The 60948-nt window shown below is 46.7% G+C and overlaps 1 protein-coding gene across 2 annotated transcripts; it reads left to right on the top strand.

Annotated features, from left to right (window-relative positions):
* The first annotated feature begins 1140 nt into the window (after positions 1-1140).
* Smox (spermine oxidase) lies at positions 1141-37804 on the top strand. Of its 2 annotated transcripts, XM_076851573.2 has the most exons (8): positions 1141-1296; positions 24802-25035; positions 28720-28946; positions 33297-33470; positions 33619-34378; positions 35076-35236; positions 37025-37114; positions 37571-37804. In XM_076851573.2, exons 2-8 carry the CDS (start codon positions 24828-24830, stop codon positions 37706-37708), a joined length of 1758 nt encoding a protein of 585 aa, XP_076707688.1. In that variant the 5' UTR covers positions 1141-1296; positions 24802-24827; the 3' UTR covers positions 37709-37804. The 2 variants fall into 2 exon arrangements, with proteins under 2 accessions (XP_076707688.1, XP_076707687.1); XM_076851572.2 differs by lacking the exon at positions 37025-37114.
* Positions 37805-60948: the final 23144 nt, after the last annotated feature.

Raw genomic sequence — 60948 nt, 5'->3', positions numbered from 1 at the left:
TAAGATGCAGTCGGGATAGGGACCTGTTTCCATCAAAGGCTTGTGTTCCTTGGATGGGTGTCTGGCAGTCCAGGGTTAAATAGGATGAAATTTTCAAACAAATGTTCCCCTCCATTAAACTAGGAAGAGTAAATCTATAGGAAAGCAGTCCTTGCAGAATCTCAAATAGAAAACAAATAATTTCCAAATAATTCTGATTTTTTAAAGGAAAAACAAGTGAGCCACATATTTATCATTTGCTTTGGCTTTTATTAAGTCGGTCTTCTAGCACTGAGTCACAGTAAAAAAAATACTTTTTCATTCATATATGATTTTTTTGATGGGGGGGCGGATCCTGGGGATTGAACTCAGGAATTGAACCACTGAGCTACATCTCCCCCCCCCCCCCCCCCCCCCCCCCCCCCCGCACACACACACACCTTTTAAAAAATTTGAAACACACTCTAGGTTGCTGATGCTGGCCTCAAACTTGTGATCCTTCTATCTCAACCTCCAGAGACGCTGGTCATGCAACACCAGGCCCAGTAAAAGATACTTTCTTAAAAAGGTCGTCACTTCTGCTCACAGTCCTGGCCTGTGAAAGGACAGGCTGGGATTTGAGTGCCGGCCCAGCCATCTTGTTTAGGGTTCGAGACTGATGCGTGGCAGTTTTCCAAGGCGGTGGTGGGGTGGGATGGAGGGTTGAGGTCAGAGGCGGCCCTTGGAAACTAGCCATCTGACTCCAGTTAAGATCCCTTGCAGGGCCACAGTAGTGAAAGTAGAACCCCGAGGGAGGAGAGGCGTACCCTCATCTTCAAAGGTCGGGTCCTAATTCCTTGGGTTAACCAAGGTAGGTGTCCTGGCTCTGATGGTCGCCCCGCAGACGGCCTCGGCTTTGCGTTACGCCTTGCACGAGGCTGGGCCGGCTACTTTTTCTTTGGGGATGAGTGAGTAAGTTGCAGCAATGCTTGAACCAAGGGGTGTGCGCCCAGGTGGCAGCGCCGGACGAAGTAGCGGCACCTCAATCCTTGGCTTCAGTGGCCTTCGACTTCCCCGCCCCCGGAGGGGCGGGCCGGGGGCGGAGCTCGGCGCGTCCCTGCCCGGAGGCGGAGCAGAGGGCCGGCCCGAGCGGACCGGGCGGGGTGGGCCGGGGACTCGAGGCGGAGCGGGGCCCCACACAGGCCGCGGCGGCTGGCTCGGGCCCCTACGGTCCCGGCGGCGGCTGGAGGAGGAAGCCAGACGGCTGGCGGAGGAGGGGAGGCGGAGGAGGCCGAGGCCACTAGTCGAAGACTCACTTCCCCGGCTCAGCAGGGAAAGGTACCGAGCACCCGCTCCCCGGCCCGGCCCCCAATCTGCGCTGGCGTTGGCAGGGGCTGTGGCCGCTGCGGGAGGGTGAGGGGCCCGGAGCGGCTCCCTAGGATTCTGTCGGCCCGGAGCTCCGGTGGCCAGCGGGGCGCACTGAATGAGGGCTGGAGTGCGCTGCGTCCCTGGAGGCTTGCGGAGAGCGGTGGGCGCCGCGCCCCCTGGCTCCGATGGGGGAAGGTAGTGTGGAGGAAGGTGGCGGCGATCCTGGGGCGGGGGCTTCTCGGGCCGGGCGCCGGGAGGTGGAGGTCAGGCCGGACCCGCCGGCTGCGTGCTGGACGAAAGCCCCTGGGGAGCCGGGCAGGAGCGCTCCCTGGGCGCAGACAAAGCCGGGCGCGGACGCCGGGAGACTACTCGGGCTGCCTGGAGGGTGGGCGCTGGGGATAGAAGAGAAAGCTCCGCAGGGACCCGGGGAGAGGCGGGCCACCCTGGCTCCTGGCTCCGGGCAGCGTCCAGGTGGCCTCCTTGAAGGGCCCGGGCGGACTGCGGAGCAGCTTTCTTGGAAGGGCCAACTAGGGGCTCACGATCTGCGCGGGGCTTGGCAGGAGCCAGGTTCGGAAAGGGGTAGGGTGTGTTGGAGTGCTTACTTTGTCTGGGACGGGGGAGTTGAGGAAAACCACCGCCCTGAATTGAGGCGGAGGCTCTTGTAGAGCAGGTGAGGGGCCCACGGACTCCCTCGGAGCTTGCAAGAGGAGGGGTAGTGCCCCAAGTGATAAGCGCGGTGGGTGGCATGTACAGTGAGCTGTACCCACAGGTTGTTTGCAGAACCTGTTGGTCGTAGCACATTACGTTCCAGTCCGTGGGGGCAACTTGGCTGTGGTTGGGCAAACAGCAGGTGCCAGGGCTCAGAGGGACTGGGCATGAATGGAGGGACAGGTAGGCGTGCATCTGGTGCTTCTCTGAAGGTGTGTGTAGGGTAAGCCCCACATTTGCATTCCGTTGCTTCTGTCCCCTTTAAAGATTGTTATTCAGCTAGGAGCATTCAATTCCTGAATTCCAGGCCCGTGAGCCTCTGGCTCCAAGATCCTTTCGCTGTTGCCCATCCCTCAGTTACCTTCCCTCTTCAGTGTTAGAAGTGGCTTCTTTCCCCTTGGGTCATTTCTTACACTATAAGAACAGACTTTGCTGCCTCTCCCATTTTATAGTCCCCTTTTTGCCTTGATCTCCCTCCCCCTTCAGCTAGGACCCACTTCTCTTCATAGTGGAACTTCTCTGGAGAGCTGACTATACCTGCTCCTTTAGAGCATTCCTTCTGTTTTGCAGCCCACTTGACTGGGAAACTTCCCTGAAACTGCAGCTCATGCAGTCAGGGCTTGTTCTTTGCACACCCCTTCCATTCTCTGCCCACCTCTCTCCATTCTCCTCCTAGAATCAGTGTCCTTCTTTGACTTCTGGTTTTCTTTTCCCCTTCCTGGCTGCCCCTTCCTTAGTCTTCTTCTTCTCCTCCTTCTCCTTCTCCTTCTTTCTCCTCCTTCTCCTCCTTCTTTCTTCTTTCTTCTTCTTCCCCCTTCACTCATTTCTACATGCTGTAGGCTCTACATGCCCCAGTCTCTGTCCTCAGTCCCCTCCTTTCTCCTGACTCCCCAGCTTTGCTTTCCCCTTTGTCCCCTCTATTCACTCTCCCTTGCCCCAGTTTTCATTTTTTCCTTAGGATTTTAAAAAGCAAGTATTAATTCATAAACACACAGATCTTACATGTTTTCATTCTCATGATTTTAAATAGCTGATTTTATCTTGGGCCCTCTGTAGCCACCTATCTGATTTATGATGTTCTGGTTGACAAAAAACTTAATGTGGATGAAACAGAACCCAGACTGCACTCCCCAGATATGATCCTCTCCAGGTCTTTTGAGTGTTGCTTAGAATCTATTATATATTATGTATTATATTATATATTATAAGGCATCAATTCCTTCCTTTCCCTCTTTTTCCGAATCCAGTCCAAGAGGAAGTCCTTTTAGTACTTTCCACAAAATCTAGATCAGTCCTGTTCTCCATGCTCTGACTCCTTGTTACCACCCCAGGTAACTGCCCTAGGCTTCCTGCCCCAGGCCAAGGCATCTTTTAAGTCTTGTCTGAATGCTATAGTAGCAGAGAGTAGCCGCTAATGGGCTAATGGGCTAATGCTTTTCCCATCTGCATGTGTCCTCTGATCTATTTTAACAAGAATAATGCTGAAATTTTTTATTATATCACCTTATATCTCTAAAACCATTGATGGCTCTCTATTACACTTGAATAAAATCTCAAAACTTTCTCCTGGTCATTCAGATCCTTTGTGATCTGACCTTGCTGACCTCCCCAGCCTTATATTGACCACTATCTCCTTGCATGCTCCCTGACAGACATCTGAATCATATCTGTCTGTCCAACAGCCTAGGCATTTTCCTGCCCCAGGGCCTTTGCTTGCTTGTGCTATCTTCTCTGCCTGAGGATTTTCCCAGTGCCCTCACTGGGCTGGCTGTGCTCCTTACTTTTCAGGTCTCATCTTAAATATAACTTCCTCAAATGCCTTCCCAGTATAGGTAGAGGGCCCTCTTCTCCTGTAATTCATTATAGTATCTGGTTCACTTTCTTCATTGTATTTATCAGAGGCCATAACTGTTACAATTGTCCTAACTTTGTTAACTTGATTTTGTCTGGCTTCTAAGACTTTGTCTGGAACTTGGTCTGAATGGCCTGCTGCTCTATCTGGAGCATTGAGCACAGGGCTTGGCATGTAACTGATGCTCAGGAAATCGGAGCCAGGTGGGAAGGATGGGACTGGGCAAAAAGAGATGGATATTGCAGTTAGCACAGGAGCCCCTTTAATCTTCAAGCGGCTTTGAGGATTTTATTTTTGTTCCTCAAAAGCAGTTGTGCAAATTGCTACAAGAATCTGAGAGAGCAAGTGGGATGTGAAAAAGGGAAGTAGAAGTTGGGTGCAGTGGCACATGCCTGTAATCCCAGCAGTTTGGGGGCTGATGGCAGGAGGATCACAAGTTCAAAGCTAGCCTCAGCAACTTAGTGAGGCCCTAAGCAATTTAGTGAGACCCTGTTTCAAAACAAGAAATTAAAAAAGGGATCAGGGATGTGGCTCAGTGTTGAGCATCCCTAGGTTCAATCCCTGGGGGTGGGGGAGAAGTAAAGAAAGTACAGGTGGCTTGAGGTCAGACTTCTACACCTTGGGGCGTTCCAGTGTGTGGAGTCTGTGTGGGTCACTGTGGGTTGAGGGTAAATGATTTCCTTTGCTTTATTTGGTGGAAATCTGGGCTGGTTCATGAAAACAGATTTTAAGTAGCTGATTTTATCTTGGGCCCCAGCCACTCTCTGTAGCCACCTATCTGATTTTTGTCCCCTCTATTCACTCTCCCTTGCCCCAGAAGGGAGATTTTCCATTTCTGGAGAGGTGTACAGCCTGGGCTTCATTTCAACCTATACCCTTGGGTGGCTGCTGGGTGCTCAACATAGGGGTCAGGGAGTTGGAGAGGAAGAAGAAGCTGGGACTATGGGGGTCTCTATAGACTTTTTTTTTTTTTTTTTTTGGTGGTCGTGCTGGGGATTGAACCCGGGGCCTTGTGCATGACAGGCAAGCACTCTACCAACTCAGCTATATCCCCAGCCCTCTCTGTAGACTCTTACCTTTCTACCCATAGCTCTCCTGTTTGCATGGATGAATCATGTGACTGGTACTCTCAGAAAGGAGGATTGAGAGCCAGGGGACCTCAGATCTGGGTAGGAGGAGAGCTTAGCCTTTGACAAGGGAACTGGGGATAGATTGAAGTCACACCACAAGTTGAATGCTGGAACTCAGCGCTGGTGATTTGGATCCGGGGTCAGGCGGGCACACTTAGGAAAGGCCTTGAGCTGGAATAGGTAGGAACAAGGAGGCCATCCTGGGATGGAGAAATCTGGCAGAGACCAAGAGGCTAGGATGAGGCTCTGGTATGCTCACTGGGTGTCAGGCATTGTTCTAAGGACTTTGCAAAATTAACTCCTTTAATCCTCTTACCAGCTCTGTAAGGTCAGTCTTACTTCCGTTTTATAGATGGGCAGACCGAGGCACAGTCATACAACTAGCAGTGATGGTGTGTGTTCTAGTACACTCTGCTGCTTCTCTCATGCCTCTCATAAATGTGCCACCTGAGGACTTCTGAGCAAACAAAGGGTTTTTCCTGACTCCCCGAGGTGCCTGGCTTGGGGTGCTGAGGAGACAGGAGAGAAGTCATATCCTCTAAGGTGGAAGGGATCCTGGTGTGAAGTAGGTGAAAAAATTTTCTGCTTCATGTCCTGCTTTTTCTTCTAAGAGGGGCTCTGAACCCAGCTCACGTAGTTGGGCATGATGCATACTGTGATGTCAGGGTGCTGTGGAAGTCTGCTGCTTTAGGTCCAAAAACCTGTTAGAATGTCACCTCCCTGGGTATAGCATTCCTTCTTTGTTGTCTCTTAAAATGCCTGGAGAGGACAGGGAGGTCAGGTAGGGTCTCTGCAGATAGCTGGCCCATTTGGAATTCCATCTAGAATGCTGTTAGGTAGAGCTTCAGGCTTGGCCCTGGGAAACCTGGCTGGAGTCTGAGTTGGACTGAGTTGAATGTGGGAACAGAGTTGGGGGAACAGAGAGATGGAAACTAGAAACAGCTGTTTGCTCCAAATTCTGAGCCTCAGAGCTTTGGGGATCTGCTCATCTGTCTGAGCATGTCTTGCCAGCTCCACGGGAAGAGAGGGTCTGTCAGCATTCTCTTCCGCATTTGGGGAAACTGAGGCACAGGGCAAACATATTATCGAAAGCTCACCAGGCCCCAGGGTTGTCAGTAGGCCCGTGGAGGAGGCCTTTCCATAGCACCTAAGTCCTTGTCCACTGTGTTAAAGGGAAGGCTGTGGCAGAGCCTCAGGTGGGCAGGCTAGAGCTGAGGGCAGACTTCCTGACAACTGGGCACTGGACCTTGTTAGCTGTCATTGGCACCTGGTGCATCTCCTGAGTCCCAGCCTGGTATTCAGAGCCAATGAGGACAAAGGACATGGTCCCCACTCTCCAGGAAATAAAAGTGAGCTTGCCAGCTGTGATATAATGAGTTGCAGTTCAAACTAGCTTCCTGAAGGAGGTGGTGCTTCTGGGTGGCTGTGCTGACAAAGGAGGAATGGCATTCCCAAGGCAGAGGGGGAGCCCAGACCTGGAGAAGTGGGTTGAAGTTAGGCTGGGACAAGCTTGACTGCCAAGCTGCTGAGTCTAGACTTGTACTAGGCCCCAGGGAGCCATTGAAGGTTATAGGTTGTGATTGCCATGACTTAATTAAACGGTGGTCTATAACAGTGCTTCTCAAAACTCAAACACACGCGCATCACCTGCGCAGCTTGTTAAAATGCAGGTTGGTCCTGTCTGATTCAGAGGTCTGGGGTGAGGCCTGAGACTCTGCATTTCTAACAAGCACCTGGGCAGTTCAGTGCTGCTGGTAGGGGCCCCGATTTGTGTCCTGAGGATTTAGACTGGAGTCCTGAGGAACCTGTGCAGTTCAGGCGGAACTTGGAACAGGTAAAGGGGATCATCTCAGTTCCTCTGAACCACGTTGGGGAGGTGTAGGGAGCTGCCTGTGTGGGGATTTGGGGGTGCAGGTGAGACTTGGGGGAAGGGCAGAGAAGAGCATAGTAGATGCTGGGTGAGGGGCCTCTAGAGGTGTGAGTTCACTGGGAACCCAGGCTTGATTTCTAGGCTCCTGACTGGGAGGAGCTTCCAAGACCACAGCGGGTGTTTGGGGTGACTCTGTTCCTGGCAGAGTGACATGCAAATGACATGCAGGGCACCTTATCTCTGCCCACAGCCAAGCTGGGTGCTGCGCGTAGCCAATCTGTGGTGAGCACCCTTCCTCCAGCCAGGGTGGGGTGAAAGATTGGGGAAACAGCTGACTCTGGCCTCCAGCCCCAGCTGTACATCTCTGAAAAGCCCCTGAAGTCTCCCCAGCTGTGGACCATCATCCCTGGCATGTGCCCTGTCTGTTCCTCTGGCTGGGTGTGAATCCCGGGTGCTGCTGCTGATGGTCACTTGAGCTGCTGTTGGGGTTTTATCCCACTCTGGCTGTTCCCCCAGTGGACCTGGGCGTTGAGGGGCCTGGATGCTTCTCTCTGCTTTGCCCCTGGCTGGGCCCCTACAGGCAAGTGTCTGCTCTCCTTTGAGGCCTCAGTTTCCTTGTCTATAAACTGAGAGATGTTCAGTCCTGGGGGAAGGGAGGGATGTCACAGGGTTTGTTGGGTGGGGCACTGCATCTTCTCAGAGTGACAGCTTAACATATTTTAGTTTTGGTTTAATATTTAAAACTCGCATGCTAAGTAATGGAGTAGAAGAATCAACTTGCATGAATAAGCCGTCCAACTTGCTTTGGGGTTCTCCTAAGGCTCCTTGTTCCTCAGGCTCTGCACTGAGGTTACTGGTAGCTGAGGTCCCCCCAGACACTGGCAGGGGAGTACATTTTCTAGGAGGAGGTTAGGGAGGTCAGACATGGAGGCGGAGGTTCTGCTATGCTGGGTAGTGCCCAGAGGGTTGTCAGGGCAGGGGTTCACTTGCTCTCAGGCTCCCCAGGTGTCCCACCTGCCTCTTCAAAGGAGGTTAAAGCCAAGCCAGTCTTACCCGCTACCTCTGTGCCAGGAAGGGGTGGAGGGGGCAGCATTTCTCTGTCTGTTCTGGAAAACCTCAAGGGTTCTGGGGACAAATAACAGTAGAAAATGGCAAATCTATTCCATCTATGGGAGTTTACAATGGATTTATGAGCATTAAAGGCTCTGACAAGTCCTGTAGAAGGAAACCATTTTGTGTTTCCCAAACTGAGTCAACCAAGGAAGTCTTTTTTTGAAGACTCCCTAATAATATCTCACTGTCTCGGAAGACACCTGTTGGGAACAGCAGGTATTGAAGGATGCTGCTTGTTGGGAGACCACAAACATGGGTGATGGGCAGGCCCAGATATGCCAGGGAGGAAAGGAAGGATGGAGAGATGGTTTCCTGGGAGAGGTGGACTCGGTGACAGGCACATTTGGACAATCAGAGGAAGAAAAGGGCACTACAGAGGGAAGGGCAGGCTGGACAGTACCTGGGCCAGAGCCAACTCTGGGCTCTTGTGGTCATGGCTCTGCTTCACTGAGCAAGTGACTAAGGGGCCTGGATGGAACTATCAGATGTCCAGGACCTGGTGGTGACTGTGCCTGGATCTTCTGGATTCTGCAAGGGTCTCCTGCTCTATACCTCTCTGCTACCTCCCCTACCTACACCCTTAACAGCAGGGTTAAGCTTCTTGCCCCGAGTTTCCCTGTGCCTCAGTTTCTCTATTTGTATCACAGGGATAATGTCACCCTCCCCCTTTGTAGGGTTGTGACAAACACCAGCTGGCTATTGTTACTGGTGTGATTCAAGGATGGAGGTGGTGTCTCCAGGAGGGACCTGGGGAAGAGGATCGTCATCACAGACATGTGGAGGCAAGGTATAAGAAGCAGCCGAGAGCAAACTAAAGCTTGGGGTGGGGTCCTGGTTAGTCCTGGTCCTTGGGGTTAGAGCCGTCCTTAGAGGAGAAGGAGGAGTGAAGGCAAGGGCAGCCAGGACTGGCTCCCTGGAGGAGTGGCCTGCAGGGTGGGGAAGCAGAATGAGAACTCACAGGCTTGGATCTGGGAGTCTGAGGATTCTGCTGGGTATGGGTAGGATACCAGTGGCCTGCGGGCAAGAGGGAGGTGACAGGGACCTGCCTTCATTTGTTAGGCCACAGGGAGCCATTAAAAATTTTGGATGTGATCAGAGCAGTGCTTAGTGAGAAACGCGGCAGGGACATGCAGTGATGGCAGCAGGGGTGCAGGACCCTCTCCCCTACCCACCCAATAATAGTGGTGCTCCTTAAAGCATGGGAGGGGGCTGGTTGCTTATATGATCCTTGTCTTTAAATTCTTGATCATTTACCCAGAATGTTTGGAATCTTTCCCTGTTGCCTTCCCTGGGAAGGGTGTGGTCAGTGGAGGAGGTGGGAGGGGGGAGAGTTCCAGGGTCCCTGTCCCTACTGACCCCCTATCCCCGGGTCTGGTGGGGACAATCAGTGAGGCTACTCTGCCTTGCCCTTCTACGTCTGGTTTCCTTTGCAGTGTGAGGACTCTTTGTTCTGCAGCTCAGGTGAGGGGACAGGTGTGGCATTTCAAACAGTGTAGGAGGAGGAGCTGGGATGGTGCAATGTCAGGTGCTGACAGGCTGGTGTGGGGACTGACGCGCAACCTCGGAGAGGCCTAGGAGTGGATGCGCTGGGATCTTCATCCAGCCCCAGCTATGCTCCTGTGTCCTCCTTTGCCCCTTGTTCTTTCTTCCTCAAATAGGCGGGGGCCCAGGGCTCTCTCCAAGTCCAGGGGTGGAGGATGAAGAACAAAGGAAAACATTTGGGTTGAAGCAGAGTTGGGTGGCCTGGCTGTCCTGCCCTGCTAGGTCAGATCCCTGAATCTTCTACCTACTTCTTAGGGGAGGGTTTTAAGGCCCTTGTGACTTGAGACCAGGAGAAGCAGCACTTGGAAATGAGTTGGAATTTATTAGAAAACAGAACAAAGAACCTAGCCACCCCCTTGTCAACTGTGTGCCAGGCCCTGGAAGATACACAGTTTCTTGCCTTCCCACGTAGCCTGGGAGGCCTGGTGAGATGAGACACAGATGAGACACTGTCAGTGGCAGGAAATGGAATGGTGGGGGTCAAACTCAGGTTCTGGGACATCTGGCCTTATGCCCTTTCCTTACCCAACAGCTCTCTCAGAGTTTGTCCCAAGACTCTCACTTGGGAGTGCTGGCCCAGCTGCCTGTACTTCTGATCCTGGGAGTGGGGTGCTATTCTTTTCAGCTTCGAAAAAAACTAGACCCCAAGTCAGCTCGATTTTAGAGATGACTCAAGCGGGAAACACCCAGGACCACCAAGGGGCAAACACTGTTAGGAAAGTTTTCTAAATGCTGCCTTTCAGTGTTACCCACACGGGGCTCTTTTACTGTCTTTAATTTTGGTAAATTAATTTTAAACAACACCAGGCACAATACAAAACTTTGTGAGTTAAAGGTTTGGAGTCTAGGAAGTAACTCAAGGAGAGACAATGAACTGGACTATTACTGGATTAAAAAAAAAAAAAAAGTGAGGCCTGAGGCTTAGTATCTTATGGAATAGATATTGAAGTGCATTTTGTCTGATGGCAGGTTGTGGAGACTCCTGCAACCTCAGTTTCCTCCTCTGTAGCACAGGGGCACTGATGTAAGGATTAATTGAAATATTTCATGGGGAAGTACTTAGCACTATGTTTTTTGTAGCTCGAATGTGCTCAGTGAAGAGTAGCGATAACAATGATGGTAGAATGTTAAGAATGACCCTTTTTGACTTCAAAAGCTTGAGAGTTATTAAGTCTCTTTGAACTCAACAAAAGGGCTTGAAGAATGTTTATCATCCAAACTCAGCATCTAAACTCCGTAGGTGTTTTATGGATTAAACCTCAGGCCAGGGCCCATGTGTGCACTTTCTATGAACACCTTTCTATGGACACTTTCTATGAACACCTGGTTTTTCAGACCTTCTGGCACTTGCTTGGGATGCTGTGCTTCAGGCTGGGATGTTTTGTAGAGTCCTTTGGAGGCTGGTTCTGTGCACTTGTTAGGTGAGAATGGACAGGGCACCCTGAAGTCACTAGGAAGGGGCAATTTGTTGCCAGTGAAAGAAGTGACTGTCTATAGGGAATAAAAAATTAGTCTTTTTGAATTTTCATTTGTGCTGGCAAAAGTCATGACATCACATCATTGACCCTGTTTATGGGGAGAAAAGCAAGGGTGAAGGGCTGTGGCCTGGCACAATGTGGCTGACAAACCCAAGCCAGCACTATGAGGCAGGGAGACTAGGCTGGCCTGCAGCCCACCTAGCTAAGCATTCGGACCAGGAGGCAGGTGGCCTCCTGGTGGCAGCCCCAGGTTTTGGCAGTGCAGCTGGGGTGAGTCACCAGGCTTTGGGATGATTCTGCCAATCCAGAGTGCCTGGCACAATGTATTCAGTGTCAGTATGTGGGTAAGACAGGAGGGGTAAGACAGGGAAAGTACCAAGCCCAGGGCAGTCCCTGTGCCTGCCACCCTAGGAGATAGAGTGGGGACTTAGACCTGAGCAAGGGTTGAGCCCTGCTCTACCATTCCCTCTCTCTGGGTGGCCTTCATCCTGTCGGTGAGTTTCTCGGAGCCGGTTTCCTCATCTGTACAATGGGTAGCTAGCTATACAGTGAAAATGAAATAGTGCAGTGAATGAAGAGCCCAGCCCAGGGCCTGGCACAGGAAGCACAAAATGAATAGCAGTTTGCTTTGAGGTGCATCTGGTGGCTGGAGTTTTGGTGGAAGTTTTCTTTCTTTCTTCCTTTTTTTTTTTTTTTTTTGATCATGCATGCTGCCTGTGCTCTGTGATACACTGTGCTGTGTGGAGACTACAGAGAGGTAGTATTCCTGGAAAATGGTTTATGGTGAAAGAGGATCCCTCCTCCCCCTGCAAACATTCCTTGGACCCAGCAAACCTCAGACAACTCTGCCATTGCGGCTGTGAGGTCTCTTTGCAGTCAGGGAGCACAAGTCCCAGGCTGGGCCCAGTGGGGGCCCCATGGCCTTGGAGAGAAGACAGACTTGCAGGAGACACCCCCTCCCTGGAGCTGGAGTCAAGCACAGTTGGGCTTTGTGCAGAGTCACGAGGGGCCACCAAGGGGAAACTGCACCCCAGCTGAGCTGCTCCCACAAGCTTCAGTTCTTGTCAGTGGTTTTGAAAGAGTTGTGGAAAGTGCTGACTGGCTGTCCTCCTTAACCCCGGCACTGTGAGGCTGTGGCTGCTGGCAGGGAAAGGGGAGAAGCCTCAGGGCCCAGCCACCCCCTCATCTGTTAGCTCATACTTCCCAGGCGTCCAGTGCCTGATCTACACAAAGGGTGTATCTCTGTGCTCGTTTGTGGCGCTGGGGACACTGAATCACCTAGAGACAGGTTGGGTGCCTTCAGATGATGCCTGATGCAGGGGCTGGCTTGGGGAAGGTGCATGCTGGGTCCTATGAATGGAAGCCACCTAAAGGGATGCTTGCCCAACTCTGGTGATGGCCTTGAGGAGGGAATGGGGCTCAGGAATCAGGCCCATGGTGCCCACCTTGCACTTGTGGGTCCTGCACCAAGGTATTTGAGCTAGTTTTTCCTTTTTTCACATCACAGGCTTGTTGTGAAGTGCAGAGTGAGGTGGCCAGTTGACTCAGTTACAACCAGTCTTGGTTCCTCCCAGTGGTCATGACTGGGCACTCAAGTCATCCTGGCCAGCTCTGGCCCCCATATCCTGCCGTTCAGTAAGTCCCTAGGAGGTCAACACAGCACTCTCACTTCCTCTGTTCCACTGTCATCTATGTGAAGGCAGCCTTCCCTTACCTCCTTACATAGAGCGGTTCCCTGTCTCTCCACCCTGACTTCTTTTCTTTATGGCACTTGTTACCTGGACTTGCCAGGTCCTTTAGGGATTGGCTTCTGGTTATTGCTGTATCTGACAGCCTGATGCCTGCCCCAGAGTAACAATTGCTAAACTGCTTTAGATGTGGGAATAATCTGTCCCCAGCCACCTGCCCCTCTCCATTCTTTCTCAAACCTTGGCTGTGCTCACCTCCAGTCTTCTCAGCACCTGCCATGCCTGTAGACCTGGGTCCTTTAAGATGGAGCTGAGACATCTCCCCACCCACATGTCCTAGGCCTACTCAGATTCCACACCCAGCAGGGCGCAGCCCACGGAGGATGAAGTGCCCACGCTGTTTGTTGAGTGGCTGTGTGGCCTGCCTGCCTGCCTGCCTCTCCTGCTTTTTCTGGAGGGCTGAAACGCTGCCTCACGGCCTTGGGTGGGGGTGGAGGGTCTTGTGTTCTCTAGCGGGCTCAGGCAGTCCTGTCCTGTGAGAGTGCTGCGGCGCACACCTGTGTGGCTGACGTCTGGAAGCTCAGCGCGCTGTCCACGCCCCAGGGGTGGGGCTGGGGAAGGCCCTGCGCGAGGTGGGAGATGCCTCCTCCCTGTCTGGCGCTGGGACGCCGCCGACACCCAGGGCGGCTGCTGCAACTACCGAGGGAGGTCAGGTGAGTGCTGCGGCTTGGGACCTGGGGCTTTGGAGTTTCGGGGCCTTGCCAGGTGGTTTGGCCGCACTGGTCTCCTCTGTTGAGGGTTGCTCTTGTAAGTAGCGCCTGGGAGCCTTGGTGCTTGAGGCTCCCCTTCCTGGAGCTAACTCTCATCTTGGAAATCTGACTCCTTCCCCAGCCCACCTTTTTTAGATAGATAACTTTTTATACCCTCCTTGGAATTTCCCATGGCCACCCTTAGCACTGTTTATTCTTCTCATGAGTTAAGAAGCCATGAGCTTTAGGGCAGCCCTGTCTCTTTAAGTCATTCCTCTGTCCTCCTAGGGGCTAGTGGAGCTCTGTGCAAGACTGAATCCTGGGGGAGACAAAAATACAAATATAGTTTTCTCTGAGGACTGGTGAGAGGAAACTTAAGACCCAGTAGAGATCAGGGCAGGTGTAATGGTAATTCCTATTTTACAGATGAGAAAAAAAAAACTTTTTGAGAACACTCTGAGCTAGACCCCATCCCTGCAGCCTGATACTTCCCCTGTGGGAGCACCCCCTGAGAGAGGTTGGGCCTTGGGCTGGAGTGGGCCTTGGAGGCAGAGAAAGGGGAGAAGGATGTGGATATGCTTGGTGCATGAGCAAAGGCAGGTGAGGACACCTGTCTGGCTTCAGGTGTATTACAGACATGGAGTGAAGATGTCTTTGGTAGCCAGGCAGAGGCGGCATAGAGGGAGACCTCCAGCTAAACTGTAGGCTGGGGTCACCTTTGCCACTGCTACATAACACATCCTGACTATCTCTGGGCTGTCCTACAGTCTGCATTTGGAGCCTTCTTTAGAGAAGTGGCTACATGTTAGCATCATGCAAGGCCTAAAATAGTATCCGTATTTAGGTCTCACCCCAAGGAGTCTGATTTAAATGATGTGGTGTAGGTATGGGTTGTTTGTAAAAATCTCCATGTGAGTCTAACGTGCTGACTGGGAAGCAGTTCCTGTCTCCTGGACCTTATAAGCTGCTGGGCCTGGGACAGGCTCCCTGCCCACTGTACCTTAGTACTACATTTCAGAACAGAGTGGGCTGAGATCCTCAGTGGGATGGGGACTTCTGGAAAGAGAGTTGCTGACTATTAGTTATCTATTGCCAGGTAATAAAGTAGCCAAAAATTAGTAGTTTAAAACCGTAATGAACTTTTATTATCCTCAGGGTTGTGGTTGTAGCTCCGTGGTAGAACATTTGCCTAACATGGGCTGGATCCTGGGTTTAGTCCTTAGCAACATTCACATGTGCGTGCGTGCGCACTGTGCACACACACACACATGACCTCATTTATATAACATTATTATTCTCCATTAATATGGGTCAAGAATTGGGAACAGTTTAGCTGGATGGTTCTGGCTCAGGGGTCTCCCAGGAGGCTGCAGTCACCATGTGGCCAGCACTCTAGTCATCTGAAGATCTGCTTCTAGGCAGTTCACTTTTGCTTGGCAAGCTGGTTTGGCTATTGTGGGGAGAACTCAGTTCCTAGCCTGTGGGCTTCTCCATAGGTTGCTCCACAGGACATGACTATCTTCCCCCACTGTAAGTACTCCAGGTGAGTGAGGTAGAAATTTACCTAATCTCAGAAGTCACAGTTCATCATTTCTGCAATATCCTATTAGTTACAAAGGTAGGCTTGCGGGAGGAAGGGACTAAACTAGGGTATGAATACTAGGACAGAAGCATCATTGGGGCCATCTTGGAAGCTAGTGGCCACACAGGTTGTCCTAGAGTTGCACTTGCAGCTTCATAATCCTTGTCTCATTGGTCCAAGTGCAGCCAGCAAGGGGGATCCTAGGCTGATCCTTCTCTCCCAATGCCCCATTCCTCCTTTGCCATAGCAGTGTCCTGTGGGGTGGGGTGGGGTGGCTCTCTGAGGCCTGACAATCCTTCTGTGCAGTCATCTTGCAGGAGGCTCTTGGACCTCTCTACTAGTAGATTTATCCCATCCTCACCCACATATGGACACCTGGTCCTGTCTTCCCTGGGTTACTGCCATTAGTATACAGACTGGGCTCTGTAGGATAATGTAAGAACCATTGCTGCTCTGTGGCTGACTCTGGGGTAGGCACTGTGTGTGCATTGTCACATTCAACTCTCTACTGATGAGGAAATTGAAGCTTAGTTTTCCTATCAAATAAGTGGTGGAGATTCAAACCATTGATATTCAAAAGCAAGTGATCAGACCCCAGGATCTGCATGGAAACCACGGTGCTATAAGGAGGGGATAGCAATTCATTTATTTTATTCAATTGGGTCATCAAGTGAAACATAAAGAAGTGTGCTTTTGTTATTGTGAGAGAGAGATGTCTCTTCCTGGGATTTCCCTGGGGCTTGGGCACCTCAGAACTGGTACCCTTGTCTTGAGACTGGTTTTTCCTCTCTGGGTTTCAGCTTTGTCAGAGACCTTTCTAGGGGAGTGAATGGCTGTGAGCACCATCTTCTCTTGGTCCTCCTCTGCCTATAGTCTTGTCTGCCATCACCAAGGGAAGTCTTGCACCAACTTAATCACCAGGGCAGTGACTGGTTCTCTGATGTCTCTATACTTGTGTGGTTGATGGCTTCCTTGAGGGGAACTCAAGCGTTGTTGTGTCAGGCCCTTCTCAGAGGGAGAAAATCCAGATGGTCGTATCCTGAGAGTTGCTTAGAAAGCTTCAGGAGACTGGAGACATAGCAGCTGGTGGATAGGATCTGGGGTCAGGGCTGTCCTTACTCAGGGTAGGGGTGAGTGTCACCATTATATAGATGGGAAAAATGAGACTCAAGCACTACTCTTCAAGACCACATTGGTTAGTGGCAAAGGCTGCTGTCTGGGCAATTTGATCTTTTACGGAACTAGCCAGGAGTGGTGTACTTAGCCTATTAGACCCTGACATCGAGAGGGCATGGTACCTGGATGCCTCTGGAAGATTTGGGACTTGAAGGGACAGAGGTGTGTCCTTCTTGTGGAGAGGAGATTTCCTTCTTGGCTAGCCAGGACATGTGCACACAGACACACACGAAGATGGGAAATCAGGGTGTGGGGTGTGAGCAGCTTGAGTTGGAGATAGAAGCTAAGCTAGAGTGCTGAGTCAGTATTATTTGAAAGGTTCATAGGAAGCATTCAGAAGAAATGGAAACCAATCCCTGAACTGATGTATTGTCTGAACACAGTTCATGCACTAATTTTTGCTAAAGGTGGTATCTATGGGAGGCGGGGTTGAGGGAACTTTGGATAAAGCTGTTGGGGTCAGGGTATGGGAGGAAAAACTGCAGTCCCAGGCTCAACTCCACCTATTTGTCTCATCAAGGTCTCCAACTGAGGGTACCTTTATGTCCATCAAGAAGATCCTATCCTTTCTATGGCTTCTTCCAAAACGTTTTTCCCCTCCTCCACCCACAACTAGGCTTCTGGTTGAGTAGTCTCCTGGGCCTGTCCCTGCAGGGAGCTATACAATTACCTATTCCTCCCAGGGATGCAAGTCCTGGAACAATTAACCTGGGTTGTCTGCAGGCCTATTCTGCTTTGCGGAGCATCCTGGGAAACAGAGACCAGCCCAGGGTGCTCACCACCCACAGTGTGCCTCCTCGTCCTGCGTACTGATTCCCTGGGGGTGGAGGAGCATTTGGTTCTTGACCCATGCCCTGAGTTAAGGGCTGCCTCTGTCCTGGCAGCACAGGCCTGCCAAGGACTCCTGGCTCCCCTATTACACAACTTTAATAGGCTTATACAGCCTTTTAAAGTTGTGCTTTTAGGGACTTTACATATTTAGGGAAGAGATGTGGGTAACAAAGACATTGTTAGGTGCCAGGAAGAAAGATGGGGCCCTTTCCCTTTTTTTGGCCTGTGAGGGCCAAAGGACACTGCTAGTGGTTGGAGGTCTGTGGAATGAGGCACCTATGCCTTTTCTGGTTCATGAACTTGGAGTTGACTAATGGCTAACATCTCTGGTGCCCCCTCATGCTCAGTGCTGGGTAGGTTGGTCAGGATGAATCAGTGCCCTGGGGTTCAGACCGAGTTATTATTGGGAGGAGTCAATTGAGCTCAGGTTGTAGGGTACCTGATTGATGTCTGATATTAGGGTTGGGGCCAAGGCCGAGGCTGGGTTTTGAGCTCTCATCAAGATTGGGGTTCTTGTACATGAAAAGGAGTTCTGGGCCCTTGGAGAGGTGACTCTGACTTCCTATACTGGCCTTTTAAGGGATCTCCCTTCCTTCCCCTCCCACTCTGAGGTGGTCTTTGCAGTTGGCCTTACTGTTTACCAGTGCTATCTCATTTAATCCTCCCAGCAGTCCTGCCAGGTAGCTGGATTTTCTGTCATTTTACAGATGGGGAAGTGTGGAAGACTAAAGGAGGCTTCAGGTATCAGATGGGACTAAGTCAGGTGAGCCCAGGAAGCAGGGGACAGATGCTGTGTCATTGGGGGTGAGTTCAGAGGTGTTGGCCAAGTAGGGTTCAGAGAAGGACAGATAGTAGTCTGGGTGTCACCTGGAAAGCAAGGAAGATACTGAACTGGAGCCTTAGCCCAGGTCTCCAGCCTCCTGGGCCTGTGTTCTCTCCCTTTCCCTTCCTCTTTTGGGCTCAAAGACTGCCTGTGCTTTTTCCCCCAGTCTGGCTCAGTAATCCTGTCCCTTTTGCTTCCTCACTGGCCTGGATGAGGAGGCTGGGGAGGGTCTGGCTGGGAGTAGTGGGGGGGCCCTCCCTGGGGTGAAGGGGTGGGAGGAGCCTTGCTGTAGACACAGAGCCCCTTTGTCTGCACTGCTGTGCAAAGCAGCTGGTCTGGGATTTCTGGGCATTTTTTACATTGGAAGAATAATTGCATTGTCTGGGGGGACTTGAGAATCCAAATCTGACAGACCTGAAAGGCAGTCCAAAGATGTTCCCTGGGCCAGCCCCTGGCTTCCGTCCTTTTCCCTCTCCTTATGTTAGAAGCTTGAGGGAGAGAGGGGTCCCTCTAGGGAAGGTGAGGAGGCTGCTGCCCATAGGTACTCATTATATCTGTTGGGAGGACAGTATGAAGTCCCCAAGGTTGGTTGGGAAGGGTGCAGGTGAGTTGATCTTTGCTGCTGAGGGTACTCTGGACAGGTCTCCCATGAGCAAATGTGGGGGCTTAGAGTGTGGGGGAAGACTTCTGGTTGGAAGACATGTTCCATTTGGAGGGGTTCAGCTGGTATAGCCCTAGACCTCAAGGGGGAGGGGGTGAAGTGACAAGTCACTTCAAGTCAATTGCCCTAGGGCCTTACCCTTCTCCTGGAAATGGATGAGGAAATTCATCCTGAGGTGGCCCTGAGAAGAGGACAGGGCGCAGGCACTTGACCTATGTGACTTATGTTCAAAGGACCCAGGGATAGGCAGAATTCTATGTATCTTTGAGGAGGGATGTGGGTACAAGGGAGTCTGGCTCTTGCTGGCATTGTTTTTGTTGAAGTGGCCACTGTTAGGGTGAGGCTGAGGCGGGCTCCAACACCGAGGAAGAAGAGATGCCATAAACCCAGCTGGGCTGTTGGCCCTCCTGTGAGTGATCACTGGGCATGGCATGGCCATGCTTACCTGGGGGCCAGTCCAACCTGGAGCCTGGCCCTGCTCAGTGACCATATAGGGCAACAGCCTCACTGCTGAGACCCTAGGCAGCAGGATTTCCTGAGATGCTGGTGCTCTGAGGGCTGGCTGGGGGCTGTTGTAGCGCAGAGCCCATGTGAGGAACTTACAGTTCAAGGTGACTGCTGCTTTGGAAAACAGTAATGGAGCAGACCTGGGTTCAGCAACATAGCCCCACAGTGACATTCTGTGCAGTCCCAGCACCCACAACGAGGGCGCGTCTGTGCTAGGAAGACCCAAGCAACTTCTGACACATGGGAGAGAGGGTGTTTCCCCCAGGTCTTTAGGTTGGCCGTGCTGGGCTGGGAGGCCTAAGACTTTGGTGGAGGTGGGAATCTGTATGTTGGTATTTTTGGGGTGGGAATCAAAGCCAGAAAGGCCACCGGGGTCCAGAAAGTAAAAGGACGGACCTGCGAAGGCCTTCCCCGTGGCTGGCATGAGGTGGATGCTTGATGAATTGCTAATTCTTTGGTCATACTTGACTTTGTGAAGATGGGCTGGGGGATGGGGCGCTGGTGAAGTTCAGAGAAGAGGATGGGGGCCTTGTGGGAAAGTTGGGTTTGGAAATGGCAACAATTTGGGCTGTAAGTGTGACATGGCTTGTCCCAACTGGTAAGAAGGGTCTTTCACTAAGGATGCCTCAAGCTTTGAGTCTCAGGACTAATCAGTGCTCCAGTGATGCATGGGGCAAGTGCAAGGAGATGTACCCATTTCCCCTTCAGTTCTGGGCATTTCCCTGAGCGGCTCAGCAGGGAAGGTGTTAGAGACCAGGACTAACCATCTAACCATGTCTCTAGTATTTGCATAAGGAAGCACTTGTTGCAGGGTTAATTTCTGAGTGACAGTGAAACTGGGAGAATTCGGGGGTTGAGTGGAGGAGGAAGTGCCTTGGCTGTTATTGCCCACCCTGGTTTCACCTGTGCTCCTAGTCCTTATCTTTCTATGTTTGAAGACTCTGCCATTGGACAGGGCTTTCTTCTCTTATCTCTTCTTCCCCTGCTGCCTTCTGTCATCCAATCTGGCTTTTGGGGTAGGTCAACTCAGGGTGATGCTGACCCTGGGCAGCAGGGGGTGGCTGTGGCCTGTGGGTTAGAGAAGTGGTGGGGAGAGGCAGTGGGGCATTTTGAATGGGGGTAGAGGGAGGTACTCCTGTCCTGGCTGGCCTGATTTCTTGAAGTGCTGGGGCTTGGTCTGCTTGGAGACATGGGAGTCCTAATGTAAGCACTGGGCAGGATGCCCCAGTCCCCCACCCCCATTTTGCCATGGAAGCAGCAGCAAGATGGCAAATGCCTATTGCCCTGCTCTTCCCGCCTCCCCCTGCTTCCTCCTCCTTTCTCCTGCCCAGCTGAGCCAGCACTTTTTTCTTCTCTCCTTTATCTGCGTGAAAAGTACAGGGTGTTCTGTTTCTCCTGTGCATACAGATCAAGGAGCGGATGTTATTTATTTATTTCTTTACCCAAGGCGAGAAAAAGACAGGCAGGCACTGAGGACCATTTAAATGATTTTTCTTCCTCAATAAGGCAGTTTCTTATTAAAAAAAAAAAAAAATCCAAAAGGAGAAGATGATACAGACCAACAGAAAACAAGAAAACAAGTTGCTCACTACCTTCCCGTGCTGGAGACAAAAGAGCACCCAAAGGTTCACTCGAGTCTTTAGCATACAGTAGGGATTTCTGGATGTCTTCTCTCTTCTTTCATTTGGACCCATGGGATGATAAGGGAGGGGGACCACAAGGAACACTTATCTCCTTGCCCTCTGTGGGCAGTGTGGAGCTCCTTTGGCATTTGGGGGGCACCAGGTATAATGGGACTGGTCTAGAACAAGGCCTATGGAGGGCCAGGACTATGGGGTTAGCTGTGAGGGTCAAAGGTGGCAGGTTAATTTCTGAGTGACAATAAAATTGGAAGAACGTGGTCTCCAAGTACTTGTGTCACTTCCACCTGACACTCCACCTGTGATATCTTTGTGAATTCAAGGTTTCTGTGACCTGATGTGGGAAATGGAGGTTCTTTCTGCAATCATCTTAAAGTCAGGAGTGCCTGCCAGCATTTTCCATGACCATACCCAGAACCCTTTCCAAAACCAGTCTGCTTGTAATGCAGCTTCAGAACCTGATGAATTAGTTTCTTGCATGAGCCCCGTGAAAATGCTGACAGTCTTGTAGTAGTACTTAGGGCCTTATTTGACTGTCTCCACAGTGGACAAGCTGGCCATACCCTCGGGGAGGCCAGGAGGTCAGGTAACTGGCTGCCAGTTTCTCCTATCCAGGCTTCCCAAAGAAAGAGCTCACCTAGTCCCCTGGTTTTCAGAGGCAATACTCAGGAAGCCTGATGATAAATAGGATGACCAGTACCTTTAGTTTAATCGTTTAAACCCTGGACCCCTTAGCAGCTTTTCAAGATGCAGTTCCAGTGAGGCTTGAGAACCACTTCATCCATCTTACCCGCTAATGGTATAAAAGAAGTTACTTGCGGCGGGGGCAGGGGAGGAGGGGTGCTGGCAGGGGACCCCCCCAGTCCGGGGGAGCTGGGGGATGGGGGCGGGGCCGGCAGCGATGCCACGTCTTCGTGGGGTGCCCAGGAAGCGGTGGCGTCATTGCAGCTGGCGCTGGGCCCTCCGCAGCATGCCGCGTGTTTACAAACCTGACGCAGCGTCAGCGCTGGCTGGCAGACATCCGGCAGCATCATCTCTGACCCTGCCTGCCCGCCAGTCCCCTGGCGCGTGCGGGCGGCCACATCCTCACCTCTAAATTTAGACGGCAGGAAGTAGAACCTGGGGGAGGGGAGGGGAGGAATGACTTGAGCTAGCTCTGACCCCATGCATTCGGGAGGAGGAGGACTCAGCATCTCAGGGATCAGAGGAGAGGGGGGAATAGGAACAGAGGAAGGAGGAAGGAATGAAGAGCCCTGAGACCGCCTTTGGCCTCATCCCTTGGGAAAGCCCGGACACAGCCTCTATTGGAGGGGAGGCGGGGAGCCCCTGTTCCTGAAAGTGGAAACTGCCGGTGAGGGGTTCCGGGCCTCGGGCGCCACCTTCTGTCCCTTTAGAGAATCGGTTTTGCTCTGAGTGGGTTCATCTGAGTCTTTGGGTTTGGAGGGTGGTCAGGGTGTCCGGAATTCCGAGTGAGGAGGTGGTGGGTCATTTCCGTCCAGGCCCAAACGTTCTGTGGGCAGGTGGAATAGGTGGGGGTAAGTGCAAAGAGCAGCTTAGCAGCTTGAGTATATTTTGAAAAAGACTGCTTTTTGCTAAGATTGATAAGCAAGGACACCGTTCCAAGTAGAATGGAAACCTCAGTAGCCAGACCTTGGGATGTGCAGAAGGAAGTCAGCATGCCAGCCTTTGATCCATAGATGAGTGGATTGGAGGGCAGGGATGAATATCTGAGATAGACATACATACCTATAGTAAGTTATACTTTTTTTTTTGATATAGGGGATTGAACCCAGTGATTAACCAGTGAGTCTCATCCCCAGCCCTTTTACACTTTTTATTTTGACATAGGGCCTTACTAAGTTGCTGAGGCTGGTCTCAAACTTTCAGTCTTCCTTCCTCAGCCTCTCAGATCCTTGGGGATTACAGGCCTCCCTTACAAATCTTAAATGTACAAATCAGTGAGTCTTTATGTATATACTGTGTAATCATCACTCAGATCGAGATATGCAGGAAATTCTCTCCGGACCCTTCTTACTCATCTCCCCTCCCTTACAGTCTCTCTTCTGATCCCTGTCTTCACAGGACTTCCTGAACTTTGTGTAAATGAAGTCATACAGTATGTGCTTTTTTGTCTCTTGCCACTTGCTCACTGTCATGTCTTTTAGGTACATGTATGTTATTGCAAGTATCAGATAGTTCAGTTTTGTTTATTGCTGAAGAATATTCAGTTGGGTGAATATACTACATATAGTGCAATGTATGTATCTATTCTACTGCTGATAGACCTATGGGTTGTTTATAGTTTTCTTTTCTTTTTTTTTTGTTATTATAAAAAATCACTAGAAACATTCTTTTTTATTACTAATAACAAAGGCTTTATTGATTAGACTTCTCTTTTATCATTGCCCTATTAGTGTTTCCTTGAATTACTAAGAGCATCAGAAATGTATGTAGTACATTAAAGAATGAAGCAGTTATTAGGTAGAAACATTCTTTTTTTTAAAAAAAAATTTTTGGTTGTAGTAGGACACAGTACCTTTATCTTATTTATTTATTTTTTATGTGGTGCTGAGGATCAAACCCAGGGCCTCGCACGTGCTAGGCGAGCCCTGTACTGCTGAGCCACAATTCCAGCACTAGAAACATTCTTTAACAGATTTATTTGGTGGAATATACCCTGCTTCTCTTGGGTGCATTCTTAGCAGTGGATTGCTATGCAGTAGGAAGGGTCATGCTTAACTCTTGGTTATGGGTGACAGTTTTTTGTTTATACCATAGTTGCAGGCAGCTTCCTCTACCTGAGTTTATTCTGATGTTAGATCCTGGACACAGTTAGATTCTGCAACTTCTGCTACTCAAACCTCAGTGAAGGAACTGGAGTAGACATTGTTTAGGTCGAGGAAAGACCAGAAACAGGATCAGGACTGAGAGTATTGTCCCAGGACACCTCCAAATCCTCTTGATCATTCTGGGAATAGAGAGGCTGTGTCTTCTGGGGCAGATTCAGACACCCTGTTGGCCTCCCAGCAACGGCTCCTCTAGTCTGGCGTCTCTGAGCAAGCTGGCTTAGTGTAACTGTCAATTTGATGTCTGGCCTCTGGTGCCACAGGTCCTCATGGTCCTCCGTTTCCTGGGCTCCTTGCTGCTTTGTGGTGACTGAGGGGCTGGGTGGCTGGGCAAAAAAAATGTACCAGGAATAGCAGAGGCTTGATGGACACCAGCCTCGTGGCACTCTCTGGGGGGAGGGTGGGACTTTGTCCTTCCCACCAAATTGCCACCTCATTGAGACTGTGAAAGACTAACAGAAAGCCTGGATGAGAATTGAAGGGATGAGAGAGGGAGAGAGAGAGAGAGAGAACACAAGGGCACATGCCAGGCAAGAGTCAGGCAAAGGAGCAAAGCAGTGTCTATCCTTGTGTGTGCAAATATCCTGGACTTGGTGTGAGCATCCTGTGATCCGTGCAAGTATCCTTGGGTATGTGTGAGCATCCAGGGGTTGGTGTCAGCATTCTGGGGTTGGTATGAGCGTCCTGGGGTTGGGTCAGCATTCTGGGGTTAGTGTGAGCATCCTGTGGTCTATGCAAGTATCTTGGGGCCTGTGCAAATGTCCTTGGGTATGTGTATCCTGGGGTTAGTGTGTGTCTCCAGGATTTGATGGGAGCATCCTGGGGTTGGTGTGAGCTTTCTGGGGTTGGGACATACTGGACCACAGTAGCCATGCTTGGCTGCGCTAGTTCAGGATCAACAGCCTCATGGTCAATGTCTCTTGACTTTGGCTTTTTTGGTCATCTCCTCACTGGCCACTGTTTGCCTCTGCTTTGGGGCCTTTGGATAGGAAAGAGGTACTAACAGGTTTGGGATGGAATTGATGGATGTCAGAGGCTTAGGATGGGCTCCATTTCCTGGTGAGGACTCAAATGCATCGCCCTTTCTTTTCTTTATTCCCTTCCTTCCTCCTACCTTTATTTACTTCTTTCTCCTTCCCTGCATCCTTTAGAGGTAACTCTTCTTGTCCAGGTCTTCAGAGAGGGAGGAGTAGGACTCGGTCCCCTCTAGAGGACAGAGTGTGATGGGAGCCTGTGAGTGTCCCTTGGGGCAGCTGAGCTGTGACACTCCTCCTCCTAGGTTCCTAGAAGGCGAGTGCGGACGGTATGCAAAGTTGTGAATCCAGTGGCGACAGTGCGGATGACCCTCTCAGTCGTGGCCTACGGAGAAGGGGACAGCCTCGTGTGGTGGTGATTGGCGCCGGCTTGGCTGGCCTGGCTGCAGCCAAAGCACTTCTGGAGCAGGGCTTCACAGATGTCACTGTGCTTGAGGCTTCCAGCCGCATCGGAGGCCGCGTGCAGAGCGTGAAACTTGGTAAGCATTACCCCAGGCAGCACCTCCCTAGGTCACATTTTATTCTCTAACCCATGGCCCTGCCTGAAATCTCATTATCTTCTTCCTTAGGATACACATTTCTTCATATAACCTGTAAATATTTTCCAGAAGCTTCCTTTGTGTCCTTCACAGAGAGGGAGAAGGTGGAGTTCTAACATCCATTCTTGGAGAATGCTGGCTTGGTAGCTAGGATTCATAGTGTTCAGGAGGAAGGGGATACCTAGAGGCAGCTTGCTTGGTACTAGGTGGGCTAGTTTCTTCGGTGTTGCAAGAAGGGGAATCTGCAACTTCCTACTAGTCATTAATTTTTGAGTATGAATTAGTGTATCATTACTAAGAGAGCTAGTCCTAGGACAATAGAAACTTAAGTTAGCGGAGGTGGAAGGGATTTTGGGCCTTCTTGTGGGTGATGTGCAGGTCTTAGGATTGCCTGTAAAGAAGGTCTGTTCAGGTTTCAGATAAAGAGGACCCTAGAGAAAGCAGCCAAGTAAAAGACTTGATTTTGGGATGGGCAGATTTTACCAAGTCTCCTACAGAGTGGGGGAGATTGCTTGAAATGCAGCTGGAGGTCAGGGCTTCCCAGTCATTGTGGGGATCTGACAATGAGAGGTTAAGTGGGTTGGGACCATGAAGATGATCCATGGCAAGCACACATGGTGGCCTGCAGTGTGTGGATGAGCCCTCTATAGGGTTTTGTGTGTGTTTGTGTCTGTTCTACCCTAGTTGGCAAGGGCAAGAAGAGCCTGTGAGCTCACTTGCTCGGAGAGGAAGGTGGTCAGGCTTAGAACCAGCAGAGATTAGGACACCTGGGGACCCTCTCTCTTCTTGTAGAAGAATGAGTTAAGAGTCTTTCCCTAGAGCAGTGAATAGAAAGCATATGTAAAGTTTTGTCCCTCCTCCTCCGGCACACACTGTAGTGTCTGCTGGAAGTAGGGATGAAAGTACCATCCAAAGGACTTGTAAACCTGGGACAGCCCGTGGAAGTGCTGGGACTCTTTGCTAACACCCAATTGGTTGGCTGGCTGGGAGCCTTGGGGAAAGGCAGTCTAATTACCCATCTGGATGAGATGTTCAGGGTCTGATATAGAAACCGAAGACAAGGAGACAGATGGCCTAGTCATGGTAGCTGAGAGCTGAGAGCTAGAAGCTAAACGGTCATCATTAGCTGTAACCTGTATGAATCTTTCTCTGAATCTCAAGACCTGCCCCTTACCTACAAAGAGGCCCCAAATTCCCTTCCACCTCTGCTAACTAGCCTTCCTATTGCCTGGGGCAATTCATACTCATACAGGAAAATGCTGGTACAAGGTGGCACTGCAGGAGAGAAGGGCCGAGAAAGGCTGAGAGGATGATTGGGTAGGAAGTCTTGCTGTGGGGAAGGAGGCTGGGTATGCAATGATGGTGGTAGAAGTTGAGCAGATAGAGAGAAGAAGGGGCAGTATGTGTGGAACGATGAATGTGAGAAGATGGAGGTGGCCAGGATGGGGAGCACATGTTAGAGCAAGAGTATGTATAATTGTGTCATGTGTGCAGTTCCCAGGATACTAAATGTCTGTGAAGTTGGCATAGAGATGATGTCTGATGCCCTTTGGATGCATGGATGATAGACAAGGATGACAGAGACAGAGGGGCCAGCTGGAAGGGGGCAGGCAACATCCTCTGCTGGGGGCTTGCTCTGTGCAAAGCTTGGGGATAGAGGTGGAACACTGACTCTGATCCTGACCTTGAGCTTCTCTCCTCTTCCTGCTTTTGATGAGTATCCTGAGGCAGGAAAGGTGCTCTGTGTCAGGGCTGCCCAGTGGGTGGTGTAACTTGTAACTCCCTGCTGTGCCCTAGGAAGGGTTCAGGTCCCTCCTCAGAGTACTGGTAGCTTTCCTCTTCCATTGTGAACTCACAGCAGACCAGACTCTTGGAGAGCCTGAAACCTAAGGCTCTAGAGGAAGGTCAGTAATAGAATGACCTTAATGACCACTGGGTTGCCTTTGCAGGCAGGGCGTCAGGCTTTCAACTACTGGTGCTCTTCAGTCTGATCACTTTTCTTGGACAAAAAGACCTATACATTCCTGCTTTTTCCAGAGACGCCAGAAAATTCTATTTTGTTAGCTGTGGTATGAGGTTGCATTTTTCTCTTGTTTTTGGCATGTACATGTGTACAGGGCTATTTTTAGTAACTGCTGATTTAATTAGAAGCAGCCAAGGAAAGGGAAGGCATGAAAAAGGAGAACATGCCTAGTTCTTAGGGTGAGGGCTAATACTGCTGTATGTTATAATGTATTGGATAGCTATTGCTGTATAACAACATGCCCTCAAATGCAATGGCTTAAAGCAGCATCATTTGATTTGCTTAAATTCTGCAGGTCAGAAATGTTGGCAGGACTCAGGTAAGTGGGTCTTTTGCTGGATTTGCCTTAGCTCCCTCATATGGCAACAGTCATCTGGCAGCTTAACTGGGGTTAGTTAAGATATCTAAGATGGCCTCACCCACATGCTTGGTGGTTGGCATAGGTTTTTGGTTCCAGCATGTATCTCTAGTAGGATAAGACTGGTTCCCCCCACCTCCCACCCACTGCCCCGGCACCGTGGTTGTTACATTCTAGAGGGTGAGAGTAGAAGTCATGAGGTCCCTTGGCTCTGAAGCCACAAATATCACTTTCACCATATTCTACTAATCAAAGCAAGACATGAGTCCAGCCCAGATCCCAGGGGTGGGGAAAAGGACTCCACCTCTTGATGGGAGAAATGGCAAAGTCGTGTTACCAAGGGGCATGTTTACAAGGATAGGATGGTTTTTTTTGTGACCATCTTGGCAAGAAATTTACCACATATATCTTGAACCAGTGTGCAAAAACAAAACACCAAAAATGTTTCTATCCTCTTTGCATTGTTTTGACTTCTCTGGGAACTAAGTAGGGAAGGAAATGAATGTACCATGATCCTTGAAGCATTAGAAGAGGAAACTGAGGCTCAGGGAGAGAGACAGCATGCCAAAGTCTAGACTTTGACTGGAGGTAGAAAACAGAACCATTTCCCAGGGCTGTCCCAACTTGGACCCAGGAGTGACCTTCCAGCCACCTCAAATAGATACTCTAACCAGAGAATCTCTGCCCCCTGTGCTAAAGGATTAGAAGGCTTATTTCCCCCTGGAGATATGGTTTAGATTTCTCTAAGGAGGAATCTTTCAAACTGGAATGTTGGCCCTCTCTCTCCTCCCCATTTGGAGGGGGCCTTTTTCTATCTGGGAGAAGGACTTAGACCCTGGGGTGATGATGGTATTGAGTTGGAGTAAGGCTGGATGAGGATCTTGGTGCTTTACTTAACTTGGGTACCCAGGTATCCACAGTTTTCCTCCCGAGCAGGGAGGCGCCAGGGAAGAGGGACGTCTGGTATCTGGTGTTATTTTGGAAAAAGGTTGGACTGGAAATGGAGAGCCTTCTAACTGTTCCCATCCTGAATCATTCTGGGTGGCTCTTCTCTTAGCTGTAAAGTGGGTTTCACTGGGAACTTTTCCTGAAATCTTTAGTTGGTTTTCAGAGGACGCTGAGCCCTTTCTTGTCCTGTTCTTGAGGTTGGGAGGATTCCCTTGGAGGAAGAAGAGGAGGCAGTGTTCAGGCCCTGTCTAAAGAAATTCCTGCCCCTCTAAGGGCCTATTGTTGTTGCCATTAGGACACGCCACCTTTGAGCTGGGAGCTACCTGGATCCATGGCTCCCAGGGGAATCCTGTCTATCATCTAGCAGAAGCCAATGGCCTCTTGGAAGAGACAACTGATGGGGAGCGCAGCGTGGGCCGCATCAGCCTCTACTCCAAGAATGGGGTGGCCTGCTACCTTACCAACCGTGGCCGCAGGATCCCCAAGGACGTGGTTGAGGAATTCAGCGATTTATACAACGAGGTAAGGGCTGGTCAGGCAACAGGGTGTGGGGAAGGTGGGAGGAGTTGGGAGACCTGCTGGGATCTTCTGTGATCCTAGTTGTGTGTCTTTGCACACTGTGGGCCCTACCTTTGGAAAGGAAGGACAGTTTGAGAATAAAATGGAAATAATGAGTGGAGAGGTACTAGGCAAGTCATACATGATTAAATATTTCTTCTAAATGGCCTTAAACATCTTTTGTTAGTGTTATTAGTAGATACTTGGGTGGCAGTGTTTTTCTATGATTGTTTTTGGATAATCTTAAAATTTTATTTTCTAATTATTCACAGTACATAGCAGTAGAACTGAATTTATATATTGATTTTAACTTCCTTGCTGAATTAATATTTTGAATTTTAATAATATCTAGTTACATTATGGAATACAAATTAGTATATCTACTAATATACTAATTTGTATCCCATAATATAACTATTAATATACTAGTTTATATTCTATGAATATTTCTGAACTTTAGGTACTACATGAAAATGAAAATTTTGTCTTTTTTTCTTTCTAATCCAGAGTTGTCTAGTAGAACATTTTCACAGTGATGGATATATTTTAAATCTGCACTATCCAATAGGGTAGTCACTAGCCACATGTGGCTTTTGAGCACTTGAAATGTAGCTGGTATAACTGAGAAGCTAAATATTTAATTTTAAGTTGCTACAGGTGTCTAGTGATTACTGTATTAGGTGCATAGCCTCAGGATATTTTTCTTACCATATTGCACTGGTTAGTATCACAGTCTAATGTTAAAGGTAGCAATGGCATACATCCTTTAATTATTCAGGTTTTTTAAAAATTGTTAATGTTCTTAGTATCTTTCAGTGGTGCTGTGAACTGCACTGAACAGGCAAGGTAATGTATAGACCTTGTTTTCTGATAGCCTGGCATTTGTAATGTAATGACCCTTTTTACTCCATCCAGGACAGCAAATGGGCCAGCAAGCACCTTTTGTGCATTTTCTAATCTCATGCTTTGGAAGTCCCTGCTGAGTGGAGGACAGGGACACAAAGTATTTTCTCTGTAGGCACTGCCAGTATATTTTCTGTATAGTTCCTTGGTATTATGTGTTTTCACTCACTGCAGAGAGGTTGAATTATTAACGATCAGATAAGGACTAGTATTCTTCAAGGTAGACCTTCCTGGTCTACACCCTGATTCCCAGGCTATTGGAGTGCTTCAAGCATGGATGCTTTTTGAAAATGACTTTCAGGACCATGACCTCCCCCGACCTACCACTGCCCCAGCACTGGGGTTCAAGCCCAGAGACTAGCACATGCTAGGCATATGCTTTACCACTGAGCTGCACTCCCAAACCTTGCTCTTTTAAATGTCCTTAAAAGTAGATCATCAGCTGGACGTGGTAGTCCTGGGGATTACAGGGACTGTACACCTATAATTTCAGCAGCTTGGGAGGCTGAGGCAGGAGGACTGCAAGTTTGAAGCCAGACCCATCAATTTAGCAAGACCTTAAGAAACTTAGTGAGATCTTGTCTCAGAATAAAAAAATAAAAAGGGCCAGGGATGTAGCTCAGTGGTAAAGTGCCTCTGGGTTCAATAATCAGTACCAAAAAAAAAAAAAAAAAAGTAGATCATCATCAACTTGTGCTGGTCCATTTGATTTTTGAAAGTCAAGGGTATGAGTTATGGAAAATAGGGTAGATAAAGTAGGTTATCAGTTTATCAATCTGGGTCATGGTGCTTTGGGTCTGAAGGTTGAAGCATAACCATGAGGTTAGGATTTCCTTGATGATGATCTTGATTCAAATATCAGTTATAATATTTATTAGCTATGTAATTTTTTTTAGGGGGGCGGTACTGGGGATTGAACCCAGGGGCACTTACCCACTGAGCCACATCCCCAGCCCTTTTTTGTATTTTATTTAGAAACAGGTTCTCACTGAGTTGCTTAGGGCCTCACAAAGTTGCTGAGGCTGGCTTTGAACTCGAGATCCTCCTGCTTCAGCCTCCTGAGCCGCTGGGATTACAGGTGTGTGTCATTGGGCCTGGCCTAGCTATGTAATCTTGAGCAAGTTATTGAACCTCTCAGACCTTTACTTTCCTTATTTGTAAAAAGGACATGGTTGTACCTACTTCTTAATGTTGTAAGGATTAAATGAGATCCCAGTGAAAAGTGCTTAATAAGAACTGAGGTAGCTGGGCGTGGTGGCACATGCCTGTAATTCCAGTAGCTTGGGAGGCTAAGGCAGGAGGATCTCAAGTTCAAAGCCAGCCTCAGCAACTTAGTGAGGCCCTAAACAACTTGGTGAGAACCTGTCACAAAAAAAAAAAAAAAAAAAAAAAAAAAAAAAAAAAAGCCAGGGATATCATTCAATGGTTAAGTGTCCCTGGGTTCAATTCCTGTATCCCTTCAAAAAAAGGTGGGGCTAGTATTAGCTACCTTTGACCTGTCCCATGTCCTGGAATCACATCAGGAAGCCATTATTTAACTTAGGGGAGGAGACTGTACCTACATGACAAACTCATGTTCAAGTTAAGGCTGTTCTCAGCAGTGGTGGACACAAAGACAGGCAACATTCCTCACTCCTCAGTTGGGTTTTGGCCTCTAGTCAATCACCATGAGCTAAGGATGGGCTACTATGTTGTTAATCACTCAAGGAAAAACCCCAGGGAGGGGGAGGTAGTTGAGAGCCTGACGCCTTGGCAGTGGTCTGGTGTGAGGAATTTGCTGAGGACTCCAGTTAAGGCCAAACACCCAGTATCTTGTGACTGCAGAGAGGACAAGCGAATAATTTAACTCATTTTCTTTTGTATAATTTATACATACAAGACATGTTTAATTCATGTTTCTATCTCTTGTGGAGGCCTTTCCCTGGAGTGGAATGGTGGGGGTGGGGAGTGGTGATCTCAGTAGGCTTTGCCACCTCCTTTGACTCTGTGGCCCCATGGCCTGTCCCAGGGCTGGGGTGCAGGGCACACATTGTTCTCACAGATGTGTGCTGACTGAATCTGAACTCACTCTAGGAAAGGAAGCACACCACTAGTCAGCTCAGCTGCAGATGTGCAGCCCACAAGCCCACATTTGCCAGTGTCCTGGGAATGACAGCAGTGGATGGGGGATCTTGCTGTCTTCCTGCTGACAGATTTTTTTAGATTAAGTCTTAGTCCTTGATGTCCCAGCCCCTGCCTGTCTTTTCAGAGTCATCTCTTGAACTTTCTCTCTCTTTGTTGCTCCCTTTGGCAAGATTAATCCACATTAAGGTTTCTGAATGCATCTCCATCTCTCCCCACCTGTCTCCCTGCCCGCCTCTGGCTGTGCTCTTCCCTCCGCCTGAAACAGTTTGCTTTTCTTTCCCAATGCCATCCTGACTGTCTCTCAACTATTTAGGGCTGATAGATCTCACAACACCTTGTCTATCACAGCATGTCCCATAAAAACAGCTGTCATGAATATCTCTATAATTTGAGTGCTCATGGGCTGGGACCCTTTCTCTCTTGCTCACCATTACAACCTGTGTCTGGCATTAAGCCTAATAAATGTGTGTTGAGTGAATGTTGGGGCCTGCCCCAGGGATGGCTTACCTTCTTTAGGGAGGCCTGCCTAGAGTTTTGTGGAGGTTATATACCAAGCAGGCAGGATGAGTAGAAGGACTCTGTTCCAAGGGACTGATTATCACTATTGCTGAGATGTGGGTTGGAATTCTTGCTGAAATGTGCCCACAAAATAATTTCCATTCCTTGGTGTGCTGGGGCTTCCTTGAGATGTCCCTTCTCTGTTCATCCCTTCCCTCTGCATTGATTGAGGGCATTGACTCTTTTTTTACATGCTGTTACCACCCTTTCTCCGCCATTTCTGAGTGATCAGATCTCAGGGACCCTCTGCTCCTCTCCCTGAAACACTGGCCAATCAACAGCTTTAGGCTGCTTTCTTGGGAAAGGGCAGAACAGAAATGCTTGGGCAGGGGGACAGGGAAAGGGTTGTGCATTTGATTCTTGGAAAAGGTGGTGTATGTTAGACCTATGTATGTTCCTTCGTGGGATGTGGAGCCCTATAGACCTGTACAGAACCTCTGAGGGGGTGGTTTCTTTTCCCCCAGACTGTATAGGTGCCAAATGTTTCAATTCTAAGCAAAGGTCCTGCAACAACCTTGGAATCCATGCCACCTCTCTGAGGTGAGGAGGCTGGCTGCCTAGGGCAGCCTGCCATTCCCAGCCTGCTTAGCAGGTGCTCCTTCATGCAGAGGTCAAGGGCTCAGCACATCCAGGGACCACCTGGTAGCTGTCACTTTCAAATTGGGCTCCTTTCATTTGGGGGTGGAGGTGCAATGAGGGAGTGTGAGTTTCCTGGGGTCTCTCTGGCAGGTCTATAACTTGACCCAGGAGTTCTTCCGGCATGGTAAACCAGTCAACGCTGAGAGTCAAAACAGCGTGGGGGTGTTCACCCGGGAGGAGGTGCGCAATCGCATCAGGGATGACCCTGACGACCCGGAGGCCACCAAGCGCCTGAAGCTTGCCATGATCCAGCAGTACCTGAAGGTATCTTTGCTGTTAAGTACAGCTGTCAGAGTGAAGAAGCCTGATTCTGGGGGAGTCTGGGTCTGAGGAGGGCTGTGCTGCCCAGAGTTCTTGTTCTTTGCCCAGCCTGGCTCTGGTGTCATTGGCTTCTCTCTGGGTCCTCCCACAGGTGGAGAGCTGTGAGAGCAGCTCACACAGCATAGACGAGGTGTCTTTGAGCGCCTTTGGGGAGTGGACGGAGATCCCCGGTGCCCACCACATCATTCCCTCAGGCTTCATGCGGGTTGTAGAGCTGCTGGCTGAGGGCATCCCCTCCCACGTCATCCAGTTGGGGAAACCGGTCCGTTGCATTCACTGGGACCAGGCCTCAGCCCGCCCTCGGGGCCCTGAGATTGAGCCCCGGGTTGAGGGCGACCATAATCATGACACCGGGGAGGTTGGTCAGAGTGGAGTGGGTCCCCAGGGGGGCAGATGGGATGAGGACGAGCAGTGGCCGGTGATGGTGGAGTGCGAGGACTGCGAGGTGATCCCAGCGGACCATGTGATCGTGACGGTGTCGCTGGGCGTGCTGAAGAGGCAGTACACCAGCTTCTTCCAGCCAGGCCTGCCGGCAGAGAAGGTGGCTGCCATTCACCGCCTGGGCATCGGCACCACCGACAAGATCTTCCTTGAATTCGAAGAGCCCTTCTGGGGCCCCGAGTGCAACAGCCTGCAGTTCGTGTGGGAGGACGAGGCAGAGAGCCGCACCCTCACCTACCCTCCGGAGCTCTGGTATCGCAAGATCTGCGGCTTCGATGTCCTCTACCCGCCGGAGCGCTATGGCCACGTGCTGAGTGGCTGGATCTGCGGGGAGGAGGCCCTCGTCATGGAGAAGTGCGACGATGAGGCGGTGGCTGAGATCTGCACGGAGATGCTGCGTCAGTTCACAGGTGTGCCCTCTGCTGCCCTTTCCGCCTGACCCCTTCGTTAGCCAGCTTCCCCCGAAGACCCTTGGCAGCTCTCCCCTCCCCGGACTGTGAAACCCAGATGGCTGTGGGCACCAGCTTGGCTCCTGAATTGCTGACACTCTCACTTCAGAGCATGCAGCTCTCAATGGGTGCTGTGTTTTCTTCCCCTTCTAAGGACTGATGGCAAAAACACTGCCCATTCCTTTCCCATGGTCTTCCTAAGAGTTGGATTTGATTTTTATAATCTGATTGTTTTAGTGAAACATTTTCTACACATATTTCCAGGAGAACTTAACAGGGACTCCTGACATTAGAATGGGAAATATGATTATCTGTAATTTTTTTTTTTTTTTTTTTTTTGCAGTGCTGGGAATGGAACCCCAGCCTTGTGCTAGGCTAATGCTGTACCAACTGAGCTACATTCCCAGCTCCTGTAGTTATTTTTAAGATAGGAAAATTAGGACCCTGAGAGATGGAATGTTTTGCTGGGGGTCACCAGGAGGTGATGAGTGGGCCTCCCTCCCTCCCTCCTCCTCCACCCTCAGTGCCTTCTCCAGGCAGCCTGATCTTCCTGCAGCCCTGGAGGTGGGGTGGAGTTGTTCATTCTGGGATGCCTTCTGTATGTATGCAGCCTTGTTTCTTATCCTTCCTCCTCTTGGCTCTTCTGACTCCCCAACAGGGAACCCCAACATTCCAAAACCTCGGCGAATCCTGCGCTCAGCCTGGGGCAGCAACCCCTACTTCCGAGGTTCTTATTCATACACACAGGTGGGCTCAAGCGGGGCAGATGTGGAGAAGCTGGCCAAGCCCCTGCCCTACACCGAGAGCTCTAAGACAGCGGTGAGTGGGGATGTGTTTGGTGAGAGGCCTGGGAGTGGGTGTGTGGGTATTTCGTGTGTGTCTGGTCCAGGTTGAGGAAGAGTATGAGGTAGTGTTCACTAAGGTATGCTAAAGTCAGGCAGCAGTGGAGTGGCACCTATAATGAAAGAGAAAACAAGACAGTGTGCGCTTAACATCTGGAAGAAAAAAAAAATGGAATCAAATTGAAACTTTAAATGCTTTCTTGGGATGATAAAAACTGAGCCATTTCATTCTGTTAGTTAATATGGTAGCAGTTAGTCATAATTGATTTAAATTAACCAGAATTTAAATTAATAAATTAAAAATTTCATTTCTTGGGTGTAGTCACATTTCAAATTTAATAGCCACATGTGGCAAGGGGCTCTCCTATTGAATTATGCAGCTATAGAATTTTTCAGTGTCATAGAATGTTCTATTGGATAGCACTGATTCAATGGAAATATTTTCCCACTATGTTTTAGAAAATAAAATTAAGAACACTACCTACTCCAAAATTATGTCACCTGTACACTAAAAAAAAAAAAAGGTAAATTTGAGAGTAATATATATTTTTGTTTCCACAAAGTGGATTTTTAGTTTTCCCAACTAAGTGTACATATAACAATAAATGTTAAAACCTCCACAGAATTAAATTTAAAACAATTCTTTGGAAAATTGGCGAAGGAAATTTCAGTCACCAAGGTACACTGTGTCTGCCCTGCTATGCTCAGAGGGAGAAAGGAAAGGGGTCTTCACAGAGGTCCCTACCACTGCCATAGCCATCTTTGCAAAAAGTAAACCTCTTATCACCTGCCTCAGGACTAGTGCATGTAAAAAAGCAAAGTAAAACAAAAATAACTGTGGCTTAAACAAGACAACTTTACTTCCATCACACAAAAGGAAATCTGGAGGTAGGTGTCAGGACCTAGTATTATTAGTTACTGACTTTTGTCTTCAGGGCCACCTTATGGTCCAAGAAGGGTGCAGAGACTCTGGATCTTACATCTGCCTCTTAGTCTAGAAGAAGGAAAGGCAGATGGGCAAAAAAGGGAATCTCTTGGAGCTGAGACATGGATCTCTAAGCAACCATGCATTTGCATCTCATTGGCCAGCACTTTGCCATGTGACCACACCTTGATAATGGAGAGGCTGGGCCACATCATTTTTATTTGGGATGACATCTGGCCCAATTAAAAACTAGGGCTTTATAATTGAGGAGATAGAGGAGAAAGGGTGGATGTGGGAACAGGTGTCTGCTACATAATCCTTCCCGCCACCTTTTCTGTTTAACAACCTCTGTGGGTTCCTTGTTGGTGGGATACAGCTACATCTGGGAACTTATTAGGAAAGCACATTCTCAGTGCCCCCAAGAAATGATGGATTAAAAACTGCATTTGATCAGGCTCCACAGCTGATGCCTTGGCATTTGCAGTTTGAAAGGCACCAGAATAAAGTCCACACACAAGCTTGGGATGCAAGAACTTGAACTTTGCCTAGACTTTACCAAGAGAGCCTGCTTTCTCCAGGTTGATTCCTGGATATACAAAAAATTGCACTTTCCCCCAGTGTGGAGCATTTTTTGCTCCCACTTTTACCTTTCTCTGAATGTTCTTTGCCTCTATTCATCCAGCATCTTCTGAGAACTGGCCCAAAGGTCCTCTCCTCTGGGAAACTCTGTGGGATCCACCAGGCCTCTTTTCTGAGCTGTTGGCACCTCACCCAAACACCTACCACATCATGTATGACCGTTGTTTAGTAATTGGGTTTCATGTCTGGCTTCCCCACCAGCATGGAAGCACCACAAAGCAGCAGCCTGCTCACCTTTTATCATCCAAGTGCCCAGAACAGTCCCTGGACCTTGATAGGGGCTCCATAAAGGTTTGTTAAATCACCACCTGACTTTATCATATGCTTATGTTCTTCCAGGTTCTAAGTGCTTTAGATCCATGATTTCACTCAGTCCTTGTAACCACCCTCAGAAGTAGGAGGTATAAACACATTTGGCCAGTGAGAAAATCAAGGCTCAGGGAGGTTAAACCCCTTGCCCTGTTTGCTACCAAGAGGCTCACAGAACATTTGAGACTGCAGAGCCTGGACTTCTAATAGCCTCAGTTCAGAAAGAACCAAGGTCTGGAAGTTTGGGGAAGAAAGAGGGGAAGGTGACCAGGTGGGACGTGTAGCTCCTCATCCTGTGGAAGCAGCAGAACCTGCATCTTAGATGCCTGCCCATTCTTCTGTGGTTTGTGTGTGGTAGGGATGAGGGTTCTGGGGTATTCAGGAAGCCCTTTGGCCTCTGCTGCTCCTTCATCCTCACCTTCCCTTCCCCCTACCCAGCCCATGCAGGTGCTGTTCTCTGGTGAGGCCACTCACCGCAAGTACTACTCCACCACCCATGGTGCTCTGCTCTCTGGCCAGCGCGAGGCTGCTCGTCTCATCGAGATGTACCGAGACCTCTTCCAGCAGGGGACCTGAGGGCTGTCCTCACTGCCTAGCGAGCATGTTCCTTAAAGAACAACCAACTCGTGACTGCCAGCCCCTGCCCCTTGCCCCCTTGTGCCCCTAACTTCCCAATCCTCTGTAGAATGGATTTTAATCTTTGGTAGAGCTAGATAATCTGGCTGGCCTCAGACCCAGCCCTGTAGCTGTTTCCTTTCTCCAGACCAGGTGGTGACCCTGTGGGGCCCGTTGATTTACCTCTGTGCTGGGATGCCGACTCCTGCACCTCCCCTTCTCCCTCCTTGTTATTGCAAGTGCCTTCAATACTTTGCATTTTGGGATAATAAAAGAGGCCACCCTTCCTGTGCTCCTCAGCTTCTCTCCTCAGTTCTCCTCAGCCTCTGCGTGTGTGTTTTTAATCACACCTCCTTTGAGCGGGGGTTGGTGGGGGGAACCATGGCCTGATGATGTCCCCAGAACGGTAGGTGCTTGCATTTACTGGAGGGGATGTCCCCCTCACCGTATTTGTGGCTAAACAGAGAGGTTCCTCAGGAATATAGGCCTCACCCTGCCCAGTGCTGGCTCCTTCAGGATGGGCCTAGGTCAGCTTCATGGCCCTGTGCCAGACTTCTTGGAGCTTAATTGGATGATGAACTGCACGAAGTGAGGTGAGTTCCATGTGAGGAGACCCCACTTGTGGCTCCCTGCCAGGCTCAGGTGTGTTCATTGTTAATCTGTTGCTGGTCACAGGTGGTGGATCTGGCCCTTGCAGAGGTGTCTTTTGAGCCTCTGAGAATGTGGATAACATGACCTTTTTTTTTTTTCTTTTTTGGTGGCAGGGAGATATCCTGAGTGTGACCCATCAATGCCGCAGTCTGGCTGGGCACAAAATCACGAGCCACTCAAGCAGGAACAAACTTTATTTCCAAAACTCTTGCAAACGCCACGCACGTGGCCTTCTCCCGGGACACACCACACCAAAGGGAAATCCCTCCTCCGGAAATCCCTCCTACCGCACTTCCCCAACCTGTGAGAGCTCCAAAGCAGGCCGAGGCGGACAGCAGGGGTCTAATATCCAATTGAATACACATCTTAACATAACCATTATCATCTCAATGGCTTGCTGGCATCACCTTTCAACCAAAAATGCCATGCGTCATTCCTACTCCGATATGGCTCTCAGCATCCCCCCCCCCCTTCTGTTTAATTAAGCACCAAGCATGTGGCTTAGGGACCGTGCCTGTTAGGCTGTCCAATACTACATATGGCTCTTACCCGTCATCGGATGAGCTGATCTCAAGGTGTCAGCCTCCTGTCTTAGGTTGGTACCACTGCAATTGGATCATACCCGTCACTGACTACCAGTCCAGCATATATCCATACTTGTGGATAGGCCTATGCACCAGTGTGTGGGGGGGTGAGGTTCTTTGCCTCACCTCTGTTGGCCCCCAAATTTGGCCTTGGTGCCAGTTGGGGGTCATCTGCTGTGTTCCAAGGATCTGCCACTTATGGGAGGTGGGGATAGAATTTTCTTCTCTTTTTGCTGAGTGGAACATGTCCCCGCACTTATACTCCACCCACACACCTATAGGTGCTTCTTGTGCACATGTAGACATACAGCATCCAACCATGTACCTACACATAACATGAACCTACATACACACATGCATATACCTGAGTTAATCCACGAGAAGTGTTTATAGAATTTTTGCCAAGGATCCATACCCATCTGCTGGCATAACTTAAAAATTTTTTTATATATGTAATATATATATGTAAAATATATATATGTAAAAAAAAAAAAATATATATATATATATATAACTTTTTTTGAACAGAGCAATGTATTCATGTGATTCAAGCCCAAAAGCCCTTTGAATTGTATATTTTTTGAGGGTGGGGGGTACTGGGGTTTGGACCCAGGGATGCTTAATCACTGAGCCGCATCCCCAGTTCTTTTTATTTTTTATTTTGAAATGGGTCTTGCTAAGTTATCCAGGACCTTGCTAAGTTGATGAGGTGGGCCTGAACTTGTGATCCTCCTGCCTCACCCTCCTGAGCTGCTGGTATTACAGGTATGTGCCACTGAACCTGGTGAAACAACCCTTGTTATACCTGTCAAGAATCACCATTGCCCCTCCATATCCCCTTGCTATTATGTCAGGTGTTTCTCTTCTTAGATATGTCAATATTAAGATTTTTTCCTTCTTTTTATACAAAAGTGCCAAAGTATTCATCCTGTCCTACATTCTGCTTTTTTGTATTAACAGTATACACTGGACATCTTTCCACAGTAGTACTTCAACAGACAATGTAAATTTAGACATTACTTTGGTTAAAGCAGGTCTGTCTCCTTCCTGACTTCATGCCTTGGAGGCACCTGTCCACCTCTCACCCTCCCCAGTTCCTGATTTTTCCCACCAACTGCAGTGGGATGGACAAAAGTAAACCCATGGCATAAATATGGGGAAAGAAAGTAATAAACAGGTTCTCGGGGTCACAGACATAGGAATTGTAAGGGACTCCATGGGGATGAGAGGGCGGGAAATGGGTCTTTGGTGACTGCATGTCAGGTATGGGTAAGAGGGAGGGAGAGAACATTCGCTTGGTGCCAGTCACCCTCTGGCAGGGTGTCAGTCATAAATGATGGGCCCATTGTCTCTTGATTTGTTATGGATGCCAACTTTGGCTGGAAGGATGACTTATCCCTGAGGGTAAGTGACGTCTCAGAGTGGTTCATAAGTGTGCCCATTGTCACTCAGGTAGGTAGTGATACTGAGACATGCACTGAGATCTGCCTGACCCCACAGTCAGGCTCATTTTGTTGTAACGTACTTGATGAAGAAACGAGATTGAAGCCACCAAAGCAATCTGAAGCCATTGCCAGAGAGGGTGGACTGTCCCCATCTTCATCTACCAAGGCTGGTCTTGTGCTTGCTAGCATTTCCCCCCCTGATTTCCATCCAAGAGAAATCTGAGTGCAGATGCCCACAAAAGATGTGTACCAAAATTTTCATAGCAATGAAGTTTTCAATAACTAGAAATTGGAATCATCCCAGCTGTCCACCCATAGAAATAATGGGTGAACTGTAGTGCATTCATACAATGGAATACTACTTACCAGTAGAATAAAATAAATGACTGTTTGCAACAATGTGGGTTATCTCAAAGATATGGTTCATTGTTGAATGGAAAAATCCAGACACAAGGCTATGTCCTGGATGATTTCTTTTATATAAAGTTTAAGAACCTGCAAAATTAAGCTATGGCATTAGCAGCGAGGAGATGGGCATAGTTAACAGGAGTTCATGCATTGGTAAAAATGCAAGTCACATACTGAATATTTATGCATATTTTTGTATTGTGTGACTTAATTTAAAAGATTAAAGTAGGGTCTAAAGACTTCCTCCCCATTCTCCCAACCCACCCAACCCAAAATGTGCTGCGTTGGTCTAGCTAATTTCTTTCTTGGCAGAGACAAAGCATTCTAAGATCCGATAAAGGGAGGAGGGACCTACTTAGGCCCATTGGCTACTCAATGATAAGGGTTGACCTTGAATTCATATAGAATGTCCCTGTTTATTTGATCCATTATTCTGTGTGTCCCCTCATCCTCTCAGTGCCTGCAGATGTTCAAGAGAGGCGGGGAGTGTTTCATAACAGAGGAAATCGAGGTTCCCAGAAGGACTTGTGTGCGGCTGAGCAAGGCCACACAGTTTAGAGAGGATGTGATCTTGTGGGAGTGGGAACAACCCCGGGAGGAAGCCAACAGGGACCCTTGAGACACACAGGAGGGGTCAGGTTGGAGGAGGGGTGGCCCTGGAGAGTTGCCAAAGCATCCAGCCCTCCAATGTGCTGTTCCACCTCAAATAATTGCATAATGAGGTAGCGTTTATGATTTACAGCTCGAAAAGCAGATTCCAGGCAGATGAACAAAGAGGAGCAAGAATCCTTCATCAGTGTGGAGCAGCTAGACACGCCCAGAACACAGGATGCATTCCACGTGGCGACTAAGTTCCTGAAGCAGATGTGGACAACCAAACATTGATGGACCACCAAAGGGATCTATCAAATGTGGCATGCTCAGGCCATCACCCTTGCCAGCATTGCCATATAGTTGCCTGAAAGGTCACCTGGAGAGAAAAGTTCTTTCCTGCACTGGATTCTATGTGGACTTGTTTGGTTTCTTGTGCTTTGTGTATCAGGGAATCCATAGTCACAGCATTCAGTTGTGGCTTTGTGGAAGCCTCAGAAATGTGCTCTCAGAAGGTTTGGGGCACTATCTCTTCCTGACTTTGCTGCTATATGACAATGAGTTATCTTCTGCTTTATGGGAACTGCCTGCAGTCTGCCCCTCCCACAAGTATAGCACTGGAACACCTCTGGTTTGAGCCACTGTTAGTCAGCTTTCTGTTGCTGGGACAAAATACCTGAGGTTATTAACTTAAGAGGAAGAAAGGTTTATTTTGGCTCAGAGTTGTAGAGATTTTGGTTCATTGGCCCCTTGCTTTTGGCCTGTTGTGGCACAGTACATTATGGTGGAGCATATGTTGGAAGACATTTGCTTCATGGTAGCCTGGAAACACAAGAGAGACAGGAAGGGATTGGGGTCCCAATACCCTAATGACCTAACTTCCTTCCATTGGCTCTACCACTTAAAGGTTCCACCACATCCCAATAGTGTCATAGGCTGGTGACCAAGCCTTCAAAGCATGGGCCTTTGGGAACATTGGAGATTTATTCTAAGACAGTTACCTTGCAGGACCAAGTAGAATGGGCTCAAGTGTAACCCTGAGGTGCACAGTGAGGTGAGGGGAGCTGCTGGCTCGATTCTTGAGAATTGCCTGTCTAATTAATAGTCTTCCAAACTTAGTGGTAGAGTTATGAGAGACTGGGTTTTCTTATAACGACCGGCTGGGCTGTTGGTTGAGGCTACCCCTGGCTTGTGTAGGGAATCAAACCATCAACACATGGGAAGAGTGGTTGCCCTGCTAAGGTGACCAGGACATCTAACTTTATATTATGTATTTAATATAAGAAAGGAAGGAGTTGGTCAATGCCCTGTTTGGATACAAAAGCCATTCTCACTTTCCATGATTCTAGAGGTGGTTGGTTGACATTGAGTTTGCAGGAATGTTCAAAACCTAGACCTCAGGAATGGAAAGTGTTGGGCATATTTTATTTCTGTAAATTCAGTATTTGTACAATTTAATCTGTTGGATGGGGTGTTTCCCTCTACATTTCACTATAGATTCAACCTCTTTTTTTTTTTTTTTTTGTCTTAGATATGCTACTGTCCCCATTACCATACCTGGAGAACATAGGTCACACAGTCATCTCTCCATCCCCAGCTCAAGGCTATGCGGTCACTTTATGTCTTTCTCATTTGTGAGTGGCTTCAGTGTACTTCATGGCACCCTGGACTATTGGTTTCTTCCTTTGCTTAAATTAGTTTGGGTTAGGTTTCGTTCACTTGTGATCAGTCCTGACTAATTCAAATTGGTTCCAGAACTGGGGTTTTACATTTGATCGACCATTTCCCTTGGTCTCTCTCCAGTGCCTTCAACTCTTTTGACCCTTGTTCTATTAAAGCCAGTCAACCTAAGCCCTGGATCAAGCCACAGCTATTCCTGAGCCACTGAAGGGGCTTCTGGAGAAAAACACAGAGCCACACCTGCTGGCCAAAGCAAAGCAAAAGGAAGCAAACCAAACAAAACATCATGGCACTGCCTACAGGATCTTCTGTGGATGTGATGTGTCCAAATCAGAACTCTTTATTCTGCTTCTTCCCAGATTTCAGCTGCCTCTGGTCTTCTCCACTTGAGAACCATTTGTGGAACCACCGTTTGGCTCTTTGCAAACACCTTGAGTCATTATTGACTCATCCTGTTTTTCTTTCCTACCACATCTGATGGTTAGATTTACCATCACTGAATCTTGTTGGCTGTCCTTACAAAACATCCTGAATCTGCTCTTCCGACTGCTTGCATGTGTGCTCTAGATAGCTGCAGTATCCTCTTAGGTGATGTCCCTTCTTCCACATCTACCCTGTTAGCCTGTGTGAGCCTTTTAAAATATCAGCCCAGCCTTGCTGTCTCCCTGGTTTCCACCAGCAGCCATCACACTAGGACAAAGTGATCTCCAACACCCTACCTATGTGATCTATCCCCTGCCTCTCACCTCCTGCCCCTCTCTCCTTCCATTGGCCCTGGCTGTTCTCCTTGTCTGGAATATTTCCCTCTAGAAATTTGCAAGGCTTCTTCCTCTCTGTCTTCAGATCTCTACTCAGACGTCACTTCTCTGGGAAGCCTGCCCTGAGCATCCTGTTTTCACAGCCTCCCCCCTTCTCTGTCCTCTCCCCATGACTGTTTCCTTTTCCCTGATGTTTTATTATTTTTTTTGTGTGTGTGTGTGTGTTTACCTATTCATTTGCTTATCCCTCTTCTCACTATAATATAAAATTTCATGTTACCCATTATAAGTAAGTTTGTTTCATGTTCACTGCTGCCTATGAAGTATGTCCAAAATAGTGCCTGGCATAATAGTAGGCTATCAATAAATATTTGCAAAATGAATGAACAAGGAACTGAAAACACCAAGCTAAATGGTGCCACCACGGAGACCCACCTTCAGTGCTGGTGACAGTTGTGGCTTTCCCTTGTCAGCGCTCTCCTCTCAAGCTGCTCATACTCCCCTCTCCCCTCAACTTCACCCTTATCACTGTCACCAGGCAGAGTGGCCTCCTGCTTCATAGACAAAGTAGACCCCTTAGAGGTCATGTCCTCACCCAGTCAACAAGTTCTCCAGCTTCACACCTGTCCTGCGGGACCTCCCTCCTGACACAGTGGGAGATGAGGCTCTGCCTCTTAAGACCAGGGTGACACTTCACCTGTGCATTCCTTGTTCCAAATATAGAGGCCTTGCCTCTTCCCCCTCACTCTCCCCATCTCTCCACTCCATCCTTCCCATCCATATTTCTACTTGTCTGTCCCACTGCCATCCCTTTCTTTGCCTCCCTGGATAGTCAAGCTTCACAGCAGCATTTTCTACATTTGCTTTTTCTGCATTCTCACTGTCCTCACCCTAGCAGTTGTTGGGAGGGATTCTCATATTTCAGAGAGAGAGACACAAAAAAGGCCAGACTGACCCCCACCCACCCGCCCCGCCTTTCTCAATGGCTAAGAGGTGAGGAATAATCCAGTTCTTGGATCTCTAGAAGCAAATGCTCTACTGGGACTATAACCCACATCCTCTGGCGCCATCTGCTGGCCATATCAGAACAAAACCTTGCTGTCCTGAATTCTCTTTGAGTTTCCAAAATCCAAACAAATGAACCAACACAAACAATCTTAACTATAAAAGGAGGCCTTATTGGTTCCTAAAGTAATTTCTTGTGTTTGTTTGTTCATTCATTTTTTGTTTGTCCATCAAATGCTAATGACTTACTTTTGTATGTCAGGCGCTGTGAGGAGAAACTTCATGTGTCTTTTTTTTTTTGAGGGGGGCGGGGTGTGCAGTACCAGGGATTATACTTAGAGGCACTCAATCACTGAGCCGCATCCAAAGTCCTATTTTGTATTTTATTTAAAGACAGGGTCTCACAGTTGCTTAGCACCTCCCCATTGCTGAGGCTGGCTTTGAACTTGCAATCCTCCTGTCTCAGCTCCTGAACTGCTGGGATTACAGGCATGCACTTTGTGTGTGTGTGTGTGTGTGTGTGTGTGTGTGTGTGTGTGTGTATGTGTTTACATGAAAAATTATTTAATGACAGTGCTTTTGGAATTATATGTCTCTAAACACCACAATAGTCCTACAATACAGTTTGTTTTGGGTGGAAGGTGGGTGGAAGGTGGGATTTAGTACAGAAAGGCTTACTTAAATAACAGATAGGAAAGAAAGTTCCTTTGTGTTTATGTGGTTTGCACTATCAGTTTGGTTTAGGGGCAGGGTGAACTGAAAGATAAATGGTTCTTAGCTACAAAACATACTCAATTGATCAAAATTGACTAAAGAACAAATCTACATTTTTAGGTGATCTTTCAAAATCAGTTCTCTGTTCTGAATTACCCAATAACTACTGGGGATTCAAACTCACTCCCTTATTATAAAAATACATATTCATGCTGGGCATGGTGGTACATGACTGTAATCCTAGTGGCTCAGAAGGTTGAGGCAGGAGGATTGCAAGCTCAAAGCCAGCCTCAGCAACTTAGCAAGGCCCTAAGCAACTTAGCAAGACCCTAAATAAAATATAAAAAAGAACTGGGGATATGGTTCAGTGGCTAAGCATCCCTGGGTTCAATCCCTTGTGTAAATAAATAAATATTTATAAAATGTTTATGGTTGTGGTGTTCTAGTTACAAATAGCTTCTACTTTTCTAGTATAGAATTTCACTTTGGAGAAACTTTAATTATGCTTCAAGAATTAAGTTTACTAAATCAGTAAATAAAATATGTGAATTTATCTTGTCCCCCAAGTGAAGCTGGACTTAAGGGTTGTAAACAATTCTTTTATGTTTGGACATAAGTAATAGAGGTGTAAGGAAGAAGTCTTTGGTATGAATATATTTACTGTGTCCCAGTGAATTTGGCTTCCTTTTGGGACAAAATAAGGTCCCATTTAAAAAAAAAACTTATTTATTAGAATAGAATGGCATATGTTACTCACAGATCATGAGTGTACAACATTTAAAATTTTGAACCTCTCATGTAATTAGAAACAGAGGTGTCCCTTGTGCCTCTCCCAGTCATTACCCCCACCAAGGGTGTGTTATCTTGTTACTGTAACAGAATACATGAGATAATAAACTTATAAAGAGAAAAGGATTATTTTTGCTTAGAGTTTTGGAGGTTTCAGTCTGTGGTTGGGTAGACCCATTGCTTCTGGGCCAGTGATGAGGCAGTATGTCATGTGGTAGAACAAACTACTCACCTCATGGCTACCGGGAAGCAAAGAGAGGAACAGGAAGGGGTCTCAGTATCTTCTTCAAGGACATGTCCCCAATGATCTAATTTCCTCTCAATAGGCCCCACCTCCTAAAGGTTGCACTACCTCCCAGTAGTGCCTCATACTGGGAACCAAGCTTTTAACACATGAGCTTTTGGAGCTCTTTTAGAACCAGACTACAGCAAAATAGTTTGAGACTTTTCACACTTTAGTTCGTGCCCATTTTTGTACTTTATGTAAACCTACATTTTTATTATAATCAAATATCTGAGATTCATCCCTGTTTGTGTAGCTGTCATTAGTTTATTCTCATTATCAGATAATAGTTCACTTATGATGTGCTGAGATTTATATATCCCCTCTGGTGATGAATGCTGGATTTGTTTCAAGTTTTTGGCTATTCAAAACCATAGCTATGAATATGCTACTCTGTGTCTCCTGGTGAATGTATAAATGCATTTCTATTGGGTGCTTACCTAGGAGAATTGATGGGCCTTAGGGTACGAGTAGGTAGATGTACGTTTAGAAGTTCAGGGATAATATCTCCAGCCCCTGCATTTCACACTAGTGGGAAGCATAGGATTTCTCCCTGCTTCCCCTACAGGGGTGTTGACACTCAGTCATTATCTACCTTCATTCTCCTCTCCTTCATATGACCTTGACCTGAGAAACTCAGCTGAATCTCCTTCCAGTTGATATCACACAGCTGATGGCTGGGGACTCTGCAGCCCTCTTTTCTATCAAATTATCCTTGGTGTGTGCTTGAGGCCACCATGGACACCAGGGCAGTCAGCATGTGGATCCCATTGCCAGGAGGGAGCCAAGGCCCTGGGGCATACCAGGGATAGTTGATATTTCCATTCCTCCTCAGCTTGACTTGCCATCCTCCATCCTGTCCTCCACGGTCCATCCCATTGTTCTCTCTGGCCAAATAGGCAGGTCAAGTGGTGATGGGACTGGATTCAAGATCGCTGTTTCTGTTTCACATTGAACAGTCTCTGTCCTCTTCTTCCTCCCTTCTCTTTCCATTTTGTGCCGGATTGTTTGTATCCCACTTCATAAATTCTCAGTGAAACCTCTTTGCTTCCCCCCCACACTCCTGCTCCTCAGAATGTGGTCCCCAGACCAGCAGCATCAGCATGTCTCCTGGAACTCATTAGAAATGCAGAATCTTAGACTCCTCTTCCAGAGGAATCAGAATCTGCAATTTAATCAAGATCCCCAGGTGATTTGTGTGCATATTTGGGTCAGTGTGTGCTGACTGCCGTGCTAATGGGGACACTGGGCTGTGACTCCTGCTTTTCAGAGAGCAGGAGTGAATCAGCTCCTTACCTCCACCCCTTGCCTTCCATCCCTAGGCCTCTCAGCTCCCTCCTTCTTCCAGGGAGTTGTCCATCTTTAAGTTACCATGCAGGCAGAGATGTTAAGGCTTCCCAACAGCCTGCATGTCCCAGGGCTGGGATGGCCTATCTCTTGCATGTCTAGAGCCATGCTCCTCAATATGTGCTGGTGGATTGGCAACATTCATCTTACCTGGGAGCTTGTCCGAGATTCAGAACCCCAGGTCTCACCCTGAACCTGCCGAATCAATTTTATATTTTTAATAAGAGCTGCAGAAGCTTTGATTGCAGGGTAAAATCTGAGATGTGCTGTCTACACCACTGGTTCCTCACTCCAGCACTAGGATTGTCTGGGGAGATTAAAAAACAACAACAAAAATAACCCAGGGTTTCAGGCTTAGTTTAGAGTTATGGTTTCCATGCTGGTTGCATATTGCAATCACCTGGGGAACTTTAAAAGCCATGGATGCCCAGGGCCACGCCCAGAGCTCTACTTGAGTCAGCCTCACCTCTGTGCTCTTCAATGTTGGCAGCAGCTCCTACCTTGGATTTTCTGATAGGTGCTTCTTTGTGGCTTCTCTTACCACAATGGCCTTCATTCCATGAACCAGGGAACCAAGAGGTGAACTTGGCCAAGCATATCTACTCCAGCAATTCATGAAGGAATTGGTGAACTAACCTTGAAAGGGTTCAGATCTCTTGGGCTATTACAAGGCAGATTTGGGTCAAAGTTCCATCAACTTTCAACCTGCATAGCTCCTACTGTAACTGGTGTTCTTTTTTTATTTTTCCAACTAGAAACTTATTTTGATACACAGGTACTTTTGTGGAAAGAAAATGTTTACAAAAGAAAATTTGTGATGTCATAGCAGGGATCTTAGTCAAGCATAATCAGCCTTTTCCTTCATTTAAGGAGTTTTGGGACAGTGCCATGACCCAGATCAATCCATTTCACAGATCATGCCATATTCCAGGCATAAATTTTTGAACAATTTGTCATCATTTCTGTCTCCCTAAACTTGTCATTTTATGTTTTTGGCCAGTTAATATATTGCAACAAATTCTTCACCATCAAACTTTTACATCCCACAATTGAATAAAAGCAGCTTAGCAATGCCTGAGAGGCATGGAAATCATCTCTGAATCATCAAAGAGCTATTTTATTAGGAACCATAGTTTTTAAGTCTCTATTTTTCTGTAACAATCCTTTCTCCTTTTTTCTTCAACTCTTTATACTGAAGCATAACATGCAGAGTGCATAGTATTTCTCCTAGTGACCTTGGACTGATCCGAGACTATCTGTCCTGAGTAGCTTTCCTAAGTCTTGGGGAACCAGTTTGCAATGAATCCTAGGCTTTTGTTGTCATTTGGCTCTATCCGTGACAAAGCTACTTTATACAAACGGTGTTCCATCCCACCAGATTTTGACAAATTGGTAACCAGTGTATGATAAACTGACTTCACAGAGAGATCACTCAAAATATGAACATATGGTGAATGGATTATCAGGTGCCTCGCACAGTTCTGTGCCACCAGCCAGGTGAAGACATAGAACATTGCCAGCACTACCAAAGCCCCTTTCATGAACCTTCTCGTCTTACTCATTTCTGTTGTTACAACAGAACGCCTGAGACTGGATCATTTAAAGGAAGATAAATTTATTTTGATTTATGGTTCTGGAGGATGAGAAGTCCAAGGACTGTCATTTGCTTGACTTATGGTGAGGGCCACATGCTGCTTTAACTTGTGGCAAAAGGGGAAGCCAGGGTATGTGAAAGAGGGAGAACGTGAGGGGTGGACTTGTTTTATCATAACTCTCATGAGAACCAGAACTCACACAAGAGGCATTCATCTGTTCATGAGGACTCTTCCTCTGGCGCAAACACCTCCCACTAGGCCCCACCACCAATACTTTGACTTTGAGGTGCTAAGGCTCCAACATATGAACTTTGAGGTGATGCACTATCACACTTCCCAAACACAAATTCCTCTCCCCTCCCCAAAGAACCTGACTTCTAACATTATCATTTCTGATTTGTTTGCTTGCCTTGAACTTTCCAAATTGGGATTACTCAGGATGTGGTTGGCTTCTTTTGTGCAGATTACTCATGAAATTCATCCATGTTGTTCATGTGATTTTCTTAACCAATCTGTTGTTGTTCTTATTATTAGTGGTGCCAGGGATCAAATCCAGTTTGTTCCTCAAGTACTCTGCCACAGAACAACACCCCCAGTTTTACCAAATCTATTTTTGTTGAACACTTGGGTGGTTTTTAGTTTGTGGCTCTTAGGCATGCTTGTCCCTGGGGTGCACATTCGAACACATTTTGATTGATCTGTGTCTGAAATGGACCTGCTGGCTCTGAAAGTCACTTCATCTTCAGGCAATAAGGTGAACAGTTTTCCCAAGTGGTCATACTGTCTGCCAGGTTTCAGTTGTTCCCCATTCTTTCTTGTAATGTCCTTGTCTGGTTTTAGTATCAAGGTTTTTCTGGGCTTATAAAATGAATTCAGAAGTATTCCCTCTTTTTCTGGTCTTAGGAAGAGTTTAAAATTGGTGTTATTGCATCCTTCAATGTTTGATGACATTCACAGATGAAGTCATCCATGCTTGGAAAGTTTTAAGTTTCAGGTTTAATTTATTTCTTCGTTGTAGGATTATCTATCTGTATTTTTATTTTAGAAGAAATTTGTAAGGTGTATTTTAAAATGAAATTGTTCATTTTACTAGGTTTTCAAGTGTATTGCCTTACATTTCAAAATATCCTTTTTAATCTTGATTTGTGCCCACATATCATAATGATGTCCTGACATTGACCATCAATATATATATATTTTTAACTGGGGATTGAAGGCAGGTGTGCTTTATTATTGAGCTGCATCCCTAGTCCTTTTTATTTTATTTTATTTTTGAGACAGGAGCTCCTTAAATTGCTTAGGGCCTCACTAAGTTGCTGAGGCTGGCCTCAGACTTGGCAATCCTCCTGCCTCAGTCTCCCAAGTTGCTGGGATCACAGGCATGCACTACTATTCCTGGCTAATCTTTTTTAAAGGGAAAGCTCACTGGAAAATTTTACATTAAAGGAAAGAACTTTGAGCTTTGTGATCCTCTTTTTTTGTACTTTTAAATTAACTTCTGTTCTAATCTTTCTTTTCTTTTTCTGCTTTCTTGAGGCTACATGTTCTCTTCTTTTTGAGATGGATACTTACCTTATGAATTTTAGCTTTTCTTCTAATGGTGTGTTTTGTTTGGTTTGGTACTGGGAATTGAATCTAGGGTACTCTACCACTGAGCTCAGCCCCCTGTCAGTTATTTATTTATTTATTATTTTGAGATAGGGTCTCACTAAATTGCTTAGGGCCTCACTAAATTGCTGAGGCTGGCTTTGAATTTGTGATCCTCCTGCCTCAGTCTCTCAAATCTCTGGGATTATAGATGTGTGCCACAGTGATGGGCTAACGTATTTGTTCAAAGCTATAAATTTTCCTCTGGTCACAACCTTGACTTTATCCCATAAGTTTTGATGTTCATAGGATCTGCAGTGATATTTCATTTCTGATATTGGTAATTTGTGTCTTTTTTTGGTCTGTGCTAGAGGTTAACCAACTGATTTTTTTTCCAAATATTTCATTTCATTGATTTACCTGTATTGTTTCAAATGTCATTGATTTTTATTTGTTTTCAATATTTCCTGCCTACTACTACTTTGGGCTTAATTCATTTTTCTCGTTACATAGACAGGAACTCAGATTATTGATTTGAGATCTTTCCTCTTTTCTAATGTGAGTTTTTAGTGTCATAGTTTTCCCTCTCAGCACTGCTTAAGCTGTGTCCCACAAATTTTGATCTGTTATATTTTCATTTTCACTTAGTTCATTTTTTTTTTTTTTTTAGCAATACCACGATGTGACTTTATTATGTCGCTTGTTCACCTCCTAATGGAAACTTTGTTCTCACTGGGCTTACTTCAAATTCTCCTGTCTAGACAGAAAGGACAAAATCCTGTCTAGAGACATGATACAGAGAAGGAACAATTTAATAGCTATTCCAGATCTGATGTCTGAGGACTGTAGCTGTTAAGAAGAATCTGCCACTGAGCTTTGTTTTCCTTAATGCTTAATTCTCCCTTCCTGTTATTTTTTATTATTTCTAATAAAAAGTCCACTGATGACAAACCCACGTCAATGGAGTTATTTTTCCTTTCTTCCATCATCTATTTCCCCACTCTGACCCTTCCGCTTCTGATTCTCAGCATATTTGAAGATTTGCTTATTAACTGTGATTCAACAAAGTTTAAGGTCAGGGTGTCTAAATGTCAATTTCATTGTGTTTATTCCAGTTAAGATTCATCAGAATTTTCAGTCTTAGGATCCATGTCTAGGAAAGTTGCCCACCGTTGTCTTTTTTTAAAAATTTTTTTAGAAAGAGTGAGAGATTGGGAGAGAGAGAGAGAATTTCAATATTTATTTTTTAGTTCTTGGCGGACACAACATCTTTGTTGGTATGTGGTGCTGAGGGTCGAACCCGGGCCGCACGCATGCCAGGCGAGCGCGCTACCACTTGAGCCACATCCCCAGCCCCCACCGTTGTCTTTTAAAACATTGCTCTCTCTTATCCTGTCTCCACTTTCTCTTGAAGTTTTTACTTGGCACATGTTGAAGTTTCTCATTCCATTTTTCATATGTCTTAAATTCTCTTTCCTGTATTCTCCTTTCTCTCTGCGCCACCTTCTGGATGCTTTTCCACATCTCCCATTGCCCTTTTCCCTGGTTAGTCTCTCTAGTGAAGATTATAAATGTACTTTCATATTGCTCCGTCTTCTCTAGTGGCTGGTTTTCTGTTATGCTGTATTTCTTTCTTGGATCAGCTGGCTCTTGGAGACGTTTTGTTCTTTCTTTCTTACTTTTTTTTTTTTTTTTTAAACCGGAGAATAAACTCTGGGGCACTCAACCACTGAACCACACCCCAACCCTATTTTGTATGTTATTTAGGGACAGGGTCTCACTGAATTGCTAAGGGCCTCACCATTGCAGAGCCTGGCTTTGAACTCGTGATCCTCCTGCCTCAGCCTCCTGAGCCTCTAGGATTACAGGCATGCACCACTGCACCGAGAACTCTCAGAGACTTTTTTTTTTTTTTTTCTCATTTTTGACGGGGAGTGTACTCTCACTTGCTTATTGTGGGAATTCTCTGTGCTCTGATTTGTGAAGGGTCCTTGCTGGGTCATTTCTGTATGGCTCTGCCAAGGCCCTCTGGGTTTCACTGGGTCTGTATGAGGCTTTTTATTATTTTGGCTTTGACTTTTTTCACCTTGAAGACAGTACACATTTGTACCTTCAGCCACTTGCAGCAGAGGCTTCAGGCTTAGATTTTTCTCAGTGACCCCTTTTCTGTCCCTGGCCTCACCCCAGGGGCAGGACTTTTCCCTGACCTGCTTCACAGGCAGAACAGCCTTTCCTGGCTGCCCGCTTCTGCGGAGAGCTCAGTTTCAGGTCTATTCTGTGCCTGGAGTCTGGAGTTGTGGCCTCAAGTCTTGTGTCCTTGGGGGCTTTTGAGCCCTTGCCCCTAATTCTTTGAGGGGCCTTATGACAGATTCAAAATCACCATCCTGGCTTTGTGTTTCTTTCTAATTATTGGCACCTGGGAATTTTCTGGTGCCCTTGTAAAGAGAAGAACTGGTGAAATTATCTTCAGAGTTCTGGAGGGCAGGAGGTTCCAGCAGATAGATTATTTCGGTGACGGATCCCTGCTTGGTAGATGGTACCCTCTGTGTGTCCTCGCCTGGTGGAAGAGAGTTCAATGTTTTAAAAATTTTTCCTCGAGTATTATCTGTGATTCACGGATTATTAGAAATGTGCTTTTTAGTTTCCAAATGTTTGGAGATTTTTCCCATTAACATTCTGTTATTGATTTCTGGTTTGATTCCATTATGATCAGGGAACACACTGTGTGATTTCAATTTTATTAACTTTGTCCAAGTTTGTTTTATAACCCAGAATTTAGTATATGGTTTTGTTATATGATCCATGGGGGCTGGAAGAGAATGTGTGTTTTACTCTTGTGTAGAGTATGTTATAGATGTTATTCAATATAACTTGGTTGATGATATTATTGAATTTTTCCTAATCCTTGTAGATTTCCTGTTTGGTTCTATTAATTGTTGAGAGAATAATGTTGAAGTATCCAACTATAACTGTTTATTTACTCATGCTTTTGGTTCTAGTGCTACCAAAAACTAGTCCTTGTCCCCAGTGCCAGCCAGTTCAATAATAAGGACAAGGTTTTGAAAAAAAAAAGAGAAGTTTTATTGCTTTGCTAGCAAAGGAGAAACACAGGGAACTCCTGTCTCAGAGGCTGTGATTCTACCTGTTGGGGAAACAGAGGGCTTTTAAAAAGGTGATTCAAAGGCTACACTTCAGCTGTGCCCCATTGGGGTCATAATTCACTAGTAGACTTGAGAGACAGCTGTTTCTTAGGTCTTCTGTTGCCATCCTGAGGTCTGAAGTATGTGTGCATAATGACAGATAATTTGACCTAGGATAGGAAAAAGGGTAATCTTGCTTCCCCTAAGGTTAGGAAGAAGCAGATGGGAAAGAGGAAGGAAAAAAAAAGATGTCAGTTTTAAAGTAAGTCATAGTGGCAGAGCAACAAGAGTTATATGGTCAAAGCATGAAGTGAACCCCTGTTACACTATCATTTTTTTGTATTAGTAGACTTTATTTCTTTTAGAACAATTTTAGACTTACAGATTTATGGGCAAATAGTAGTCTCCCCTTCCAATTTTTCCTATTATTAATATCTTACATTAGTATGATACATTTGTTATAAATAATGAACCGATATTGATACATTGTTATAACTAAGGTTCATCATTTATTCACATTTCCCTACTTTTCCCCAGATGTCCTTCTTTTTGTTCCAGAACACCACATTACATTTAGTTACCATGTCTCCTTAGGTTCTGTGGTGTATTATGGAATAAGGCAGACCTTCTTACTCAAGGGGGATATGTTTCAAGACCCTCAGGGGATGCCTGAAACCACGGATCATACCAAACCCTATATATAGTATGCTTTTGCCAAATGCCCTGCAGCATTGCCAAATAGTACCAAAGTTTATCTGTCCTTGAGTGTTTTACGTCCTGGTGTGGCCTTTGCATCACCACCCTTGGGCTTTGGGGCTGTTATCAAACAGAACTAGGATTACTTGAATATAAGCAGCGTGATACAAGTGACTAATGAATGGATAGTATAGGTAGCATGGATACTTCAGACAAAGAAATGATGGGGGTCCTGGTCAGGACAAAGCAGGATGGTGTGAGATTTCATCATTTGACTCAGGACAGTGCAGAATCAAACACTTATTATTTGTTTGTGGAATTTGATCATTTATTGTTTTAGACTAAAGTTGATCATGGGTATAACTGAAAGTGGAAAATGAAATCTCAGACTGGGGGTGGGGTAAAGGACTACTTTATGGATCTGATCTTTGTCCCCTGTTCATGTCTCTGAATTCCTAAAACCCTTGGAACTTCCTGAGCTCTGGGAATGTTTTCTTTTTGTTATTGTTATTTATAATGCTTCTTTTATGATCAGACTTGAGTTTGTGCTAATGAGGTGACCTAGGGTAAGGCTTTCGATATGCTCAAGGTGGGACTAGTCACCAGAAAGATCAAGTAATTAGAAGATTCGAGGGTTGGAACTTGAGTCTCACCCACTCACCTTTAAGGAAGGGATACAGCTAGGTTAAGCTCTATACAAACTCTTGAACTTTCTATAAAAGATCTGATGAACTTCTGAGTTGCTGAACACACAAAGGTTCTGGGAGGATAGTGTACCCAGAGGGGTCATGGAAGCTCTGTACTGATTTATACTTTGCCCTATTTATCTCTTCATCTGGAAGTTCATCTGTATCATTTATAATAAATGGATAAAGTGTTTCCCTGAGTTATGTGGGCCATTTTAGCTAATTATCAAACCCAAAGAGAGGGGATGATGGTAATCTCAATTTATACTTAGTCTGCAGCTTTTCTGCATCTATTGAGAGTCTTTTTGTGGCTATGGAGGTAGGGATCCAGGTTTATGCTTAGTCCTTGACTTTGGCTGGTTAACTCAGTATTACTTATTGGATAGTCTGCCCTTCCCCCACTGATTTGAAATGTCACCTAATTGTTAGGTAGCTAATCAATCATGAACAGGTGAGCAGGAACAGTGAAAGCCACTGAAAACCACAGGGAGCCTTATCAGACAGCATCTGGGGGATGGGAGCCTGGTATTTCAAGTAGTAATTACATCCCCTCAAGAAAAACTATTGTGTCACAGCTGCCAGGTGGCCAGGTGACCCTCCCTTGTCTCTGAAACCATGTCACAACCATCCTAACCACTTCTTGTGACCAGGATGTATCAGACTGTTACAAAGAAAATTTGCTGAGGGCTATCCAAAGGGTAATGCACAGATTAAGTGGGTATGAGAAATTGAGGCAAGAACAGAGGGGCCCAGAAGTCCTTAGAAATCCTTGACTTGGTGAGGGTCATTGTCACTCTCCTCTCTGAAAGGACCCATTCTCACCCATGAGGATGTCCCCTTTCTTTCTTCCTTTTCTCTTTTAATAAAAGGTGCTATTCTTTTACTAAGTCTTCTCTCTGCCCTGGAATCCTCACTCAAGCTCTGTGGGTGGGTCTCTTCTGCAACAATAATGATTTTTTTCTTTTTTGGTACTGAACCCAGGGGCACTTCACCACTGAGCCAGTCCTCAACCATTTTTATTTCTGATTTTGAGACAGGGTCTCCCTAAATTGCTTAGGGCCTTGATAAGTTGTTGAAGCTGGCCTTGAAATTGTGATCCCCCTGCCTCAGCTTCCCTAGTTGCTGGGATTGCAGGTATGGGCATCATGCTGGGCTTGCAACACTCCATCAGTAATCATTGATGGAGAAGAGGAAATTTATTCGTTTTTGGATATGATTTCAACTCGGCTAACCTCTTTTCTAGTTTGAATTATTTAATCAGCCAGTTTTCTTGCATTTTCTGGATAGAGAGAATCATATCTGCAAATTTTTTGATAGGCATTTTCTTTTCTGACATATACCGATAGCTTCTCTTCCCCTTCACTTATCACATTAATTATTGCTACTGCTATAATGATTGCGTTAACTATTACATAATTATTACGGTGTTGAATAAAACATTGACATGGGATCACAGCCTTGTTCCTAACTTTCATGGGAATACTTCTAAAGTTTCTAATAAGTTCCCAAATTAAGGGGCAACTATGATAATCATGATCTCATTACTTGTGACAGGTAGCCCAGACACAAATAAAACCTGTGACACCTTTCCGTGCTATAAAATGTCAAAAATCAGTTTCTTGACAGATATGTCTGTTCCCTGGAGATGAGTCAGACTCCTTGCCCAATAAAACATCTTACTATTAATCTCCATGAAGAGAAGGATGCTGGTAGCCCACATCTAAAAAAATAAAAGTAAAGTTTCTAATAAGTATGCTGTTTGATCTGGGATTCTGGTAGGTATGTTTTATCAGGTTATCTAATTTGTTTTATTGTAAATAACATTAAATTTCATCTAATGTCTTTTCTGCATCTCTTGAGTTTATCATAGAATTTTTTTCTTATTTGTTAGTGTGTTAATTACATTATTAACATTTCTCATTATTTCTTTGTATTTTGGGGTTATTCTTTACCATATTGTTTTAGTCAGCTTAGATTAAGTTCTGCTTCGGTAACAAGCAACCCCCAAGTCTTATTGAATTACAACAGAAGTTAATTCCTTGCTCATGTCACAAGCACATTGAGGATTGATTTCATATCTTCTTAATTCTAGGATCCAGGCTGAAGAAACGTGGTAAAGCAGATACTGGAGGATCTTAATGTTTCTGTTCAGAAGTGGCAGTTGTTACTTCTATTCAAATTTTGTTGGGCAAACCAAGTCTGTCACTAAGCCTGATGCCAGGGAGGCAGGCATATTATCTTTCTGCAGGGATGTGCAGCAAAAGCTTTGACAATAATACAATCTACAGCATTGGTCATGATATATTGTTGCTTTAATGTTTCTGGGCTTATTTTGCAAGTATGTATTTAGTTTTTTGTGTTTATGCTCACAAGTGGCCTTTTTTTTTTCTCTTGGGATTTTAAAACAATTTGGGTTGCATTATATCTTTTTATTATGTAGATTGGGAAAGCAAGTATAAAATGTTAGTTATCTGTTTCCTAAAGGATTAAAGAATTTACCTGTAGAACTGGCTGGATCTAGTCCAGTATATGTGTGTGTGTATGTGTGTGTGTGTGTGTGTGTGTTTGTGTGTTTGTGTGTGTGTGTTTTGGAATAGATATATGACTACCATTTTAATTTATCTTATGAAAATCTGTTAAGATTTTCTACTTTTTTGATGGAGATCCAATTTTGGAGATTGGGATTGAAAATTGGCCCTTTTATGTTGGTTTAAACATTTGGTGGCATAAAGTTGTTTATAGAATTCTTTTTTTTATGAATGGTTATGTCTCCTTTGTGTTTCAGATTTGTGCGTTTTTTCTTTCTTTCTACATTTCCACTGGTTGAGCTTTGTCAAAGGTACTTTTTAAAAAAGAAGAATTCACTCATGTTCGAGAATATCTACCTCTCACATTTATTCCTAAATGATACTCAATTTAGTTAAGGAAACTCGTAGTTAAGAATTTACTTGTAGAACTGGCTGGGTCTAGTGCAGTGTGTGTGTGTGTGTGTGTGTGTGTGTGTGTGTGTGTGTGTGTGTGTGTTTTGGAATAGATATGTGACTACCATTTTAATTTATCTTATGAAAATCTGTTAAGATTTTCTACTTTTTTGATGGAGATCCAATTTTGGAAATTGTCTCTCCTTATGGTTCTTAAACACTAAACAGGTGTGATCTGGACCCTATGACAAATGAAAAACCTGGGGCTTGGCAGGGAACAGTCCTTGTCCCAGGGTACAGGAATGTGTCACCCAATCCGGTAGGTAGATGGTGCAAGGACCTCAGTTCTTTTCTCTGATGTCTGTATGCTTTCCCTGGAGACCTTCTATCTGCTCCCACTAAGGAAGTACTTATGGGTTAAATTGTATCCCTGCCTTCAAATTAATTGAAGTTCTAACTACAATACCTCAGAATCTGACTGTATTTCCCTCTTTAAAGAGGGAATTAATTTAAAATGAGGTTTAGAATGGGTTCTCATTCAGTATGACTGGTGTCCCTAAAAGAAGAGATTAGGATGTAGAAGCATACAGAGGCAAATCCATGGTAGACAATGAGGAGAAGCCAGCCATTTACAAGCTGAAGAGAGAGACCTCAGAAGATACCAGGACTCCTGGCCTGCAGAATTGTGAAGATTTTTGTTGTTTAAGCCACACCGTCTGTGGTACCTTTTTATGGAAGCCTTAGAAAATGAATATAGAAGTGGAGCCTATATTCCCATACTTCTTGAATCCAAGTTCGACCCAGTGACCTTCAGCCAAGATAATGGAGTAGAATTGAATGATTACCAATAAGCTTTGGGCATTCTACTTGTGCTCTTGCATCTCTGTGGTCACCATGACAACATGCTTGACTTGGGCTAATGGAGGATGAGAGAGATGTGAAGCAGAGCTGAGTCACTTTAGTCACATTGGTCTTCCTAGCCAGGGCTAGTCTAGATCAGCAAACAACCGGCCAGCCCTTAGACCAGGAGTGAACCTAGCCAAGGCCAGTTGACCTCAGACATGTGAGCCTGACAGTGAGATTTTGTGGTTGGCTGTTATACAGCATCTTTGTGGTTCAGATCCCACACGTAATAAGAGGCAGTTGCACAACCCTGAACATGGCTCAGCCAGAAGCAGATGGGGAGGGAGTGTTGAGGCCTGGGCTGAAGTTGCAGGGGCCTAGTTGTTTCCTAGAAGATTGAGTTGAAAGAAACCAAGGAAGATGCCATGCAGCCAAATCCAGGGAGCCTAGGGCCAGAGAATTGGATACATTATGGAAAAGAGGTTCAGGAAGACACAGCAATGTGATTCGCAGACTTCTTGCCAGGAACATGGCCACCTTCTGGATGCGACACTACTATTCTGCAGTTGTATTTTGTTTGTCGATGTATTGGAGTCCCCAAGATTTTCCTGCTTGTGGTCCTGCCTTCATTTAGTAAATGCTGCTTGCGGCAGCTGGCTGGCCCCCATCAGTTGTAGGGTTCAGATCCCACAGGATGTCCCTGGGCTGATTATTAATTATACCATGGGGGCTCCTGGACAGGTTGAGGGCTAATTCTGCCACAAGACTCACTTTCATTATGATACATGTGGAGAATCATTCAGCAAATATTCAGTCATATACTTTTCTTCCTTGGAGCAGAGTAGATTTTCTTGCTGCACCGGCTTTTAGGTTACCTTTGTGATTTGCTTTGGCCATTGAAATGCGGACAGACATGATGCAATAGGAGCTGAAGCTTTTAAGGAGTAGTTACTTGGTTTTGAATTCTTGCGTACTTGCCATTTGTCATGAGAAGTACATGCCCCAGAGGGCTGAAGTTTCAAGGAGAATATGGAAAAAAGAGTAAGAGATGTGAGCCCATAGGAGCCTAGAACTGAAACTGGAATCTATAGACATTTACAAGCAAAAAAGGTAAATGCTTGCAAGAAAAGAAATGCTTGCTGTTGTAATCTGTGCATTTATGGGAAGCTTGTTTCACAGCTTAATTGTAGTAAAAGCTGATTGAGTGGCTGGGGTTGTGGCTCAGTGGTAGAGTGCTTGTCTAGTATGTATGAGACACTGGGTTCAATCCTTAGCACCACATAAGAATAAATAAAATAAAGGTATTTTACAATTAAAAAAAATTGAAAAAAAAAAAAAGCTGTCTGATATACCTTTTGTCCAGTCCAAGAGGGCTATTTCTGGGCACTGGTGATAGAATGAACAAGGGGTTGATGGACTGGGAAGGAACCCAGGGTGAAGTGTGATTCAACCTTAGCAAAGGGGCCTGGAAGGAAGAG

This window comes from Callospermophilus lateralis, chromosome 3 (assembly GCF_048772815.1).
Source record: "Callospermophilus lateralis isolate mCalLat2 chromosome 3, mCalLat2.hap1, whole genome shotgun sequence".
NCBI lineage: Eukaryota > Metazoa > Chordata > Mammalia > Rodentia > Sciuridae > Callospermophilus > Callospermophilus lateralis.
Note: the sequence above shows the minus strand (reverse complement) of the source record. Positions and strands in the feature narration are given on the sequence as shown.

Excerpts from the sequence above, each read along its gene's own strand:
- Smox (XM_076851573.2), top strand. The coding sequence starts at position 24,828 with ATGCAAAGTTGTGAATCCAGTGGCGACAGTGCGGATGACCCTCTCAGT. Across the intron at positions 33,471-33,618 it reads TGATCCAGCAGTACCTGAAG|GTGGAGAGCTGTGAGAGCAG; the intron begins GTATCTTTGCTG and ends GTCCTCCCACAG. Across the intron at positions 37,115-37,570 it reads TTGATAGGGGCTCCATAAAG|CCCATGCAGGTGCTGTTCTC; the intron begins GTTTGTTAAATC and ends CCCCCTACCCAG.